Source organism: Delphinus delphis, chromosome X (assembly GCF_949987515.2).
Source record: "Delphinus delphis chromosome X, mDelDel1.2, whole genome shotgun sequence".
In the NCBI taxonomy this organism is placed as follows: domain Eukaryota; kingdom Metazoa; phylum Chordata; class Mammalia; order Artiodactyla; family Delphinidae; genus Delphinus; species Delphinus delphis.
Window position 1 is genome coordinate 107,897,626 of NC_082704.1, and position 72,089 is coordinate 107,969,714.

The 72,089-nt window shown below is 39.8% G+C and overlaps 1 protein-coding gene and 2 pseudogenes across 3 annotated transcripts; 2 read left to right on the top strand and 1 right to left on the bottom strand.

Moving 5' to 3' along the window:
* Positions 1-3,987: 3,987 nt before the first annotated feature.
* Positions 3,988-45,948, bottom strand: LOC132418871 (membrane-bound transcription factor site-2 protease). Of its 3 annotated transcripts, XM_060002929.1 has the most exons (12): positions 45,698-45,947; positions 42,701-42,849; positions 40,723-40,948; positions 31,064-31,167; positions 29,226-29,353; positions 20,909-21,027; positions 20,422-20,478; positions 19,800-19,980; positions 11,360-11,454; positions 10,799-10,994; positions 9,216-9,291; positions 3,988-7,869 (listed from the first exon to the last, which is right to left on the bottom strand). In XM_060002929.1, exons 1-12 carry the CDS (start codon positions 45,770-45,772, stop codon positions 7,647-7,649), a joined length of 1,629 nt encoding a protein of 542 aa, XP_059858912.1. In that variant the 5' UTR covers positions 45,773-45,947; the 3' UTR covers positions 3,988-7,646. The 3 variants fall into 3 exon arrangements, with proteins under 3 accessions (XP_059858912.1, XP_059858913.1, XP_059858911.1); XM_060002930.1 differs by lacking the exon at positions 20,422-20,478 and having other exon boundaries at positions 45,698-45,946; XM_060002928.1 differs by lacking the exons at positions 3,988-7,869; positions 9,216-9,291; positions 10,799-10,994; ... (2 more) ...; positions 20,422-20,478; positions 20,909-21,027 and adding an exon at positions 24,545-26,655 and having other exon boundaries at positions 45,698-45,948.
* On the top strand, positions 10,391-10,500 carry LOC132419142 (U2 spliceosomal RNA; annotated as a pseudogene).
* LOC132418693 (heterogeneous nuclear ribonucleoprotein A1-like) lies at positions 34,654-36,392 on the top strand (annotated as a pseudogene).
* Positions 45,949-72,089: the final 26,141 nt, after the last annotated feature.

A 72,089-nucleotide genomic window follows, 5' to 3' on the forward strand; every position in this document is an offset into this window, starting at 1 on the left:
TAATAAATAGTTGCTTCCTATATAAATAAGAATGATTTATCAAATGAGAGATAATTTCACTTATTATATCTATTCTCTCCAAGGTATATAAATTTATGCCTCTTCCTGGCTGGTATGAAAAATCTCTTAAGGCTAAACCATCTCCTTTGAGACGACTGGTTAATCATTTGGGGATAACAAAACACAAGGTTACATCCCTACTTTGCACCAACATCAAAATACACTGCACGTAGATTAATGATTTGAATGTTTGAAAAACAAAATAATAAAAATATTATAAGAAAATGTGAATACTTATAAAATCTTGAGGAGACTTTCAAAACATATCATCAAAGGTGGAAAGCATAAGGTAAAGACTGACAGACCATGATATATGAAAACATAAAAATAAGCATTATACTTAAGTGATGTTTTAATATATTTGCAAGTAACAAATCAAATGATGGAGCTGAGCTTATGAGGAAAAGCAGTAAGAAGACAATAATCACTCCCTTGCAAAATGGGCTAAGGATAGGGATAAACAAAAAGAATACAATGGCCAATAAATACATTTTAGTATTCAACCTCTTTTCTAATCAAAGAAATGCGAATTAAAATGAGACGCCATTTTACCTTACCCAATTAACAGAAAAAAATGTAAATGCGGGCTTCCCTGGTGGCGCAGTGGTTGAGTCCGCCTGCCGATGCGCGGGACGCGGGTTTGTGCCCTGGTCCGGGAGGATCCCACATGCCGCGGAGCGGCTGGGCCCGTGAGCCATGGCCGCTGAGCCTGCGCGTCCGGAGCCTGTGCTCCGCAACGGGAGAGGCCACAACAGTGAGAGGCCCGCGTAACACACACACACACACACAAAAAATGTAAATGCAACAAGGCAATATGTATATATAAAACTTTGTTCAATTTCAAGATAGCAATTTTTCCTTTTAGTATTAAGTTTCTAGAATTACCCCAAATCATAGATATGCAAAAAGATGTAGTTATAAGGATATTCCTCACAGCTTTGTTTATAATATTGCAAAATTGGAAGTAATAGGGGCTGATTAACTTATGGCATATTTAACACTGCAATATTATACAGCTATTAAAATAACACCAGAATATTAATAACATTGAAAAGTGCTTATAATATACTGTCAAGTTTAGAAGGTAGCTTACCAATTATCTATAATATAATGCTATTTTTTCAAGATATTACAATTTACTTTCATTTAACATGTTCTCTATAATGAACCTGCCTTTCTTTTCTAGTAAGAAATATTCTATAAAGGCCCCTAAATTACATTATCTGTCTCTTTCTGTTCCAATTCCATATTCCCAAAGTAAACTCCTGATAACCAACCTCTTTTTCCCAGTTATTTCCGTAACAGAAAAGGGGATGGCCTGAACTGGACGAATGAAAATTCTGTAAATTGCTAAGTGCTACCTCCCACTGTAGATTGCTGGTGATACAGAAAGCCTAGGAAGAAAATTGGAAGCCATTAAAGGATGGAAACAAAGTGGCTGAAAGGGAAGATAAGAATGCTAGGAATAAAGCGTGAAGGTCAAGGGCAGGTAAAAGAAGTTAAGATATGGTCCAATATATTTGCAAACCCTTTGTGAAAATGTGAATCTTGAATGATGACAAGCAGTAAGAAGGTGATAATGGCTGCAGGGAAATATGGGCAAAGGATGTGGATAAAAAAGATCTACAAAACAACAGACATTAAAAAAAAAGTTTAGCCTCTTTTCTAACTAAAAAAATACAAATTAAAATGAACTTGTTTAAAAAAAAAAGAGCTTACTTTGAAATGCAATATCCCAGACTGTGTACAGCTTTCTATAGTCTGATTTAGTCCTCAAAGTTCATCCTGCCCCAAATTCTCTCCTACATTGCTTCATCACAGTGCTTCCTTCTGAATTAAGACAGTTTGGGTCAAATGCCCATGTTACTATCAATGAATACACCCATGAACACAGATTATTTTGAATAGTTTCAGTGAGCAAAATCCTTAGCCAACACCTTAAATACGATTTTAGGTCCATTTTTATTGCAGGAAAAAATATTTAAAAGGGTCAAGGCCTGGGGAGACACTCTGGAAAACCAGAGCTAGCCCAAAAGCACTGGAAGCCAAAAAGGCATACCAAATGGAGGCAAGATCTAATGCCAGTGTGGACTGAGATATGAGGGAAAATTTATGTTATAATTCTGCATTCTGAAAGTAAATAGAGTACATAATAGTAACTTGAGCGAGTCAGGTGCCATATTAAGAACTTTAGGTAACCTGCTTTATTTAACAATATTATAAAGGAAAATACTATTATGTCTATTTTAAAGATAGTTCATTCTATACAGAAAAATAAACCTGGATTTCCTACCTCACACAATATATTCTAGAAATTAAAGATCACATTGTGAAAGTACAACTCTAAAGCAAACAGAAGAAAGTATAGGATATTATTGTGACTTTGGGACAGGACAGAACTTTTTAAGTAAGACTCACAAAATACAAACAATGAATCAAGAAATTAATAGATTTGACTACATCAAACTAAAAATCCTTGTTCAACAAAGGACCTCATAAATAAAAATTTATAGATGGATGATAGACTGGGAAAAATTATTTGCAACATCTAAAATGGACAAGAGTTGATATCTAGAACTTGGGTTATTCTGTAAATAGATAGTAAATATTTTAGGTTTTATGGGCCATATGGTCTCTGTTGCAACTGTTCAACTCTGCTGTTGTAGCATGAAAGCAGCCATAAATGAATGAATATGGTTGTGTTTCAATAAAAACTTATTTACCATAATAGCTGGTGAGCAGGATTTGGCCTTCAAGCTATAGTTTGTTGATCCCTAATCTAGAATATACAAGAAATTCCTATGGATCAATAAGAAAAATTTAGGATGCTTGATGGAAAACTGAACAAAGGATATCAATAAGCAATTGGCAGAATGAAAAATCCAAATGGCTAAACAAATATATAGATGTGCAATATTATTAATAATATGAGAAATGCAAGTTCAAAGAAAATGCCATTTTGCATCTAAGGGATTTGTCAGGACATGGAAGTCAGGTAATTCAGGTGGAGGTAAGGGTGCGGGTGAACATGAAACCCACATGCCTTGCCAATGAATAAATTTCAGTTACAGAGAGCCCTTAAGTGCTAAGTGAAATTATTGCATTTCCATACTCCAAATAAAGGAGGGCTCTTTGATAAAGGGCAGCAGGCAACCTTTTAACAACACACATACATTATCTTTATTTTGTAATTAGAGATAATACACATTATCTTTATTTCACTATGGATCCAAAAACACCAACATAGGCTGTCACTAGTCTACAGACCAGCTGTTATATACTTTCTACCAATGTGTTTTATTTTATTTTATTTATTTATTTTTTGGCCACACCGGGTGGCTTGCGGGATCTTAGTTCCTGGACCAGGGATTGAATCTGGCTCATGGTAGTGAAAGTGCTGAATCCTAACCACTGGACTGCCAGGGATTCCCTCTACCAATGTGTTTTAGACATGAAGAAAAATCTTAATATTCATAGGGTTTAATTCTTTTACAGTTTAGAGTTTCATATCTTTAAGAGGAGGACTGGCTTTATGATGCCTGATTAATGGAATGTAAAATTCACATGAATTTAAGATAAAGTGAGATTCAACTTTATAGGATGGAGAGCCAATTACAGGGTTCTACTCTTAGATACTTCTGGGTTTTCCCTTCTCTACAGTGTCAGGAGCACTTCAGTACAAAAGTCTGAGAAGCATTCAGATAATAAGGGACATTTATTGAATATCCATCAATCTTTAGCTAAATAAAACTAAGATATAAGGGTGTTTTTTTCCTTTCTTTAATGGGAAATCAAATTACACAATATAACCTGCTTGGTAATTAGAACTGCAACTTCCTTTAGCCATTTTTTTCTATCTCCACCCTGAATATAACCTATTGTAGCATTAGGTTCTGAAATAGAGGCTTTCCCCTCATTGAATTCATTTGCCATGGTCTGATAAAATATACAATGGATTATTCAAATTAGTATGGCCTAAACAGCAAGAGTAGCTTGCATATGCACTGATTTAAAAAGGCTTACTGTTTCAATAAAGTATATCCACATGCTTTCCCTTAAAAATAAATTTGTTACTTAACTCTATCATTGATCACGTGTTCATGTACTTAAAAGGATAGATTATACTAAAGCGTATGTATACTATTGTTTGATGAGTCATTAAAAGAAAACTGGTTTACATTGAATCGTACATTTTAAACAGGTGAATTTTATGGTATTTAATTATATTTCAGTAAAGCTGATAGATAATCAATCATCTAGTCTTGTGGCTCTTAACTGTAGTATAATGGGATCAGAGGCAAAGAGGAGGTGTGAGATGGGGCTACTAGTCAATCAGGAACTGCGGTAAATTCCCAGCCTATTTTATCTGGCCCTTAGTAACCAAGAAGAGAGAGGAAGAGGGGGAGGGGGAGAGAAGGAAAGAGAATGTGAGAGTGTGTGTGTGTGTGTGTGTGTGTGTGGTGTGTGTGTGTGTAGGAGGGAGGTTGGCTCTGTGGACAACGGAGGAAGTGCTAGGGCAAAAGGTGAAACACTTTCTTTCACGAATTCCTAAAAACATAGACTTAGAGAAGACTTCTATCAGTCACTAACGAAACATGATGGTCTTCTTTCTTTATCCATGAACAGGCCATTTCCAAAACAGTAGTGAGAGTACAGGGATTTCATTTAAAAAAGACTTCTTTCTGTGGCCTACCAACAACTTTCATATACAGATTGCTTGAGTGAAAACTGAGGCTGCTTTTAGAATCAAGAATTTTAAAACATCTAAGATGGTACTGTATGTAAAGGGAAAAATTTTGACAGAAAAGAATACAAACTTAAAAAAAGACAACACATAGATGATAAAACATAGAGTGCTGGTACACATTTATTCTTTTATTGCTAAACATTAAACGCCAGCAACTACGATATCTTCAAGTTAAAGCCTAAGAATGAATTACAGCTCAGTTGAAAGATTTATAGAAAAAAATACCTGTGTACCATTAGTATGTGGACATTCAATAAATACCACAGGACAAACTGATGACTAAGAGCCACATATCCATGAAGTGCATGGTTACAATCTACTGTTAGAACAGATAGTGACCTGTAAGAGCGATTATCAGAAGGTCAAGTTTAACTGCATGTCTTTTCAAACTGAAATGCTAAAAAGAATATATACATCCTTTACGGATTTTAAGTGATTAAAAACAACCCTGAAAAATGTAAACAGTGCAGAATAGAAACACTGAAAATAAAGTTTTACTGCTGAACAACTGCCAACACAACACTTTCTTCAAATCCTCAAAATAATTCATTTTTCTAATTGCTCTACAGAAACCAAAATGGACTATTTTCATAAAGATGATAATATATCAGGGACACAGACCTTCCAAGTTATTATTTTATGTTATATATTTACAGTATATTCAATAATACTTTTTACAGCTTACTTAAATAGAAACATGCTTTTCTAATCCATAAATAACACTAATCATCATCCATTCAACCACATTTATTAAGTATTTTTGATGTCTCATGCACTGTGCCAGGGATGCAAAGATGAGTATGACATGGTCCTCGCTCTAGAAGTGCCCACAATCAAGCTGAAGAAACAACACATAACATTTCCTTTCTTACACAATGAGGCCATTTCTGTAAAAATGGGACTGATGTGCTCAATATCCTAATAGAGTGTTTGCCAAATCCTGACCCAGTGTAGCAGAAGACCAAGGTGTTTAAAAGCCATAAGAAAATGACATGCTTGGGGTTTTTTTTCCACCCAGAAAAAGAAGTTTACAGGTAGGATTTCATCTATTAAATTTTTTTCTCAGTTTTAAAAAACTGACCTGCACATATATAGCATTTCCATTAATAAACTGCTTAGTTCATGTAATAGAATTAATTATGTAAGTATTTCATGGTATTCCCCAAACTTTACTACCTGAACAGGTCTGCGTATCACTCTGTTAATATACTTTAATCCTGAAAGACTGTCTGCCTAAAAACAGAACAAATGCCTTTTTCCTAGGATAAACCAATAATTTGTACAGTTTTAAGTAGTGGTAATAACTGATGACCTTGAGTCATTAAAAATATTAAAATTATATTCAATATATAATTTCTGTTTAAGAAGGCAGACAGATTTATAATACAATCTAAAGTTTCCTTAAAAATGGTTAAAAAGTTTTAGTGCCTAAAAAGCAACTCAGTGATCTGAAAGAGGTGAACCCCACGAATACCTCAATTAATGAAAAACTTGGATACATGACTACTCATGTTCTTGAGTATATGAGAGAAGCAAATATTTTTCATCAAAGAAAGAGCTTGCTCATATACTTCTAATACCAACAGCTTCACACTGGCCTATTGACTTCCCAGATCTTCCAGGGCTGCATCTCCAGTCCAAAAGATCTCAAACTAGGCAGGGCTCTTTTGGGCTCAAGAGGCAGTTCCCGGGCACTGGCAAATCCACATTTGTACTCACATGCAGCCATACTCACTCTACTACCAAGTCTTTCGTGGACCCACAGAGGTAGCTTAGGGGAAGGATGGAAAGCAAGGACTACATATTTAATTACCCAACACAGAGAAACATCGGAGCCACTGGTGAGGACAGAGTATGGTTCAGGGCTTAAGGTAATTGCTTCTTTTTTTTTTTTTTTTAAGGTAATTGCTTCTTGAAGACAGGGACCTAGGAGCTAGGCCCCAGATAGCTCCAGCAGCACAAGAGAAAATACCTACCCTGGAAGGATTCCAAGCTTTGAAGCTCTGTAGAGAACAGTAACCCAGACTGCAGAAGGTCCTGTGATCTGTCTTGTGACCTGCCGCAAGACCCACCTGGCTCATTTCTGAGGTTCACCCCTAACTGTCTCAGCTCACATACTGCAGGTGGCAGATACTTCTGCAGCTCACTCTGAATGTCAAGGGTAGTGTTGCTTTATGAGAGTATAGGGACATATTATCAAAGAGGCAACTCTTGTGGGGCAAAACATGTCTCACCCTATTACAGACCCTACTTCCTCTTTGTTCATTTATTTGGCATCATTTGACAAAGATTTTCCCTTTCATGTCAGCAGATTCTTTTACAGAATTTTATTAATTGTAATCAGACCTCAGTTGTCAGAGTACAAAATAATACACAATTTAATTTAAAAATACTTTTCAAACAAGACAAGGGACAAGAGATATAGACCAAGAAAATGCTCACCTTTCCACTTGGCCAAAGTCTGGTCTCCTTCAAATCTGGATTAATGATGCTTTTTCAAGAAGTTTTTCCCAATTAATCCTACCCAATTCTGTTTTCCTTTACATTATTTCAACATGATACGTAGCCACACAAAAATGGTTTAACATGAATTTGCACTTGTTTAGGAATTGTTCCACAAGCATCTGAAGGTTGTAGGTTCAGTCTTTAAAACTAGAATGTAATCAGGGACTATGCCTTTCATTTCTTCTGTTTATCCCATAGTTTGGATACTCTGGATAAAGAACTTAAAGTTGTTGGCTAAAATGTAATTTTAAGGAAACACTTTATATTTCACACCAAGTAAGGTTTTCAATATTGTATATTGTAACTCAGAGATTCTATCAAATGAGTGCAGATATTACCGTGCTGTAACCATCCAGAGTCCCAGGGTCACATTGGCAGCCAAAAGTATACTGCCACCAAGCAAGATGAAAAATCCTATCAGATCTTTGACATCATTGTCTCCAATCACTGAGGTAAGAGTAGCATCTAGGAAAGAGTTTAAAATCCATTGTCCGTCCAAAGCAAAGCAGGGCACTGCATTAACAATAGCCAGAGCTCCCGAGAGGGAAATCAGGTACCTGGTTAAAATCGGTTAAGGAGCTTACGGCGAGGTCTGAGGGCAAAGCACATTTGTGGGAGTCAGAAGCAGGCATTTTACCAGGACTGGATTTGAGATTACAGGTGACTTCCTTCCTTTCTTTAAATCTCTGCTTACCAGTATACACCATTGCTTCTTAGATCTCTACTATTTAAAACAAATGACATATTATTTCGAAGTTCAAAAACCTTGACTAGAAAAATAAAGGCCAACCACTTGTAAACCAAGACAATCTGTAATGAACTCCTTCAGAAGACTAACTCTTTCTAATCCTTTAATTATACATCAAGAGAAAGGAATAAGAAATAAGGGAAAATTACTTTTTGATCCTTACGAAGTATACGTTATATTAGATATATAAAGATTTTGGCCCCTTGAACTCTATTTTACTATCATCTGTAAGGTCACAGTGTAAATATCTCTGAGAAAAAGCTGCAGTCTACAAGGTACAATTTTGACTGTACACATTTTTTAGTAACTCATCTGTTAACTAATTTGTTACTAATTTGCTCATTTGTTTTGTTTCATTTTTTTTGCAAATCATTAAGGAAAGAAATTAAAGATTTAAAAGTGACAAAAATAAAGAACCTTTCCAAACTGTTCAGTTTATTGAAATTCTATATAATAACCAATTAAAATTTTTTTTACATGCAAATATAATATGCTAAAGAACACATGAGATTTTGTCCTCTGAATGCTATTTTAGTATTGGAAACCAGTTTGATCTCCCTTACGCATTCCTCCACTTGATCAGAGCCAACAGGCTCAGAAGGGGTGGAATTCATCACCGCATTAGTAGCTGAAGCGTTCATCCTTTATAAACGTACTAAAAGGTTTTATACCCCTAAATTCAACTCTCAATTTGTATTCTAGGTTCCTTCCCTTCGACATCTTAACCTTTCTCTCCTCCCAATCAATCTTTCTTCTCTGACTTCTTCCTCCCTAGGTACAATCTGATCTTTTTCAACTTTAAAGTCTCTTTTTTTGGTATTAGCAGTTAACTGATACTTGTAAGGTCTGTTCATGCTCTCTAATCAAGGTAAAACTAATGAAGTTCCAAGTAGCACTTTTTTTTTTTTTTTTTTTTTGCGGTACGCGGGCCTCTCACTGTTGTGGCCTCTCCCGTTGCAGAGCAACAGGCTCCGGACGCGCAGGCTCAGCGGCCATGGCTCACCGGCCCAGCCGCTCCGCGGCATGTGGAATCTTCCCAAACCGGGACACGAACCCACGTCCCCTGCATCGGCAGGCGGACTCTCAACCACTGCGCCACCAGGGAAGCCCCCAAGTAGCACATTTTAAAAACATCTTTCACGCCAGAAAGGATACTTGACAAATGTCTCCACAACCACAGGCAGATCTATGCTTAGAAAGTTGAAACGTGGAATAAAACTGGTGATGCTCACTAAAAAAGAAAAATAAGAAATAATATTATTTATACAGATAAGCAACAGCATTATGAATTTTACCATATGACTAAAAATTGGGCTAGCCTATTAAATTGATTGAGAAAGCCCTTCCCAAACATATGCAGGCAGGCTCTATGGCCCACATATAAAAGCAATTGGCAATTCTAGAACATCTAATAAAAATAGTGGAATACAGAAATTCATGTCTCAGTGTACTTATATTTTGAGGTGCGAATATGATAAAACTGATTATATACCAACTATGACTACCAAATACAGAGATTGACTTTAAAAATACAAAATATTTTTCAAAATATTTTTCAAAATATTCCATTTATATGAAATGTGCAGAAACAGGCAAATTTGCAGAAACAGAAAGTAGATTAGTGGTTGCCAAGGGCTGGGGGTGGGTGGGTGTAGAGAAGTAGAATGACTGCCTAATGGGTATGGGCTTTCTTTTTGGGGTGATGAAAATATTCTGGAACAAGACTGTGGTGATGGTTCCACAACTCTGAATATATTAAAAACTACTGAACTGTACACTTTATTTTTTATTTTTAATTTTTTTTAACATCTTCATTGGAGTATAATTACTTTACAATGGTGTGTTAGTTTCTGCTGTATCACAAAGTGAATCAGCTATACATATACATATATCCCCACGTCTCCTCCCTCTTGCATCTCCCTCCCTCCCACCCTCCCTATCCCACCCCTCTAGGTGGTCACAAAGCACAGAGCTGATCTCCCTGTTCTATGCGGCTGCTTCCCACTAGCTATCTATTTTACATTCGGTAGTGTATATATGTCCATGCCACTCTCTCACTTCGTCCCAGCTAACTGTATAATTTAAAAGGGTGAATTGTATGATATGTGAATTATATTTCAATAAAACTGGTAAAAAAAAAGGAACATAAAAAAAATCTTGTACAACAAGTTAGACTGTATGATCTTCAGCCATATGGAGAAGCTATATGTTTAATCCAATCATGTTGCCACTGTTAAAACAATTATGTTGGCCCGGTTTTGAAATTATATTCATATAAAATGCATGTGTCATGCACAAATTACTTTATCATCATTATCACTGTGATTCCAATCGCTTCTCGGCCTTTTGGCTAAGATCAAGTGTAGTATCACTATGATTCCAGGCATTCTTTGACATATGCTGCTCTTGCTACTGTTTTGGGAGCTTGGATAAATTTAATAAACGCTCAGAGAATATCTTAGAGATCATCTATGTGATATAAACGGTAGTGAAGGAAAAATGCGTCATGTGTCACTCTCCATAGGCAGACATGGTGTTCAGCTCCATCTTGCTTTATAAATTCAGATTATTTTCCTACTGCTTAAATTTCATTTCGTGCTTAAGAACAAGTTAACAAGACTTTGAAAAGTGATCAAATATAATAAATAAAATTAATGCAAGATGTGTACTGAGTTGCTACCACTGAGAATATATGCCATTGTAGCGATATTCTGAGGGTCTACCACAATAATACCCACCTGTGTAGTGAAGGTGCAGTGGATGTCCTACATACAACATATCGATTTGAGGTGGGTGTTTCACTTTTATTAAGCGAGTATGAGTTTCCAAAGAAGGTATTATACAGAAACTTGAACTTGAGCTTTTTTTACAGTCTTTATTGGTTCTACAAACTTGGGTGGCTTCCACTGCTTTCCGGGCAGGTAGACATGTATGCTAGGGATAGAACATTAATTAGTCAATATTAAAAATGACTTGTTAACAAGAAAAACACCAAGTTACATTACTTCAATATCTTTCATGTCACCTAGCATATTAGGAATGAAGCTCATATAAAGAAAATGCCATTTATGTGTATCTACTATAAATTAGATTCAATTATTCCACTTTGGCCAAATAAGATATTACCATTATAAAATTTTTAAAGATTCTCAGATGAAATATGACATGTGAAATGTAGAGATTTTAATAAAATTATACAAAGCAAAAGGGCAATGGTTTTGTAGATTCCATTTTAGTTCTATATGCTTATTTTGTAATAATTATATCAGGCAAGCAAGACTGCTTCAGGGACAACTTACCAAACGCTTATTAAAATTATTTCTATAGGAAAAGCACACATCTGTAAGGCTGTGATTGTTACAGCATTCAGTCGAACCGTCTAGCCGTTTGTATGCTGAAGAGAAATGGTTTATTAAAATCTGTTATTAGAAAAAAGAATCCATTACACAGAAGTACATTTGTAATAAGAATTTTGCTTTCAAGACAAAAAGAATTAAGTAAAATGCATATGAATTCAGAAACAACTGTATAATTGACAGTTCAGCTTGTCAGCTACTCACTGCAGAGTTTGATTTTACATTATAAAAAGAGATACATCCAATTTGAAATCAAGAAGCATCAATTACCCTAGGTTAGTTGTCTTCATATAAACTTACCCACTCGTAAAGCTGGAGTTCCAGGGTCTCAGTAGGTTTTGCAATAACTCCAGGTGGTCAAGCACAAATATTTAATGAGCCACTATTAGATGTCCTAATGCTGCTGATCCACTGATCCAATTTCACTACTGAACTCCTGTGCTGTGCTGTTAGCACAGTGAGCTAGAGCAGGGGGTCCCCAACCCCGGGGCCGCGGACCGGTAGCGGTCCACGGCCTGTTAGGAACCGGGTCGCATAGCAGGAGGTGAGTGGCGGGCGAGCGAGCGAGCGAGCGAGCGAAGCTTCATCTGCCGCTCCCCATCGCTCGCATTACCGCCTGAACCATTACTCACATTACCACCTGAACCACCACCCCTGCCCCCTGCCCTGGGGAAAATGTCTTCCACAAAACCGGTCCCTGGTGCCAAAAAGGTTGGGGACCACTGAGCTAGAGGATGCCTAAGAGACTCTCATCCCTAAGGACATCATATCAAATATCTCTCCCACCTCCAGGCTTATCCTGAGGCTTTCCCCACAGAACCAGGGCAGCCCAATTGGACCCCACAGATATGCACATATTTGCCTGCATACTAGTAATCCAGTTACCATTTTTGGAAGATAACAGAAACAGGGCAAGTATCCCCATTATTCATTTATTTTTTCAAGTTCTTTGGTAGACTGCTTCTCTTGTGTCTAGGGTAGAATAAGGAAGCTAAATCACTGTTACAGCTGGGACAAAAATTTTTTTCCATATATTTATTTTGGAAGGTTTCCTGCATTCAGCACATCAAACTTGTAAAGCAAAATTGATGCGTGGGGACTTCCCTGGCAGTCCAGTGGTTAAGACTCCCAGCTTCCACTGCAGGGGGCACAGGTTCGATCCTTGGTCGGGGAACTAAGATCCCACATGCCACGGGGTGTGGCAAAAAAAAAAAAAAAAGAGTGAAAAAAAAATTGATGTGTGGCAAGGACCAATTAAACTTAGAATCTTATATACCTACTACCATACTCATATGTGCTGAAGAAGAGAAAGTAAAGTTATCCCCGATTTCCAATACTACGAAAAGCATTATTAACAAGAGTGCCTTTAGGAGTGCTGGCGTGAAAATGGTTGTTGATATGCAATCTGACTTTATAAGGATTTTATATTTCAGGCAAAGGTTTCTGTTTGTTTTTAAATCTTTTCTTTTTTTCTTCTAGATCATTTGGTTAGACTGGATGTCCTTAAACACGCACTGTTGCCAACGCGAAGAACAAAACAGAGGTGAAGTAAACTAACAGATGCATCAATTTCTCCTCTGCAATGGCTAGCTGTGTGGGTAGTTTTGCCTTGTTTTCTTACCATAACTGAATGGGTATTTAAATTCTGGGTGATGAGTAATATTTAAAATATGAAAGCAAACTGTGAACAACTAATGGCACAAACTTGTGCCTATAATCACTCATCAGCCCTAACGGTAAACTATAAGGTAAAAAGGTGTTTAGGATTAAAAAAAAAAAAAAAAAAAAGATCCAGGCAAAAGCCCTCAGTATTTTTTCTCATCAGTTGCCAAGTCGCACCAATTTTTACCTTCTCATTATTTTTCTCTTTATTCCCACTAAAGGGTAGACTCCAATTCTTTCTCACTTGACCCATTTGAAGAGAGTACTAACGCATCTAGTTTACCACCTAGCTCTCATATGCAAACTTGTCCTACATACTGAATGCTTCAGATTAACCTTCCAGTGTAGAACTCTGAGAATGTAGCTCTTCTAATCCAAATATCCAAAGACTCTGTGCTGCTCCCAAACAGTCTAAATGCCATAGCCTAAAACATAAAGACTTCTACTTTTTTTTTTAGTCACCTTAGCTCATACTCTTCTCTTGCTGAACCAAATTATTAGCAGTTCCCTGACCAACTTCTAGTCTGTGGCGCCGAGGTTCATTTATATCGGTCTCCTGAAATTAAACTCACTGTTGAGGCCCAGCTCAAGAGCTGCTGCTATGAAGCCTGTCCTCATCTTTTCAGTCAAGACTGACTGCCATCAACTCTCACAACTCCCAATACTTTTTGTCATTAATTATATTTAACCTTGTACCGTAATGTGGGCATGGTCTAATTCTTTGATTAGACTGTGAGGTCTTTGAGGGAAAAGTTTCTCAGTATCTTATATAAGGTGAATAACTCAATATGCACTGAATACATAAATGGTGTTCTATGCCACTTGCCTTTGTATCAGTAATGATTTTTAAAAATTTACATCTGATGCTTGATTCTTATTTTTTCCTGGAGGAATGTATGCAACACAGAATTGAAAAGTCAAGAATTTGATATCACTGTTGATATAGCATGTCTGATAATACAACAGCTTAAAGGGGCCAAGCAGGTATCAAATAAATGAAGTGGATAGTGTGTGGAAAAAATAGGAAATGGTGGGGGTTGTGATGAATTAGAGAATACATACCTTGTTCTAGGCCACTCAACTTGGGGCCGAGAGTCAAGAGATCATCTATTTTATTCCATGAGAAAGAAGTCTGGACCCTCATGTGAAACCTTTTCTTTTTTCTTTTTGGCCGTGCTGTGCAGCATGCGGGAACTTAGTTCCCCGACCAGGGATTGAACCCGTGCCCCCTGCAGTGGAGTCTTAACCACTGGACCACCAGGGAAGTCCCGAAACCTCTTAAATATTGGCAGCCAATTAAGAATTTTAAAAATATTGTGCAAGCCAAACCATACACATCTGTCAAGGCTGGCTGGATTTGGCCTCTAGGTTACCACCAGTTTGTGACCTCTAGGTTATGGCTTCTTCCTATGGTGATTAATCCAATTAAAACATAAACTGATGGCTATGGCTACCATGACAAAATGAAGTGCCTCCTGACATACAGAATTTCCCATTATTTTGTTATCATGTGAGAAGTAAACTTGATATTTCTCTGTTTATCAATTTAAAAAAAGTTGTACATTTAAAAATGTATTTTATTTTAGAATCTTTTCTACTGGATCACATTAAAGGACAAGTCACTTAATTTCTGTGACTCAATTCTTAACCTATAAGACGGGTATGCCAGAGGTAATTTTCACATTAGTATACTGCTATCAACATGAGAGACCAATCCAATTCTACTTTGGAAGGCACATTCAAGACTGCAATGGGAGGGCTTCCCTGGTGGCGCAGTGGTTGGGAGTCCGCCTGCCGATGCAGGGGACACAGGTTCGTGCCCCGGTCTGGGAGGATCCCACATGCCGTGGAGAGGCTAGGCCCGTGAGCCATGGCCGCTGAGCCTGCACGTCCGGAGCCTGTGCTCCGCAACAGGAGAGGCCACAACAGTGAGAGGCCCACGTACCGCAAAAAAAAAAAAAAAAAAAAAAAAAAGACTGCAATGGGAGGTCCCAGAGGCATTCATGGCTTCAGTTTAACTCTAGGAAATTAGAATTCTCCCTTAAATCTCCCCAGACTGGGAAAGAATTAGGGAAATTAAGACCAGAACAGTTTCATAATTCCATTACAAGGAGAACCTGCATATTCTGAATGTACCCTAAGATGGGCCCTAAGATACTTGTAGAAATAGTCTAGTCTTCAAAGGATGGTCTAGACCAGAGGTAATTTTGGAATAAGGCTGGAAGGAAGAGACTTTTTCAATCTATAGTTCACAGTACTCACTACTTTTTACATCACTAAAATGAATTGAACAATTTTCTTACCCTAGTTTAATAAATATATAAATGTAACTAGAGTTCCAATATAGGCATGCAAACCTATTTATTCTATTTATTTATTTATTTATTTATTTACTTATAGCTGCATTGGGTCTTCATTGCTGTGCGCGGGCTTTTGTGGCGAGTGGGGGCTACTCTTCGTTGCGGTGCGCAGGCTTCTCATTGCAGTGGCTTCTCTTGTTGTGGAGCACCGGCTCTAGGCACGCGGGCTTCAGTAGTTATGGCTCGCGGGCTCTAGAGCACAGGCTCAGTAGTTGGGGCGCACGGGCTTAGCTGCTCCGCGGCATGTGGGATCTTCCCGGACCAGGGATTGAACCCATGTCCCCTCCACTGGCAGGCAGATTCTTAACCACTGCGCCACCAGGGAAGTCCCTTTATTCTTAGTTCTATGGTAGAATTTATACCAGCACCACCTAGTACCAAGTAGTTAAAAAATTATAAACTCTCTCTCTCTCTTCAATTGGTGAGAGCAAAGAAACCTTGGATGATACCTTGATATTCACAATGGGAGAACAGACACTTTTTTCTAAACATTAGAGAAGATTTGAGCATAAAAACAATCTGGGTACTCAAACTATGTGGAAAAGATTTCCAGAGTTTTCCTTTTACTATTTTAAACTAAGTCAGGAACGGCCTTTTCTCACTTCAGTTAAAGATGCATAAGATAGGACAATACTCCCTGTGCCAGGCAGTTACAGGTATATACCCTCATCTCCTCTGAACAGGAATATAGGCTATTCAAAGGGGATGCCTGTGTCTGGACTCATAGCTTCATTTTAGGGAGCGGTTGCCTTTAGTATTCAATCTCACTCTTTTTAAAATGCCATTCAAATGCTGGACTTAGTAGTCTTTCTTATTCAAGACAATGCTTCCAAGAAAGAAAAAAAGGAATTTAGCTTTAGGCATATATGAAGAGTGTCTCCTGAAACTAAAGAAAGAGGATGCAAGCTACTTGTTAGAAAATAATTCCCAAAAAGAAACAAACTAGTTCTTGTCTGTAACTTTTAGTTTCATTCAAATCACTAAGTGGCATATGGACACAGAGCAATCTTAAATTAAGCAGAGGCTTGAATATGAAGAGGGGAACTTTGTTCTGTTCTGATGCAGAATGAAACCAGAGATTTATTCCAGGTACAAAGGGCTCTAAGCCTCACCCAGTGTCCTTTTTGGGGCTTCCTGGAAAGGCCATTCAATCTGCAAGGAGTGTGTGGGACAAGCTCCTTAGGCTTCTTGCCCCATGTACCAAGGGCAGAGGTGTAATTAAACCAGCCTTGGTTCTGTTGGTGCTGCTCATAGTTTAGCAGGTTAATGTTTAAAAATCAAAAAAGAAAGGACTGACAGAAGAAAAAATAGTTCCCAACAATTTCATAAAATGAATAGTCATTTCATGTTGATTAACCACATTTTTCTAATTTGCCAGAAATATACCTGTTAATATTTTAAGGAGAACATCTAGTCTGCTTAATTAATACCGTAATTAATTAATATCTTAGGGAATATCTTTAAAAATTTAAAATTACACCTGGGAGAGTCAGGGTATGAAATGAGGCCAGAAATGATTGGCTGGGACAGCTTATGAGCACTTTCAGGGTCAGATCTTTCTAAGGTGGCTTTATTGTTTTCAAGTGGTATAAATTTTCAGAATTTGAATTATGTATATTGAATTCTACTCTAAATTGAATATGAATCACTTTTGGATTATGAGCTACTTTGCATTACCATATTTGGCTATATCTTTGCCATCTACTCATAATGTAGGATAACAAAAGTCCCTAGATACATGTAAAATAATATCAATCCATAGTTTTCTTGTTTTTTTTTTTTTTTTTTTTTGTGGTACGCGGGCCTCTCACTGTTGTGGCCTCTCCCATTGCGGAGCACAGGCTCCGGACACGCAGGCTCAGCGGCCATGGCTCACGGGCATGTGGGATCTTCCCGGACCGGGGCACGAACCCGTGTCCCGTGCATCGGCAGGCGGACTCTCAACCACTGCACCACCAGGGAAGCCCCGTAGTTTTCTTAAATGTCCATAGCCACTTTGGTCAAGTCTGCCATTAAAATTAATCTAGTAGGGCTTCCCTGGTGGCGCAGTGGTTGAGAGTTCGCTTGCCGATGCAGGGGACACGGGTTCGTGCCCCCGTCCGGGAAGATCCCACATGCCGCAGAGCAGCTGCGCCCGTGAGCCATGGCCGCTGAGCCTGCGCGTCCGGAGCCTGTTGCTCTGCAACGGGAGAGGCCACAACAGTAAGAGGCCCACGTACAGCAAAAAAAAAAAAAAAAAAAAAAAAATCTAGTATATATTTTAAGTTACATTTACAGTCATTAAGATTTCTACAGTCTGGCTGAGTATATGTACTCCATTTAAAAATGATTAAATGGAGGTACGGGTTTATCAGATACAGTCATCATGTAAAATCAGCAAGTATCCTAATACAGTCGCTCCTAAGGAAATGAGACATATATTGAAGAATTATTATTTTGGGATTGATTTTTTTATTAGTGTGGGAAGAGTAATATCTGCTTTGGGTTTTTAAACAAATACCTCCACAATATAGCATATGATCCATAATAGTGAAATACTCAAAAAGTTAATAAGGAAAGAGTTTCAGAGTATTTCAAGAAAAATTTCACTTCCATTCTGTCTGCCTGAAAAAAGACAAAAGCTTAAACATCTGAAATGCAGATATTCTAAATAAAACAATCCTACTGGAGAGAGCTTTATTTGATTACGATGTCATTTTGGCTTTTGTAATTCAATACAGATTGTACCAAGTTTAGAGAAACTTGAGGAAAATGATAAAGGACTTAAGAAGTATGAAATTATGGATTATTTCTCTTACAGAAGAACACACTGTGGATTACACACCCAACTGAAAAGATGCGATACATGGAAAAACATGAGATGCAATATGAAGTACTGAGTGCTACCTACGAGGTATTTCTGCCCCTGCCAAAAATGGATCCTGAATCTAATCAAGCCTCTGGACCTAACTACCATCTATAGGAAATTTGGGGGATACCGAACATGTTAATGATAAATTTGACAAAACAAATGACTCAGTTTCTTCAATAAATGATATTAAAAATAAAAAGTCAGGGGGAATTGTTACAACTTAAAAGAGACTTAAAAGGCATACCATCCAACTTAAACCAACTATAAAAACAAAACCAGAGAAGAGTGCAGGTATTAGGAATTATTGTTAATTTTGTTAGGTGTGATAATAGTACTGTGGTCATGTCTAAAAAGGTCATCATCTATTAAAGATATGCTGAAGTTTATGGATAAAATGACAGGATACCTGGGATGTGCTTTAAAATACTTCCCTCAAAAGTGGACAGGCTGGATAAAAAAAATGGCAAAATGTTGATAATTGCTGAAGCTAGGAGAAGGATACATGAGGTTTCATTTATACTACTCTCTCTTTTTTTTTTTTTTTTGGGCCGTGCTGTATGACTTGTGGGATCTTCGTTCCCCGACTAGGGACTGAACCCATGCCTTCAGCAGTGAAAGCGTGGAGTCCTAACCACTGGACCACCAGGGAATTCCCTGTACTACTCTCTTGACATTTATGTATGTTTGAAAAATGTTTACAATAAAAAAAATTCTTAAAAATGGGTTATACATGGAAGACTACATTTGAAAAAAATTTTAAATCAGTTCTTACTACTTTGTCACTGTTGTACACAGTACTTTAATACAGTTATTCTTGATAATTAATCATATTTCTTAACCCCAGTAGATGTAGACAAGTATCCAGGCATTTCTTGACTTAAAGATGTAGTCTGTGAGCATAATTTGTGCTTTCCAGCACTTTCAATAATTTGGGTCCCCATAATTTTGTATGAAGAGTTGGCAGACTGGTTTTTCAGAGCTGGAAGAGCTAAAAATAAATTTGGAAGCTTCTGAGAATAAACTTGCTTCACCCTGTCGCCTACGACACAGAACAACAGATGTGACTTCAGTGGGTATTTTCGGACACCAAGATGACTTCCTCTGGATGACTGCCACACAAAAAAACCCTACCCCAAATAGCTTTGGACATGCCACCATCCATACAGCACAAGGGTATTTAATTGCTGGAATTTAGTTAATTGGTTATGTTTGAGCTTGAATGCTGACTTAACACAAGTGTTTTTTAAATGCTGAAAGAATTAGATACTAGAGTTCTGAAAATCAAATATGAAATTAGTTAGAAGTTCAACAACAATATATAATAAACAAAACATACATATTAGTATCTAACTTACCAAGAAGAATGTTTACTAGTTTAGGCTTATTATTACTTTACTGATTTGTTTTAAATAAGTTAGGACAAAATAAATCTACAGACATGATCTAAGAATTAGCAAATGGCAAGTACTGCTGCTTGAAGCATTATATTATACTGAGGAAATATACACACCTCTAACTGGGAAGCTTAACTGCTGTAAAGTTGATGCACTTATACAGTAACCAATTTGGGGCTCATAGGCGATGGTATCGAGACATTCATTCCAATCTTGTACATTTGTAACAGGACAATCCTGTAGATGGGTGACAAGGTCTCCCACAAAAAGGCCTCTGGGTCCAATGGCAGGTGAGTCCTTGGGAAGAGGGCAGAATTAAATCAGATAATGTGTGAAGACAAGCTATGATTAATCTGAGCAAATAATAAAGACACTGACTTAATTAAGTAGACTATTTTGAATAATGTAGAAAATAATCCAGCTTTGAATCCAAGATGTATAGTCCTAGAAAATTAACAAAATAACACCCAATAATTATACTTTTCATATTTCACTAAAATTTTGAATTTTTCACAAATGAAAACCAAACAAACCCCACTTGCCAACAGTTAAGATTAAAATGATAAACTTTTTCCCAAACTGCTAATTAAAATTTTTTGTGAAAATAGTCATCAGAATGCTTTCAATGTCCTATATCATCAATGGATAAAATTATAAGACTTATCTAAACACAGTCCCAAATATGCAGACAATACCGTCAGCACAATGAACACATGAGTACATGAGGCAGTTGCTCACAAGGTAATTTTCCTTGTCCCAAAGTGTGAAGAGAAGACTTGATACCATCATAGTAGTCTAAGGGAGTGAAATACAGAGTTGAAGACATTAATTTAAACTCCCACGAAATGTTCTGCTGGCTAGCCTAGGTTCCATCTTTCTTACTTCTTAGGAGTAAAGACATCTGACTCAAAAGCAGAGTTATAAAAATAAACAGTAAAGGTAAATGATGCATTTAATCAAACTACAGTTAGAAAGTCTTGATACTATCCTTATAACTCAGAACAGAAACAATTTTCAGTATTTTAAAAGAGCCAATGTAGTTCACAAAACTATTTCTTTGATTTGAAAGGATTACAGTAATTTCTTCAGGAGAAACTGAGCATTCTGTACATGAGAACAGTTTGAATAAAAGTTCCTTAAAAAAAAAAAAAGTTCCTGACATAAAATGCTAAGTGTTACATCACAAAATCTGGCGAAAAAATACCCCAAGTAATCTGTTATTTACCTCAGCAACTTCAGTGATAAGCACCCCGACTCCAGTGTAGTAAAACGGCAAGAGAATTACAGGAAGGAGAACAAGAGCTAAAATACCCAGGAGTGCAAGGACGAAATTATGCCAGATACCTGAAAAGAGGGAAAAAAAGGAATAAGCTCAACCAGGGGCAGGAATGATATCATTCCAGGTAGTTGTACTTCATAATACATAGGCATTCTGATAAATTAGTAAAGTAACCAGAAGAAGCTGTGAGGCAGATAGATCTACTTATTAGTTCAGAAGACAGATGTTCAGTTAGAGGTTTCTTCCATTTCAGATATTAAAATCTAAAATGAGCATGTTAATACAATACTAGGAAGACCACATGCTAATATGATTTAACACTATTAGAATCTATATTCGATTACATATATACCTCTATTATATATGTAAAGGTGTGTGTGTATATAATGAATAGAATATCTTCTACTTACTACTCTTTTCTCAGAAAATGTATACATATTAATTTAAACATAGTTGTGAAAAAAAAACATACTTGTGATCTTTGAAAGGAACTTCAGAGCTATCAAATAAAAGTTATGATGAAGTAAAAAACATTCTTGCTGAACTGGGGTATGTATCTTACATCAAGACTATATATATATATATATATATATATATATAACTATATATATAATATATAACTATATATAACTATATATATATAACTATATATAACTATATATAACTATATATATAATATATAACTATATATAACTATATATAACTATATATATAATATATAACTATATATAACTATATATAACTATATATATATATATATATATATATATATATATACATAACTATCTCTGCCATCTCTGAAGAGATGGTTAGGTGAACCCAGTGGTGTGCTGGAGCCTGCTCCTACCAGCTTGCCACAGCTGACCGGGCCTCTTTAACCAACTCCTCCTTCAGGAACTTCAAGTTGGCGCTTTGAAATTGGCCACGGTGGGAGTATTTACACCACAGAAACCAGCAAATGCTACATATCAGAGCTCTCCACCCTCTCCTCCAGGGCTAGATGTTAAACATTCACTAGCATACCTCTAGATTACCCCCCCTCCCATACCGATCCTTGCCCTCTAGTACAGTTTTTCTCATAAGGCAGGGTGGAAGCACTACCCACTCTCTGAGCAGTGTGATTCTTAGTTGTGCAGGTCTTGTCCTTTACAATACAGGACATATAGCATTCCCGACTCCATCCTCTGAAAGTCATTAGTGTTCTCCAGTCACTGAGACAAGCAAACAACTGCCCTCACCCCACACATTCCAAATATCCCCAGGAGGGTGATAGCACCAGTGGTTGAGGACCAGTGTTCTATAATGATAGAAACATAACTTAAAAGACATCTCCCAGACTCTCAGGAGGCTGAGTATGGCCATATGACTGTTTTGGCAAAAGGATGCAAGTGGAAGTGATGGGGATTGTCTTACTGGCTGGAATGTAGCTATGATGGAGTTAAACCTGAGTCCATGACGCAGAAGCTGCATGTTGGGAATAGTAGAGCTAAGACAGAAGAGTCTGAGTCCCCCAAATCATAGAATTATCATATCAGCATTGAACTACTTACATTTGCAATGTTTTATGAGAGTTTAAGTCACTACTATTTTTAGCTTTTACAGCAGCCAGATACCTAGCTAATATGGATCATATTCACAATGTAAAATGTTCCTCTAGTCCAGGACATATTGGGTAAACAATATTTTCTGTTTTGCACACAGCAAGATCTTTTTTTTTTTTTTTTTTGCGGTACGCGGGCCCCTCACTGATGTGACCTCTCCCGCCATGGAGCACAGGCTCTGGACGCGCAGGCCCAGCGGCCATGGCTCACGGGCCCAGCCGCTCCGCGGCATGTGGGATCCTCCCAGACCGGGGCACGAACCCGTGTCCCCTGCATCGGCAGGCGGACTCTCAACCACCGTGCCACCAGGGAAGCCCCAGAAAGATCTTTTAAAAACACTAATGGTATCAAGCTATTTATCACAAACTATATTTTGCTTTTTCATTTATATATTTTCGACTTCTTCCTCACCTGCACATTCATATCTAACCCACTTCTTATATCCACTACAGAGTAATCCATTTCAAAAAAAAACATTGACTTATTTATAAGGTTCCCTCCTAATGATCACTTAGGCTGTTTTAACTTTTTCATACAATGCTGCAACAAACAGCTTTGCTCATATTGTTATGCATCTAATTAAGAATGCATCTGAGGGTATGGAAAATTGCACAGAAATGGAATTATTGGGTCAAAAAATACATGCATTAAAACTGACCTCCAACAAGTTTGCATTATATTCTAAGTGGCATATGTTTCCCCACCCTCTGAACAATACTGGATGGGATGCTATCATAACTTTAGACTGCCATCTGCTAGGTGAAAGGTAAAATCTCATTCTGATTTCTATTTCTTTAATGATGAGTGAGCTTGTACATTTTTCATGCTTATTAAATGGTTATTTGTATTTTTGTCTGAGAATTGCTTACTTCTATCCACTATCAGTTTACATTTTTTGACTGGGTTGTCTTTTTTTTCTTAAACTAATTTATATATATTATTATTTGTAATACATACACTGAGGAATTTGTTCTTCTGTACGAGGTATTATAATCATTTCCTCCAGTTTGTTTGGCTTGGTTTATAGTTTTGCCTATGCAGACATTTTAAATTTTGGTGAGGTCAAATGTCTCCTTTTGTATTAAGCCTTTCCCAGTTCAAGACTACAGAAGACACTCACCTGTGTTTTCTTGTATTGTTTTCATAGGTTTTTTTTTTTTTTTAATTTTCACTCGAGGCATGCGGGTTCTTAGTTCCCCCACCAGGGATTGAGCCCATGCCCCCTGCAGTGGAAGCACAGTCTTAACCACTGGATGGTCAGGGAAGTCCCTAGCATCATTTAAAAAACAAAATTAAAACAAACAGAAAAAAATCTCTAATTCTTTGACCCACTGGAATTTACTCTAGTGAAACTAATTAGGAATACAGCTATACCACCCCACCACCCTGTTGCTAGTCCCAAGACAATTTCACAAAATAATCCAGCCCCATTGATTATATTTGCCACCATTACCATGTGCTAAATTCAACTTTCCCCTTAACCCCTCAGGAGGGCCTAAAAGCTTGCACCCGACCTCTCCCTTATCAGGATGACACCACCATACGACCCTGGCTTTTCTCATCCAAGCAACAGTCAGAGGGGCACACAGCAGCACTGCTTCTTTGACTCTCTGGGCTGGACTCTCCTATCTCTTGTCAGGGATGCAGCTGGTACCAGACCACCCTGTTGGATTCCAGATTTGCCCATGATGGCTAAATTGCAATGCAGGTACCTTTATTTCCTTTATTTAAACAATCTCTTGTTCATTAATGATTTGCTTTTTGAGTATACCAAACAAATTTTTGTTACAATTTTTACTTTCTCTAGAGCAGGGTTTCTCAACAGTGGCACTACTGGCATTCTGGGTCAGATAATTTTTTGTTGTGGGGGACTATCTTGTGCACTGTAAAATGTTTAGCAGCATCCCTGGCCTCTACCCACCAGATGCCAGTCGTACCCTCCCTGTTTTCTCTATTTTCTAGGTACAACATTTATATAGGCAAGTTTTTTTCTTTCTTTAGAACAGGTATTTTATTTTTTGCTTTTTCTATTACAAGGGATGTATGTACCAAGTATTAAAAAGTCAATACACACACAACATATTCCACAACTGAGCACCACTCCTTAACTAAACAGGCAAAGAAATGACACTAAAAGACAGCACCTGGTAGTATTTGGGGGAAAATAAAAAGACTAAAACAGGTTTAAATCGACTACTACATCCCATCCAATATTCAATACTGCACAATCCAGTGCATCTAAAAGGTAGTTATGCAAAATGTGTTAATGTCAAAGAATACAACCAAAATTAAGATGTCAAACTAAACCTATATAACTTTTTTAAACAGGAAAATACTTTATAGATGCATGTAACTGTCCTTCTTTTAAAGAAAATCTCCAACGTTATCTACTTCCAGAAAAACCATATATAGAACTACTAAACGTATTCTTAAAAGTATAAATGTGAACATTTAGAAAATCCATAACTTTAAAATCATAAATAGACGAACTTGATATTTAAAAGAATATGAAAAGTCCCATTTTTAGCACAGTTGTATAAACAACAGTCTTTTGATGTGAGCTTCATGAATTGTCCTTTTGTGACCAAATGTTACAAAAACATAACGTTTTTCAAACTGTATTACAGAACAAGACAGAACATCTTAACAATGTTATCTTATATAAAGAATTACTTTTTTTATCTTTTAAATTTTACTTTTACTAACCTATCAAAACCTGACCCTTAGACGTGTTAGAGTCATTAAAAAAATTCTTTTCTAGAAACAGTACACAAAAAAGAGGCATATTTATTTCCCATCACATTATTGGAAGATGCTTTCCGAGCCTGAGAAGTTTCTTCTCTCCTTTTTACTGTCTATCTTTATTCTTAGCATGTGCTAAGATATGAGTTTTCAGGTTAGCTGACTGAGTAAATGTCTTATTACAGTAATTGAAGGGGCATATGAAGGGCCTCTCTCCGGTATGGATTCGCACATGGGTACGCAAATTGAAATCCAGGGAAAAGCTTTTTCCGCAGCCTTCGAAGGTGCACTGAAAGGGCTTCTCTCCCGTATGCACCAGTTGATGACGTTTCAGTTTTGAGCTCTCAACAAAAGCTTTGCCACATTCTGCACATACGTGGACTCTGGGACCATGGGTGTGCAGATGCTTTCTCAAAGCAGACTTATCCCTGAACATCTTCATGCAGCCTTTGCTAGGGCAAGCTATTGATTTCGGGGGCTCTTCTTTGGTTTTCTGGGGCTTCTTTCTAGTAAATTCTGCCACTTGTTTGGGATCTGAGAGGTCAAGGCCAGGAATTCCTCCAGGAGGCAGCTTCTTCCCTGTCAGGTACTCTGAATAACCAAGAGTTCGTTTCTCAGCAGCCTGTCTAGTCTCGTGGCCTCTCTCATCGCACGTGGAGCACGTGGTGACGGCGAACACGCCTTCCAGGGATTTGACGTGCACCTGCTCCTGCTCCCACTTCTCGCTGCCCACCTCGGAGCTGCTTGCCGCCCTGGCCTTGCCGCCGGCGTAACTATTCTTATCGCTGGGCTTTGTGCCTTGGCCACTGTCCTTCCTGCTGTGGCTGTAGGCCGAGGAGGACGTGGAGGGTGGTGACAAGGGAGCCAGGGTCTCCTGGAAGCAGTTGTTTTCGTCGGCCAGGATGGCCGTCTTGTTCTCCAGGTTGGTGACCTGCAGGTCTTCAGACCGGTAGTAGCCCATCACCTCCTCCTGCATCTGCATCATGATCATTTCCTTGTTGCAGTCCCCTTGGTTTGGGGTGCTGATAATAAGAGGCTGCAGCACGAGCAGAGACGTATGGTGGTGGCCATCGTGGACACAGCTGCCGCTGATGTCTTCGTACTCCTTGGCTGCCTCAACCGCCATTGTCTCCACAGGGACGGTCTCCACAGGGACGGTCTCCACAGGGACGGTCTCCACAGGGACAGTCTCCACAGGGACGGTCTCCACAGGGACGGTCTCCACAGGGACGGTCTCCACAGGGATCTGGTGCAGCTCCACAGCATCTGCGTACATCTCCGAGTTTTCTGTCATGATGTAGAAAATGTTGTTTGAGGCCATGGCCGAGGGCTCTTCTGAGGCTTCGGCTACTGGGCAGCGAACGAACGACAAAGCGGCCGCGGAAAAGAAAGGCTGTGAGAGAAAAGCCCGAGCTCCAGAGGAAAGAGAGGGCGCTTCCGGTGCGGGACGCGGAAAACGCAGACGACGTGGAAGCTTCTGGACCCGCCTCACACGTTCGCTTTGGGGCACACCCCCCACCGTACATGCGCTTTACGTCACCCCACACACACGCTTTGCGTCACCCCGCACACGCGCTTTGCGGCACCACCCCCTCCCCGCACATGCGCTTTGGGCACCCTGCACATGCGCTTTGGAGCACTCCCCTCTGCACATGCGCTTTGGGGCACCACCGGCACATGCGCTTTGGGCACCCTGCACATGCGCTTTGGAGCACTCCCCCCACCCCGCCCCGCACATGTGCTTTGGGGCACCCCGCACATGCGCTTCTAAGCTGGGGCACCCCAGCAGAGTGCAGGACCATGCTCATGCCCACGCTCACACACTCGTGCGTGCGCCAGCTCTCCTGCCGCTGCGTGCCTCTTTGCTCAGCGCGCCAAGCTATTGTTTTTTTTGAATACAGCAACCAGGCTCTACAGAATTTTTCTGTATTTCATTTCCATTGACTTTTTTGTCCCTCCCCCTCCCCCCGCCAGGTATATAAAAGTATGGGCGGGGAAGGCCTACTCCTTTCTAATACTTATGCTTCTTTTTTTCCTTATTCGATTGCACTGACCCACATTTACAGGCCATTTTTAACAGTATCAGTGGAATGCTTGTCCTGCCCGTTAATAGGAATGCTTCTAAGTGTTATACCATTAGGAAGTAACCAGCTATTTCTGTTTAGTACTTCTACTAAAGATTTTTGGGTTTTAGCCATTAATGGATGTTGAATTTTGTTAAATACCGACTTCAATATCTGCTGAGATGAGGATATTTTTCTCTTAAGAGTAATTAATGTTTACCACATTCAAATAAGATTTCCTAATTTTAAGCCATCCTTGCACTGTTTAGATACACCAACCGTCTGTAGAATTTTTTTTGTGCTTTACAAGTATCAGTGGTACACTGACTTTTAAAAAATTCTTAGTTTCCTTCTCTATGCGACCTGGAAAGTTTATACTAAATTGGAATTGAAACGAAAAATTTTTTCCTTCAAGATTCCTTCAAGACTTGAAAGAATTCTACCTATGAAACTTTCAGGACCACTCTTAAACTTTCTTAATTTCTCCCATGGTAATTAGCCTATTTATATTTTTTTTCTGTCTCCACTGGGGTTAATTTCGGCTGTTTTAAAAAAAAGATAATTATCCAGGTTTGTGAAAATTTTTTGCAGAGATGAACAAAGAACACTTTTATAATTGTTTAAAATTTCTCTATCAGTTGTCATTCCCCAATCTGACTGCTAATTCTGTCTATAAATGCTTTCTCCCATTTAATCTTTTTTTTTTCTTCAAAGAACTCTTTTATTTAACAGTTCTATTTTTCTAATTTATTATTTTTTGCCTATATGCATGCTAATTACATCATTTCTTACCTATTTTATAGTTCTTTTCTCACTTCTTCAGTTTAACTGATTTACTTTAATTTCTTATTTCATAATAATTGCCTAAGGCAGTGACTTTTCCTTTTAGCAAAACTTTACACATTATTTCATTATCATTTTTAAACATACTGCAATTATGGTTTTGAATTAAATTGGCCAATTTTTATAAGTTTCATGGGCACTTGAAAAGAAATTGTCATGGTATAGGATTTGACATAACTGTTGATTTTGACCTTGCTAATTAGAGCTTTGATGATTGAAACTTTTTCATACTTAACCTGCTATGTGTTGAGAGATGAGATAAGCCTCCCTTATTACATTTCTGTTTTTTCCTTGTACTTTTCCCATTTTTGTTTTGATGATGTGTTACTTTATTCAGTAAGACTCACGATTACATTTCCATTGTGGATTACACTCCTTATGATTATCAAGTGATCTCCTATGTCTAATTTAATGCTTTAGTCATATTTTCATGATATGTTCTCATTTTTTCAATCTTTTAAAAATAATTCATGTTAAAAAAATGAAAAATACTGGAATGTAAATTATTTTGCTCTACCACTTCTGACTGAGAGTCTTTTTTAAAAAAATTTACTTATTTATGTATTTACTTTTGGCTGCGTTGGGTCTTTGTTGCTGTGCACGGGTGTTCTCTAGTTGTGGCGAGCGGGGGCTACTCTTCGTTGCGATGCGTGGGCTTCTCAATGCGGTGGCTTCTCTTGTTGTGGAGCATGGGCTCTAGGTGTGTGGGCTTCAGTAGTTGTGGCACACAGGCTCAGTAGTTGTGGCTCGCGGGCTCTAGAGCACAGGCTCAGTAGTTGTGGCGCACGAGCTTAGTTGCTCCGTGGCACGTGGGATCTTCCCAGACCAGGGCTTGAACCCGTGTCCCCTGCATTGGCAGGCGGATTCTTAAGCACTGCGCCACCAGGGAAGCCCTGACTGAGAGTCTTATAAACTGAATTTATCAACCAAAAGGTGAGGTGTTTTCAGTTGTGATGTACTTTCCATAAAACCACTAATAACACACAGATGAATAAAGAAATTTAAGTCTTTTACCTGCGCAAAATATCCTTAGCTGCTGGACTGGTGATATAAGTTGCAAATGAGTGGTGAACAGATCAACAAATGCTCCAGGATAAATAATGAAGAGAAAAATCCCAAAGCCATTAAATCGAACTTGTTCCCTAAGAAATCACATAAGAAAAAGGAATTTACTACTAGTATTGCATTTTTCAGATTAATAATGCATGTAATCTTAAAACTTCCCACTGTAATTCAAATTCTTGCTTAAAATACAAGTCTCTCTGGAGAGTCAAAAAATTATATATGATATATATCATCATAATTTTATAATAGCATACAGATTTAGTTACCAGTGAAATTGCATTTTGTAAAACAGGGCATTCTGAAATAGACTTAACAACTTCAAAAATTTTTAGAAACCAATATGCTGAGCAAATAACTTAAAATTAGTCACTTGTATAAAGAAATAGTTAATATTTCTATGAGAAACTAAATGAAAAACATTTTTATGGTTTATTCTGAATTATTTTCAGGGAAGGAGATAGTAGAAAATAGAATTCAAGTAAATTATCTAAATATTTATATTTCTCTTAGCCATTATAAAGGTGGAGGTTTATCTAAGTGTATTCCTGTTGAATTAATGTTAAAAATAAGTACTGCATTTAAAAATGCATAATGCTCAGACTGTCCTCAAGAGAACTATTTTTTATCAATTCATTCTCTAAAACTGGAATTACATTTAAAAGCCTCGTAAGACCACACAGCTACTCTAAAAAAAGCATCATCTAAATATATTGTGCTGTCACCTAGCATTAACTATATAAGATGACTGTAAAATTCACTTTTTCTTGGCAGTGGGATTTTATAAAATATTACCCAAACTATTTCACAAACATATTATGAATGATTAAACTGTAATAACAATGCTTTTCTATGTAAAACCCTAAAAGCTGCAAAGTTAAGGTGGAAGTAAAGATGAAAGAGAGAAAAGAAAAAAGTAGCCGACCACTTAAACCACTACATGGCACACCTGTGTAACAGTATATGCTCTGTCAAGATGAGGGTTTATTGCCAGTCAATAGACTCTTGTTCATAAGCAACTGGAAAGTAATAAGAAGTGATTAAATCTTCTCCTCTAAAGCCTTTTATCTGGTCCACACACCCAAAGGATGAAACACATTGCCATCAGTATGTGTGTTCATTATGTGGGAGTGAAGGGGAGTTGTGACTCAATCTCTCCCCACATCAGGATTTTACACATTTAGGAGTCTTTAAAATGCTCAGGTATAATTACAATGATACATTTGGATAGTCAAGACAAGAACATGGCATGATACTTGAAGCAAGTCCCAGGTCTCATCCTCCCTTATCTTTTTCCACTTGGATTTCTAGATAGGCTATAATATTTGTTAACAAACCCAGAGCTTTCAGTGTTCTTGCTGTAGCCAGCAGAGGCCATGAGTAGAAGCAGGAAAGTATTTCAGATGATGAGCCAAAGAAAGTACTAAGAAGGCAGGTGGATGGGCTTTGATTTGAGTGCAGTGGTTATCATTCTGATCCAGTGATGAATAGAAAGATTAGGTTTCAGGATTGGATGAAAATAGTGAAGAACCATGAGGATATAACCATGCTGGCAAAGGACAAAGGATAGAAAGACCCAGATTATAGATGTGCACATAGTTAATTGAGCATATTCATCAATATATTAATCTCTACAAAAGAGAAGTTACCTTAAAATAATAATGGTGGATATGCACTGGGCAGTATCCAAAGAAAGAAAAAGTATCAAATGTAGCAGATTTTAGTAATAAATACTCCTAAATGAAAAGCTTCTTTGCATGGAATATAGAGAGAGAGGTAAATATCATTACCTAATAGCAGCTATCCCATGTCCAATTTCATGTACAACACCACTAATGAGGACTGCAGCGAAGAAATAGGTCAGTTGGTTGACGGGTAAATTTATGCCAGGAACCTGTTCACAGACACAATGATAAAAACACACTTGGGCACCAAGAGAACACGATGTTCACTCTGTACTAAAACTTAACCTTCCAAACTCAGTGTTCGGTAAGCTAAAACTAATATGAAAACTGATGGTCCACTTCTCCATTTCTATCATAATAAATATAAAAACACCAGTCAGTTTTTTTGAACTAGGCAGTTTTTGAGCTAAGCACACCACCAATCTAAAGAGAATAGGAAACACCAGGTTAAAAAGTTGAAACGTTAGCTTCCTGAAGTCTTTACCACGGGAAAGAATTAGGGAGCCTGGCATAGTGCCAGGGAAGGCAGAGTGGCAGTGAAGGAGTCAGTAGCTGATCCACCCTCGAGGGCTGGCAGCCCGATTTGGGAATTCTTGTTACAGTTCCCATTCCTTCCGCTAAGTGTTATTGCAAGGCTCCAAGTACTTATGTGAGTAATACAGGATGTCCCCACCCCCCTTCAATGAGTTTCATTTTAGTATTATCAAGTTATATGAGAGTTGATCATTAAAGGCAGTGTAATAAAGTGCCTTATTGGTGTGGGAGCACCAGGCCCTTCGTTTCTTCTATCAGTTTGTCTAGAACATTGGTTAGAAAAATCATATCAAAGTGATACATAAATATTATACTAAAATTGAAATTTAATGCAGAAAGTAAGGCATTTGGAACATACAGACATGTTAAGGACCCACGTGCTCCACTGTTATGCACTTAAGGTTGCTATTTTAAAGGCTGCACAGTAAAATTTTTTTAGATACCCAAGAATCTTCTTGCAAGATAAATAATCGTTCCTAAGTTCTATTTCTCACAATCCAGGCAGTGGAACTCTAAAGGTATCCTTCTGGAGGAAAGTTCGTCTTTCTTTCATTAGTTAGTATTTTAAATTAATTACAAAATATGTTTAAAGCAGGAAAACTTGAAAACTCAAAGAATAATAGAAACCGTTCCTGTTCCCCAAACACAAAACAAAAAACCATTCTCAGTGTTTCAATGCATGTCTTTTCATGTACACATATTAAAAAAAAATTATACTCTTTTATTATAAATACGGTTTTGAAATCTACCCTTTTCACTTAATACTATCACAAACATTTTCCCATGAGTATTTCTGGTTCAACATGATTTTTAATAGCTGCATCGTATTTCATGGAGTAGATTGTTGGGCATTTAATTGTTTTAAAGGTTTCTGCTCTTATAAAATACTGTGATAAATATATTTGGACACATATACACAAATATTTGGAGGGAATAAATTGTTACACAAGCACGGTTGGTTCAGGCTCTGGGGACATATCATTTGGATTTGGTGTTCTGGCTCCATCATAACTAGCTAAGGGACCTTGAAGAACCTTGGATTATTCCTCCAGTACTTCAATTTCCCCATCATTAAAATGGAAATCACCACATTTACATAAAAGGGTAATTCTGAGGATTACAGGAGATAATCCTTGTCCACTGTTTAACATTACGCCTAACAGAGAGGGTAATTATACACAAAATTTAAAGGACTTTGATACATATCAAACTGCTCTCCAAAGGCAGACACTTCAATAACCTTGGGTAAGCTCATTTTATTCAAATCTGCAATTTGAGAGGAATAAAAAGCATCCCATTGTTTGATTTCTATTTCTTTGATGATTATTAAGCTGAATATTCCCCCTACTTTTTGACCACTGATAGATCTTTTGTGAGTAGCCTACTCCTGACTTGTCAATTTTTTTCTCCTTAGAGTGTTCATGTTTTTCTTATTGTCTGTAAGATCGCTTCAAGTATCAATTATTAATTCTCTGTGATACACATTACAGATGCATTCCCAAGTTTTGCCTTTCAATTTTATTTTGCTTTTGGTTTTTTGATATATAAAAAATGTTATGTAGTCAAATCTATCAATATTCATGGTTTCTGCCATTAGTTTTATGCATATGTCTTTCTCATTCTGTGTTCCTATAAATAGAAACCTGTTTTTATTTCTTTCAAGGTCTTTTATGATTTCACATTTTAATTTTAATTCAACTGCACATTTATTTTTGTGTATAACAAAGGAATTTCACTTTTAAGCCTTTTTTAGTAACTGAAGAGGAGATTCAAACCATGCTGCCTGGATTGCTTTCTAAATTCATTGATTCCAAGAGTCCTTTCTCTAGTTATGAAACTAGCTTTCATAGTCATCATTTTTAATGTATTCATAACATTTCACTGAATGACAATCTCATAATTTAACCATTCCTCAATTACATATTGTGGTTGTTTCTAATTCTTCATAGTAATAAATGTTAGGATAAACAGCTTGATGAATACTAATTTTTCTATAATTTGGAAGTGTTTCCTTAACCTAGAGTCCCAGATGTGGAAGTAAATGGTCAGAGGATATTTTTATGATGCTCATTATCTGAAGTTCTCTCTACTCAGACCCTACTAAGCAACTCTTTTCAAGAACATCAGTGTACCTTTTTCTACATATCTGCTCCATTCCCATGTTGTCAGGCATCTGTCTGTTCAGATCTGTAGTTTCCTTTTCTCTGATTCCTCTCTAAATTTATGTACTTAAGATTAATACTCATACATTCCCTCTATATCACAAAGTATTCAGGTTATCTTACCTTTATTTCAAAAAAATCAGTAGCCTTGATCCAATAGGATATTGATTTCTTCTCTTTATTATTTCAGTGATGTAATAATGAAATAAGGTAAGGATTTGAACATGTGACTACACCAACAGATGGTAGGTCTTATTTGCTGGCAACAATACTCGACTGCCCATCTGTCTCAGCCGTGATCACACAGGGTATTAGATGTACCAAAATACTGATCTCTCAATAACATATAGAGTGCCAGGTTTTGGGGAATTAATACTGAATGAGGCTGTAGGGAATTATAGAGTAAACAGAAAGTATGTGCTCTAAGCTACAAGAGCTCATATCAAAGTCAGGAGATACAACAAACTTAAACAAAAACATGCCAGGTAGATATACAGAGGGCAGCTGACTTCTTAATGGTTCCAAAGCATGGCTCTCCTAACTGAATCAATATTTTGTAAGCTCTATGAGTAAGTTGAAAAGCAAACAGAAGAAATAATTTCTTCTGTAAATTAACACTTTACCATTCAGGCAATGATTCTTTGGACATGATGCCAAAAGCACAAACAACAAAAGCAAAAATCAACACATGGGATTACATCAAACTCAAAAGCTTCTGCATAGCAAAAGAAACAACCAATGGCAGCCTACAGAATGGGAGAAAAGTTTTGCGAACCATATACTGGATAAGCGGTTAATATCCAAAACATATAAAAAACTAACAAAACAAACAACCCCCCGCCCAACAATCTGATTAAAAAATGGACAGAACTACTATTTAGTAGTTCCAAAGAAGACAGCAAAATGGTCAAAAGGCACATGAAAAGATGCTCCACATCGCTAATCATCAGGGACATGCCAATCAAAACCACAATGAGATACCACCTCACACCTGTTAGAATGGCTATCATCAAGAAGAAAAGAGACAACACAGGTGCTGGCAAGGATGTGGTAACCCTTACACACTGCTGGTGGAAATATAAATTAGTCCAACCACTATGGAAAACAATATGGAGGTTCCTCAAAGAGTTAAAAATACATCTAAGGTATGATCCATCAATTCCACTTCTGGGTATATACCCAAAGGAAATGAAAATATTTCAATGAGATATATGCATATCTCTGTTTATCACAGCATTATTCGCAATAGCCAAGATTATGGGAACAACCCAAATGATCACCAACAGATGAATGGATAAAAACAATGTGGTACATGTACATAAACAATGCATTACTCAGCTATGAGAAAGGAAGATATCCTCCCATTTGCAACAACATGGATAGACCTTGAGCACATGATGCTAAGAGAGATAAATCAGAGAAATACAAGTACAGTATGATATCACTTATATATGGAATCTAAAAAAGTCAAATCTATTAAAAAACAGAGAGTAAAATGGTGGTTACCAGGGGATGGGATGGATATGAGTGACGGTATTTAAGGGTACAAACGTGTAACAAGTAGTAAATAAGCTACAGAGATCTAATGCACAGTATAAAGAATACAATCAATAAAATTGTACTATAATGTGATAAATATTGCTCCAATGGCAATCATATTACAATAAATAAATGTATGAAAGTACATAAGGTGTACATCGCTGTACACCTTAAATTTGCAAACAGTAACATGTCAAATTTATCAAATAAAAAAAATTAAAAAACTTTGTTAGCTTTGTTTCTGCTCGTGGACGCCGCTGAGTAAGCATCATTAAAGTCTCCCCAGCCCCACTGCTGTCACGTCTAAATCAGAGTCTCCCAAAGAGCCCGAACAGCTGTGGAAGCTCTTCGTTGGAGGTCTCAGCTTTGAAACAACCAGTGAGAGTCTGAGGAGCCACCTGAGCAGTGCGGAACGCGCACAGACTGTGTGGTAACGAGGGATCCAAACACCAGGCGCTCCAGAGGCTTCGGGTTTGTCATGTATGCCACTGTCGAGGAGGTGGATGCAACCATGAAGGCAAGGCCACACGAGGTGGATGGAAGAGTTGGGGAACCAAAGAGGGCCGTCTCAAGAGAAGATTCTCAAAGACCTGGTGCCCACTTAACTGTGAAAAAGATTTCTGTTGGTGGCATTAAAGAAGACACTGAAGAACATCATCTAAGAGATTATTTTGAATAGTATGGGGAAAAAAGTGACTGGCTGAGGCAATGGCAAAAAGAGAGGCTTTGCTTTTGTACCATTTGATGGCCATGACTCTGCAGACAAGAGTGTCATTCAGAAATACCACACTGTGAAGTAAGAAAAGCCCTATCTAAGCAAGAGATGGCTAGTGCTTCATCCAGCCAAAGAGAGCAAGGTGTTTCTGGAAACTTTGGTGGTGGTCGTGGAGGGGGTTTTGGTGGGAATGACAGCTTTGGTCGTGGAGGAAACTTCAGTGGCCGAGGTGGCTCTGGTGGCAGCCGTGGTGGGGGATATGGTGGCAGTGGGGATGGCTATAATGGGTTTGTTTGGTAATGACGGAAGCAATTTTGGAGGCGGCGGAAGCTACAATGATTTTGGCAATTACAACAATCAATGTTCAAATTTTGGACCCATGAAAGGAGGAAACTTTGGAGGCAGAAGTTCTGGCCCCTATGGGGGATGAGGCCAATACTTTGCCAAACCACGAAACCAAGGTGGCTATGGCAGGAGGTTTTAATTACTGCCAGGAAACAAAGCTTAGCAGGAGAGGAGAGCCAGAGAAGTGACAGGGAAGCTACAGGTTACAACAGATTTGGGAACTCAACCAAGCACAGAGGTGGCAGGGCCTAGTTGCTACAAAGACATGTTTTAGACCAGCGGTCCCCAACCTTTTTGGCACCAGGGACTGGTTTCGTGGAAGACAATTTTTCCATGGATTGTGTGGGGGGGGATGGTTCAGGCGGTAATGCGAGCGATGGGGAGTGGCAGATGAAGCTTCGCTCACTCGCCTGCCACTCACCTCCTGCTGTGCGGCCCAGTTCCTAACAGGCCACAGACCAGTAGTGGTCCGCGGCCCAGGAGTTGGGTACCCCTGTTTTAGACAATACTCCTGTGTATGGGCAAAAATACCCCAAGGACTATATTTGTGACTAATTGTATAATAGATTATTTTAGCTTCTATTCTGTGGAAAGTGTAAAGCATTCCAACAAAGCGTTTTAATACAGATTTTTCTTTGTACCCACGCTGTTGACTGCTAAATGTAATAGTCTGAATAAATGTGACACTGAATAAATGTGTCTTTAAAAAAAAACCAAAAACACAAACAAACTTGTTAAACTGAAATAAATCCAAAAACCCCCCAAAAACCCTTTTGCCATTCTAATCCTAGCAGGCAGACAGGCCAGTGATCATATTTTCTCCAAGCCTGCTTCTTTCTCTACTATCCTCTTTCTTGGCAAACAATAAACAGCCATGCAGCCTGAGAGTCATCCTCGACTTTCTTCTCCCTCCAGCCTCACATTCAATTAATGACTGAGGTCTGAGAACTCCACTGCAAAAGATCCCTTGAATCCAGCCCCTTCATTCTCCTTACCACTAATTTAGTTAAGATCTTTATAACTTCTAACATGAATTATTCCAAATGCTCTCTTAAATGGTCTCCCCATCTTCGGTGAAACCCTACTCCAGTCCATTTTGCATAGACTTGTTATCTACAGATAAAATCAAAACTTCTTAGAATGGCCCTTCATAACACAGACCCTACCTATATCTCCCATCTTATCTCCTACACCATATACCTTCCACCATATACCTCTTAGATACAGGTCAAAGTTACTTTATAGTTCCTTGAGGAATTACTGGTCTTTTTTAAGAGAGTAGAGCATACTGTGCACAGGCTCTGAGGTCAGTGGTGGGTGAGTGATGGACCCACCATTTACTAGCTGTGATCACAGGCAAGTGACTTAACAGCTCTGTGCCTTGGTTTTCTCATCTGTGAATCAGGGATAACAACAATGCTTACCTCTACATTGCTGCAGGAATAAAATAAAATAGGCACAAAAAACCTCACATGGGAAGCATTGCATATTAACTAGTATTTTTTAAAAATAAATTTATTTAATTTATATTTATTTTTGGCTGCATTGGGTCTTCGTTGCTGCGTGCGGGCTTTCTCTAGTTGCAGCGAGCGGGGGCTACTCTTCGTGGCGGTGTGCGGTCTTCTCATTGCGGTGGCTTCTCTTGTTGTGGAGCACGGGCTCTAGGCGCACGGGCTTCAGTAGTTGCGGCACGCAGGCTCAGTAGTTGTGGTGCATGAGCTTAGTTGCTCCGTGGCATGTGGGATCTTTCCGGACCAGGACTCGAACCTGTGTCCCCTGCACTGGCTGGCAGATTCTTAACCACTGTGCCACCAGGGAAGCCCCTAACTAGGTTTTATTATTAGTATTATTATTCCCTCTGCCTTTACATGTTATATGGTTCCCTCTGTTTCTGGCATGCTCAACTGCCATCTTCCTTTCCCAGGCTATGTGGACTCTCCTTCCCTTCCCTTCTCCTCTACTCTCTTCCCAGTACCAGGCACACCTCAGCAGGGCTTGTCTTTGTTCCCGCAGCACCTTGTACTCTGTCCAACTGTAGAAAATCATAGCAGCTCTCCCTCTAGACTAAAAGCTCTGTAAGTGCTAGGATTGGATTTTGTTCCCTGTATAAGCAGGACTAAGCACAAGGCCAGTAGGCAGACTACACTCAGTAAATGTTTGCTGAAGAAATAAATCATCTCGTCTGAGGCCTCACCCACCTGAATCCTTTTAACCTCTAAGAAAGAGCTATTACCATAGGAGAGATTCTTTATGTTTTGCTACAAATGACTTGTAATCTTCCCATAGTGACACAGCTAGTAGAGGCCACAAAGAGATGAGTTAAAAAAAAATCTGTCAATCTTGAATAGACATTTTTCCAAAGAAGACATACAGATAGCTAACACATGAAAAGATGCTCAACACTGCTAATTATTAGAGAAATGCAAATCAAAACCACAATGAGGTATTACCTCACACCTGTCAGAATGGCTATCATCAAAAAGTCTACAAATAACAAATGTTGGCGAGGATGTGGAGAAAAGGGAACTCCTGTGCACTGTTGTTGGGAATGTAAATTAGTGCAGCCGCTATGGAAAACAGTATGGAGGTTCCTTAAAAAGCTAAAAATAGGACTACCATATGATTCAGCAATCCCACCCCTGGGTATATATATGAAAAAAACAAAAACACTAATTCGAAAAGATACATGCACTCTAATGTTCATAGCAGCACTATTTACAATAGCCAAGACATGGAAACAACCCAAGTGCCCATCAGACAAATGGATTAAGAAGATGTACATATACATATATATATATATATATATATATATATATATATATACACACACACACACTGGAATATTACTCAGCCACATAAAAGAATGAAATACTGCCATCTGCAGCAATGTGGTTGGACATACAGAATATTATGCTTAGTGAAATAAGACAGAGATAGACAAATACTGTATACTATCACTTATATGTGTAACCTAAAAAATAATACAAATGAATGTATATGCAAAACAGAAGCAGACTCACAGATATAGAAAACAAACCTGTGGTTACCGAAGGGGAAAAGGAAGAAGGGAGGGACAAATAAGGGGTATTAACAGATACAAACTACTATATAGTTTGTATATTTGGGATGAAGTGAGAGAGTAGCATTGACATATATACACTACCAAATGTAAAGTGGATGGCTAGTGGGAAGCAGCTGCATAGCACAGGGAGATCAGCTTCGTGCTTTGTGACCACCTAGAGGGGTGGGATAGGGAGGGTGGGAGGGAGGCTCAAGAGGGAGGGGATATCTGTATACTTATAGCTGATTCACTTTGTTGTACAACAGAAACTAACACAACATTGTAAAGCAATTATACTCCAATAAAGATATAAAAACAAAATAAAGTAAAATAGATAAGTAACACGGATATACTGTATAGCACTGGGAATTACACCCATTATCTTGTAATAACCTACAATGGAATTTAATCTGCAAAAATACTGACTCACTATGCTGTACACCTGAAACTAACATAATACTGTAAATCAACTATACTTCAATTTAAAAAAAAGTCACTAACTCATATAGTCTATTTCATTAATAAGAACACGATTAAAAACATAACGTCCATGACTCACGGAAATGGAAACTATTAACGTAAAAAATTTAAAATTGAAGTTAGTCAGTGGTAAAGCACCCTTTCAAACTCTGGAAACATGAATTGATAAGGTATTGGTCTACACATGTGCTTTAAAGTGGGAATTATTTTAAGTAGCTTACAGTCAAAGGAGTACAACTCAGCACATTATTCTTCATATCAAGAAATCACAGTGATCATTCAAAAGGTCTTTTACCTTTAATTAAAAGGATATTATTGCTTAAGAATCTGAAAGCCATGAAGAAGAAACGGGAACATTTTGCATAGGATTAAGATGCAATTTATTTCTACATTATAGAGATCTTAAATCAGTATGCTTATTCCTTGACAGTAACAATTATTCAACACCTCAAGAAGACAACATGAATTACCAAGTTAGGTATAAAACAAGCTACAAGTATATATTTTACAACACAGGGAATAGAGCCGATATTTTATAATAACTATAAATGGAGTATAACTTTAAAAAATTGCGAATCACTATATGGTACACCCACAACTTATATAATATTGTACAGCAACTATACTTCAATTTAAAAAAAACCCTGCACTGAAAAAAAAGACAACATGAATTAAATCGAATACTTGTGTAATTGTTGACAGTCTTAGTGGTGGTCCATTTGTTCTATTATTACTACTACTACTACACATTGCAACAATTCTTTGCTATACTCTTACTAATGATTTTGTTTAAGCAAGTAATTTGAGAAATTGTGAGACTTTTCATTTATTTCATATTTATATTATGGATAGGAATTATGCTATCCAGAAGAAATTTCTTATATCTGTGTTTCAACAAAGCTACTTAAAGCAATAAGAAGGCACTTACCACAACTTGTAGCACCTGTTCGTTGTGAAGTGAGGAAGAGGAAGAGGATGAAGAGGAGGAGGAAGAAGAGGAAGAGGAGGAAGAGGAAGAGGAGGAAGAAGAGGAGGAAGAATAAGAAGCGGGAGAGTCAGCCATCATTTGGCCTAAAGTCTGCATCAGCGTTTTCCCCAGAAGAAAAAAAGAGCTGAACATAGCAATTACACCAAACACCATTCCAAAATTGAACCTGTCAAGAGGAAAAAAATTACATAAATGTACAATTCCTCACAATTCATGGACTAAAAAATTCATTAACCAGCCACCTTTCATAGCTTCAAAACAATGTCTAAAAATTTCAATAACTCTGCTTCTTTCTCCTACTTGAAGTTCAGATACTTGACTGAAGCATGGGCACTAGTCTCTTTAAGCAGTTATAATTTACAATTCTCTCATAACTGAAGAGGCTGAATGTTGTTCCCAATAAAAAGTTTGTTTCCTCTCATATTTTTTTGCTCATTTACATAGCATTGTTTTGATCTTGTTCTCATGTAGTTATGAAAGCTCTTTTCACATTATAGACATCATTCTTTTTCATCTACCGATTCTTTTGTTTGCATTTTAATTTTACTTGAATTTTGTAATGAGCTTAAATATTAACATGGTAAAACTTAACAACAGTTTCTTTCTTCTACTGTTTTAATAATTAGAAATTAGAAATCACTCCTCTATAGTTGGGAATAATCTATTATATTTTCTAACTTTTTGATAAGTTGTGTTTTTCAAGGCATTTGTCCATTTCATCTAAATAGTCAAATTTATAGGTATACAACTGTTCACAATAGTTTCATTTTTCAAAATGAGTCTCACTCCATTCTCTCATTGCCAAGGGCATGGGTTCAATCCCTGGTTGGGGAACTAAAATCCCAGAAGCTGTATGGTGTGGCCAAAAAATAAATAAATAAATAAATAAAAATAAAATAAAACAAGTCTCAGAATCTATAGTAATGTTTCTCCTTTCAATTCTGATTTTTAGCTATTTTGTTTGCTTTTTTCCTTGATCAGTCATGGTAGGGTTTTATTAATTTTATTAATCTTTTCAAAGTACCAACTTTTGGCTTTGCTGATTTTCTCTACTGTATACTTTCTATTTCATTTATTTCTGTTCTTATCTTTATTATTTCTATTTTGTTTGCTTTGATTTGCTGTTGCATTTTCTGCTTTTTGATGACCTGATCGTTTATATTTAGCCCTACTCTAGTTGGAGCTAAATTTTTAACAGAAAGGAATTTCGACAAAGGCCCCCTACTGCCATATTAGAAATTCTGTCAAGTACAGAAACTGTCAGTCTCTAGGGTGTCCCAGAGATCATTGTAAACCTCCTAACCATAAACACTATAAACCATGATTTTAAAAATATTTTAAATTAAAGGGATATGCCTGGTATAGCCAGAGGGCTCCAGGACCCTGCTGCTGTAACCTGGCTGGCCATTTTCCTGATTGGTTTGTGTGTATGCCTTACTGGATGATAAGTATTTTAAATATCCTTGCCCTGGATGGGTATCACAGAAGAATTATAGAGGAAAGCCGGCAGACTTTTGGGAGCCCTATGACTCCCAGGACCCTTGTTTCTATGTGTCATGATGGGGGAGAGAATTCTCCAGGATTATTTTCCTGGTGGAAAATGCTCCATATGCTTTTTGCCTTTCTATTGGTGTATAACTTACACAAAGTGCCTAAGTCTGAAGCGTACAGCTCATTGAATTTTTACATATGTATACCGATGTATCCGCCACCCAGATCAAGACATAGAACCTTGATTTTGAATGTATGCAAAAGCACAATGATGCAATCCCATGAATTTATATAAAGCCAGAAAGTTTTTACATTGTCAACATTTTAAAACTCAATAAATTGAAAATGATGGAAACAGTTCATTTAACAAGTATTTCTCATGATCACAAATGACTAATTTAAACCAAAAAGAGAAAGTAAAGAATACCACTGGTAAAGCATCCTTGCTTTCCGCCGTCCCCAACTGTAAAACGCACGATTGAAAATAGCAGTCTGCCATCTTATGTGAAAAGGGGAGATGCTCAATCCGTTGTTTTCCAGCCAGTCTTCATAAGAATGCTTAAAATACACAGATGACTAAGAGAGAAAGAAAAGTCCCACATCACTGAATTTTGAAGAATAATTTATAAGGCTTAAGAAAATAAAAGTGTTTTCTACAGGAAAGCAAGATACTGACTAATCAAATGTTTATAATTTTAAAGCTTTATGTTTATTCTTCAGGATATTAAAGTAAGAGTCTTGGATTGGCTGATGTGCTGAAGTCAGGGTCTGGCAAACTACGGCCCACGAGCAAAAAAGTTTGCTGGCCTTTGCTTAGAACAGCATTGTCCAACAGACATATAATGGGAGCTATAAGTGCAAGCCACATATGTAATTTTTAATTTTCTAGTAGCCGAATTTTAAAAGGCAAACAGAAACAGAGATTAATTTAAATGTATTTTTAACTCAAAATATCAAGATATTATCATTCAGAATATAATTAATATATTGAAACACCTCACATTCTATTTATTTACTTACTTACGCATTAAGTCTTTGAAATTCAGTGTCAGCTTTACACTTACAGCACATCTCTATTCGGACTAGCCCCATTTCAAATGCTACATGGCCACATGTAGTTAGTGGCTACCATACTGGACAGCACAGGTCTAGAAGCCTTGTTACCAGAGAAAGAGGTCTTTTGTTGTAATTAAAAAAGACCCCCAGCCAATCCAACAGAGGGGACAGGTTAGCTGGAATTGGTGCTTTCTATCCTCTTCTGAGCAACAACCCTAAGAAATTAGGCTGAATTTGACCATGAAAAAGTACAAAACTTATCTAAAGCCACCTTGGTCTCAGTAACTTCTTACATTCTTCACTGTTGGGGAGATAGCTGCTTATTCGCAGCCTAGCAAAGAGTTTTATCTTTAGGGAAGTTTGAAGTCCTTGAGTAATGTAAGATTTTGGATAACATAAGGCTGTTTTACATACACTGCCACTGACCTCTTACCTCTTACAGTAAGTATGGTAAGTATTTTGTCATACAGATGCCCATCCATTTGAGAAACTTATCTAGAAGGATATTTCAGCCCTACCACAGTCATAAAATGACCTGAGTCTGAATATAGGTATCTGTTTGCCTTTGGATCCATAATGCTCTCTGCTCTCAATCTTCAGGTGAAGTTATTAAACCTGCTTGTCTTCTAGGACGTGGAAAAGGAGAGTGGCACACCCCTCCAGGTGTCTACTGAGGAAATCCTAGACAAACCAAGGATGGAACAGCAGACCAAGTTAGAAGCAGAGAAGCTGAAGGTGCAGGCTCCTAAAACCTGAGGTCTCTCCATTCCCCAAGCGGATACTCTGAATGAGAGATCCGTCTTTCGCTCAAGGAATAGTGCTCTCTTAGCAAGTTAGGAGCTGTTACTGAAATTAAAGTGACATCCTGATCACCTCACACACTGGACCAGAGACTATAGAGATTTGAAAAATTATTTTTATTTTGGATTTTTGTCACCCATGCAACATGAAGAAATCACGTGGCTTTGTTTTTTCCAAACAACAAAATCACTGTTTAAACCAGCAGTGGCCTGTACTGCTCATGACATGCTAAGCACCGTGCCAAGTATGTGCAGAGAAAGCACCTGGGGATCTTATGAGGATGCAGATTCGGATTCTGTGGGTCAGGAATGAGGCCTGAGATTCTACATTTCTGACAGGCTCCCAGATGATGCCAAGTGCTGCTGGTCCTTGAATCTCAGGTTGAGTAGCAAGGCTCTATGTGGATGAATTAATGAAATCCTCTCTATAATCTCAGGAGGGCTTTACATTTATTATGCCTATTTTAAAGATGAAGAAATGGAGGAACAGAGAGTAATCTGCCCAAGCTCTCAATGGATACGAAGTGGGAGAGCACAGCTCTAAGGACTGCTCTAAGGATTCAACTGTATAATCTCCTCACTTTGCAAGTTTGAATGCAACAAAAGTTATCATTTTGCTGTTAAGCCTAAACCACACAATACTAAACTACAGTACTCTATTTAAAACAGTATTCATAACATGAAGGTTTTACTAGTCATAATTGGAATTTTCATTAAATATTTGAGAATTTACATGATTTTATTTCACGCATACAATACTCCCACCCCCAGTATGCAATTCCGAAAGGGTGCCTGAAGCATGTGGTCAGACAACTGTCCATAGTATCTGCTACCCAAATAAGAATGGACCGTGCACCCAGGGTGTGTGTGGGGGGCGGGGGTGGGAGTATTAAGCGGGGTTAGTGTGAAGAAACGGCGTCTAAGATACAAATTAGAATTCGAGTAGTCAGAAACTAGTTATCTAAAGCCTTCTACTTTTAAGTATGGTCTGTAGATTGGCAGCATTGGTAGCACTTGGGAACTGGTTAAAAATGCATAATCTTAGGCCCCCGCCCCAGACCTGCTGAATCAGAATGTGCATTTTAACTGGAACCCCAGATGGTCATAAGCACTTTAAAGTTTGAGGCCACTGATGTAAATCACAACTTGATTTAGATTCATTCCAATACCAGTCTCTGGAGGGTCGTGGCCTTAAAGACAAAGAGGGCAAACAAAGTCTTTCCCAGGAGGATATTTTATTTCCTCCCAGGTGCAACGCCGCGGGGTTTGGCAGGGCCCCGCCCCTCCCGAACCCACTACCGGCGCCTCCCGGGCAGGACCCGAAGGCTGCGGGGCCTGCAAAGCCCCGCAATGATACTGCGGCAGCTGCGCAGGCCGCCACACCCCTCCCGCGGCCAGCCGTGCTTTATTTACTCCATGGGACCGGGCGCCACGCGGAAGGCCGCACGTGGGTTCCGGTCGCACGGCTTTCAGCCCGGGAGGCACAAGGCAGGGGAAGAGAAAAGGCCTAGGGCCTTGCGCCCCGGCCCTGGCACCGCGGGCTTGGGCCTTAGGCCCGAGGCCCTCACCTTCAACACCAAGTCGGTCAGGTAGACGGCAGTCCAGCCGCCCACCACCACCACCACCAGCGATACCGGAATCATGGCAGCGGCGGGGGCAGCGGAGGGAAGGCGAGCGCCGGCGTCCTCCCTGCGAGCCGCAACCAGCCGGCCGCGCGGCGCCTACAGCCCCAGCATCTGCGCAGAAACCCAGCTGCCACCGGCTCCTTTTTCGTGGTGGCGTCGTTTCCTTCCGGATCCTTCTGGTGGGTCGCACGAACGGCAGTGTGCGCACCGGAAAAGGGCGTGGGGGCTTATTTTAGCGGGGCACTCGGGCGCCGCTGTCTAGGTATCAACTAGACAGCGGCTGCCAGCCCTCTAGCGATTTCTTAGGCTATGGCCCTCCCTGCTGTCTGCTCTCCATTCTCCGGTTCTGGTCTGGGGTTTGCGCTTCCTTTTAATCTAGTGGGGTTTGGGTAATCCCAAATAATAATCGTCTCCGCCGCTCAGACTCTGTCATAGGTATCCAGATTTAAGTTAATTATGTTTATTCGTTCTTTTTATTGAAGCGTAATTTACATATAGCGAAAACATAATACGGATCTCAACTATTTCGATGAGTTTTGATAACTATATATCTGTGTACCCTAATAAAAATAGAGAACATTTCCATCTCAGAAGTTTTCTTCGCTCGCTTCCCGGTTAATCCTCTCCTCGCCCTCCCATCACCCCTTTTCTAATTTTTAAATCTTTGTGTAAATAGAATCATACAATAAGTATACTCTTGTGTCCGGCTTATTTCGTTCAACATGATTTTTTTGAGCTTTAGATTCTTTTCTCAACCTCTTCCATTATAAAATTTGAGATTGGTGCTACATTAAAAAAAAGTTCTGAACATCTGTACATATTTTTTTGTTGACGTGTACCTGATCATATATTGACCTGGCGCAGTGGTTCTCAACCTTGGCTGTAACATTAGGATCACCAGGGGGCTTTAAAAATTCCTGATGCCTGTTCTCTAGCTTAGACCACTTGAATCAGAATTTCAGAATGAGATCCAAGCATCAGTATTTTTTAAACTCAGGTCATTCCATTGTGCAGCCAAGACTGAGAACCACTGAAGGAAAACTAGTATTTATGGAGTTTTGTTTGTTTGTTTGTTGTTTCTTTGTTTTTTGCATTTTCTTAAGGCCCAAGTCTTTAAAAGTTATTTTTTTTTACTTTTCTGGAAAATCATTAGCAATAGTAATACTAATACCGAAATATTGAGAACATAATACTAGCTTAAGAACAAGTATCCCAAATAAAACTGCAGAAACGAAGACCCAACACAGCCAAAAATAAATAAATAAATTAAAAAAAAATACATTCCCTTCCCCCACAATTAAAAAAAAAAACACTGAATAGAATCCTGCTGGTTTCTGGAATTTATCAGTAGTGGAAGCCAGCTGGTGGCAGCAGAAGAGACGAGACCTAGGATGCAAGGTGGCAGCAAAAAACACCTGTATTCCATAAGATCAAGGTATTCCTCCTTAGAAGAAATGTGACCTAATTTACAAATAGTTTCAGGTTTCTGTCAAGTAACTAACTTGAAGGACGCACAGCCAGGCTTTTATTCATATCATTTTTATTTAGTGTATATATGTGTGTATATATATATATATATTTATTTGTTTGTTTGTTTATTTATTTATTTTTTTCGGTACGCGGGCCTCTCACTGTCGTGGCCTCTCCCGTTGCGGAGCACAGGCTCCGGACGCGCAGGCTCAGCGGCCATGGCTCACGGGCCCAGCCGCTCCGTGGCATGTGGGATCTTCCCGGACCGGGGCACGAACCCATGTCCCCTGCATCGGCAGGCGGACTCTCAACCACTGCGCCACCAGGGAAGCCCTATTTAGTATATTTTTTTTTAGAAGGCACCAAAAATACATTTTGGCTGAATGCAAAACAGCTACATGTTAGGGACTTCCCTGGCTGTCCAGTGGTTAAGACTCCATGCTTCCCCTGCAAGGGGCACGGGTTCGATCCCTGGTTAGGGAACTAAGATCCCACATGCCACATGGCACGGCTGAAAACAAACAAAAACCAGCTACATGTTAAAAATCAGTATTTGGCTGAAGCAGAATATCACTATTATATAATAAACTTCTGAGATACCAGAATCAACATGAAATATAAAAATTAGATAATATTAAAATATTATAATTTTGTTGTTAAAATGTAAGTATTCAGATTTTTAGAGTTTGACATCCCCTTCACGAGTATTTACTTCTCATCAATGTAAGCTGATAGTTTGCTTCTGGGGTCATTATACTATATGTTTATGACACTAACTTACACCAGTCAGGATAAGCTAGGTTATGCTTAGGAAATAAGCCCTAAAATCCCACAGGCTTAAAATGAGAAAGATTTATTTTTTGTTTGTGCTGCATATCCAACAGGGGTTGGTAGACTGATGGAGACTCCATTTTATCATGCCCAGTTCTCAAAGTGAGGCTCAGGATTTAATGCAGCAGAGAGAGGACTAGAGTGTTTACCACTGGCTGCGAAATGCTATGGCCCAGACATGCACACGTTCCTTCCACTCCAGCTTCATGAGCCAAAACTAGTGAAATAGCTGTTCCTAATTTAAAGGGCAGAAGGAGTGTAATCCTCCGTATACCTAGAAGTAGAGAAAAATATACCTGGAACTAAACAGTAGTGCCATCTACCACATAAATAGATGCTCTCTTTCATCTATGGAGGGCAGTGTAACAGAAAATGTTTGGTTAGTGCTGCCATTATGGGATACTGCTAGTATTGATGCTGCCACAAAATTATTAAGCTTTCCCTTCTCTTTAATAGGAACTAACTAAGATAAAGGCTCATGGCGGTTTTTTTTTTGGCCGCGCCGCACGGCATGTGGGATCTTAGTTTCCCAACCAGGGATCGAACCCACACCCTCTGCAGTGGAAATGCTGAGTCTTAACCATTGGACGGCCAGGGAAGTCCCTCATCTCTATTTTATATCCTCAGCTTGGTGTGGTTGCTGATGATGGTGCAGTTTGGTTGAAGCAGTCCCACAGACGGAAGCTTCTAGTCCCAGGTGAAGAAAATTTTTTTTGAATCTTTGCTGAAAGTATTATCCACGCTTATATTTTTTACTCCAAATACACACACACACACACACGCACACACAGACACACACACACACAATATTTGCCTGCAACTGCTGCTTTACACGGTCATGTGAATAAAATTTGTCCTTAAACCTTGGTTCTAAAACTGCGGCAAAGGAGCAATACAGTTGGCCTTCAAGAAACCAGTCATCTGGGGTTTTCCATTTATATTTCAGTTTCATTTCATGTACACCAGTCTCAGCATCTTCCTGGAGTAGAATGATAAGAGAATCTTTTCAGCCACTGTCATGTAAGAAATACTTGTACTCTGAAGTCATCAGTTTGATGACTTCTTCCTCAGGTTCCAGAAAGCAAAGTATTTTTCTCTGCAAGCAGTTTTAATAAGTTGACACATTGTTTTCATCTAAAAAGCATGTTATTTTAGTTTTGCTCTAGATGGCTTTTAAACACGTAGTAGCTGCTATTCCATCTTGTTTAAACATCTTGTTAAATATATGACAAGGCGATTCAAAAACCTTTGGATGGCCACCGGGGCCAGGAGGCGACTGGAGTGTGTCAGCCCTGTTTGAGGAGCGCAGTGGGGCGGTTCCATGCAGAACGCCGTGGGGCCAGTGGTACCAGATCTTGGAGGAGGTGTTCATTGAAGTTCAGGTGTCGCCAGGCACTCGCGCTCAGGATATCCAGTGCGGCCCGCAGAGCCGGCATGTGGCGCTGGCCGTGGGTGGCCACGAGATCCTCAAGGGCAAACTCTTTGATTCTACAATAGCTGATGAGGGAACCCGTGGACTCTGGAGGGTAGAAAAATGGTCCGTATTGTTCTTACAACGAGAGATGCAGCAAATTGTTGGACTTCTATTCTGGAATCTGAGTATGCAGCTGATCCGTGGGTGCAAGACCAAATGCAGAAAAAGCTTCCAGAAAGAAAATCCTCGTTTTAACTTCAGCGGAGCAGAAATCTCAGGAAACTACACTAAAGGTGGACCAGGTTTCTCAAATCTTGAGAAATATCTGTGAACTTGCTGCATTTTGTGGATCCTAGCAAATGTTGCCAGCTTAATCAAAGGAACAGATTATGTGGTGGAAGAAAAATGTGGACGCCTACAGTTAACAAATTGCAAAATATATTTAAATATGGTTCTGAAAATTGCATTCAAATATGATTTACATAGGAAACAAATACTGTAGGAACTATTCTATTGATATATGGTAGCTTTTTTTTTGGACTTGTTTTTGCTCAGCATGAACTTTCATATGCTGCGGTTTACTAATCTCATATTTAACCTGTTTTTTTTTTTTTTTTTTTTTTTTTTTTGCGGTACGCGGGCCTCTCACTGCTGTGGCCTCTCCCGTTGCGGAGCACAGGCTCCGGACGCGCAGGCTCAGCGGCCATGGCTCACGGGCCCAGCCGCTCCGCGGCATGTGGGATCTTCCCGGACGGGGGCACGAACCCGTGTCCCCTGCATCGACAGGCGGACTCCCAACCACTGCGCCACCAGGAAAGCCCTAACCTGTATTTTTAATACAAGAAACTTTAGGGTATAGATCATGTGAAATGACAGGGTGCCTTCAGGGAAAATTAAGTTTTTCTTTCAATAAGTGTGATGCAGGAATAATGTTCAATAAACTTTTCTAGGAAAAAAAAATAACCTTTGTACATCATGTATTTTTGTCTTTGACTGAAGTATGAGGCAGTGGCCCACTATCTTTCTGCTTATAGACAGTTATAATTGCTTTCAGATTACAGTACTGAAGGTTATATGAACAAAACACTGTATGCTTATGATTCCTAAATCACTCTTAGCCTTTACCATGTTTGTTCTATTATCCATAACAATTGACACATTTTGAAACTGATTTTCCATCCTACAAGTAGTTTTTCAGTCAGAATGCATTCTGTTGATAGCTGTGTGAGGGAGGCCTCAACAATCTCTCAACAATTGAACAGAATCAGAGTTGAATTCATTATTAATCTACAATACTGTTAGACTTAAATATGATTTATAGTCATTTTTGCATATCCAAGTGTCTGATGTCCAAGGTATAATGGCACATTTAATACTATTGCCTTTTTGTTCATAGCAGAATACAATTCAGGAAGTTTTTCAATACCATATTTTCTAGAAGGAACTTAACAACTAGGATTTATAGCTTCAGCAAATATGAAAAATCCATCATCTTCAACTACTGAAAATAGTTCATAGTCTGTAGCAGGAATTGTCAAATTATGGCCTGGGGATCAAATCCAGCCCTCTGCCTGTTTTGTAAATAAAGTTTTATTGGAAAACAGCCATGCTCCTTTGCATTACCTTTGGCAGCTTTGCATCACAACAACAGATCTGAGTAGTTGTGACAGAGACCTAATGGCCCACAAAGCCTAAAATATTAACTATCTGGTCCTTAAAGGAAAAAGCATGCTGATTTGTGGTCTGTAGTGATACTGTCAATAAGATTTTTCTTTAATTTTAGCTTCCCTAGACATAGAACTATAAGGAATTCTCTACTTTTTTTTTTTTGGCCGCACCGCACAGCCCTGACCAGAGATCGAACCCGCGGCCCCTGCACTGGAAGCACTGAGTCTTAACCACTGCACTGCCAGGGAAGTCCTAGGAATTCTCTTCTTAAAGCCTTCTCATAAAGTCTATTATGTTGGACTTCCAAAGGCAAAGTTGAGGGCCCAAATCCCAAGGCGTAAACTAAACATAAGTACATCCCTGTTATTTAACTCAGCAGGCTCTAAAATTAATCTCTTACTGCTTCTCTGAACATATTTTGATTTCCCTCTTATTTGTAGATAATAGTTCTATAGGGCATATAATTCTAGACTGAAAGTTGTTTTCATTCAGCATTTTGAGAATGTGACTTATTTTCTGGCTTCCATTGCTGCTGTTGAGAAGTCTATTGTTAGTCCAACTGTCACTTCTTTTAGGCAATCTGTCTTCTTTCTAGTTTCTTTCTACTGATCTGAGTTTGACTTCGGTGTGTCTAGGTGTAGATTTCTTTTGTCTAACTTGCTTGGAATTCGTCATATGAATCAGGGTCCAGGCAGGAGAACAAAAGCCCTGCTAGGTACTTCAAAACAGAGAGGATTTGATAAGGGAATCGGCTACACGTGTATTGGGAGATTGAAAGAGGAACAAAGGTCAGGTAGCCTGGAGATTAGAAAGCAGAAAGTATTAATAGCTAGCACATCCCTAGGGTTCAAGGCACCAAAAGGAGGAGGTTATGTTACCAGAACCTAGGAGGGTGGAGCAGGTGGCCACCATCTCAGGAACAGCTATGCTATTGGGGATGGATGGGTGGCTGTTGCTAAGGGCTTGGGACCAGAAGGAGTAAAAGGAAGAGAAAAGAGAGAGAGAGAGAGAGAGAGAGAGAGAGAGAGAGAGAGAGAGAGAGGAACTCCTGCTGTTACCCTCCTCCTACCTTTTGATCACATACCAGCATTTCTTATTGGTGGAACCTAGGAGGAAGCCAGCTGCTAGAAGAGCCTGGAAAAGCATTGTGGACACCCAACCCCAGTGCTACCTTACAGGGAATAGAAGCCTGGGTGTGGAGCTGAAAGACCAGCACAGTTTAAGATTTGTCATCTGAATTTTAAGATTTGTCATCTTCATCAAACTTGGCAAATTCTCAGCCATCTTCTCTTTGAATGTTCTCTCTCCCTTGTTCATCTCATTTTGAAAGTCTGATTGGATGTAACAGCTTCTCTATCCTCCATGTCTATTTTCCTTTAACATTTTCCATGTCTTTACCTTGCTGCATTCTGGGTAATTTCTTTCTTTCTTTCTTTCTTTTTTTTTTGGCTGTGCCACACAGCATGCGGGATCCTAGTTCCCAGCCAGGGATAGCATTGGAAGTGTGGAGTCTTAACCGCTGGACTGCCAGGGAAGTCCCGGTAATTCCTTGAAATCTATCTTTCAGTTCATTATATCTTACTTCATTCAGTTGTGTCTAATCTGCTGTTTTGACCCATCTATTGATTTTCTGATTTCAATTATTTTATTTTATTTTTCATTTCTAGAAATTATATTTGTTTTTGTTTCAAATCTGATTTACTATTTTTTGCTTTCTCTTGTTCCTTAGCCATATTTTTAATTGTACAGATTAAACATGCTTGTTATATACTGTGTATCTGATAATTGCAGTATCTGTAGCATTGGCAGATCTGATTCTTTGTTTCTGCTAATTGTCATTCATGGTGACTTGCATTTTTTTTCTTTTTTATTGCAAACTCATGTTTGTTGGAACTCTATCTAGTGGAAGTACTTAATACCTGAGCTTGAGGTAAGTTTCTCTAGAGATAATTGGCATTTACTTTTCCAAGTACCTAAGGACCTCACTAACCTGGGGTCACTTAAATCTAAATCCTTAATGTAGGTCACAATTTTAGGTTTCAGATTAGAAGTTGATGTCCAGTTGTAGTAGGCTGCTTCTGAAATGGCTTCCAATGGTCACTGCCTCTTGGTAATCACGCCTTGTGTAATCCCCTCCCTTTGTGTGTGGGCTGGACCTAGTGACATGCTTCTAACAAACTGAATATGGCAAAAATGATGGAATGTCACTTCCATGATTAGGTTATAAAAGACTGTGACTTCTGTCTTCCTTTCTCTCTCTCTGGCTCTCCTCACTTTCTCACTCTGATGAAGCAAATTACTATGCTGTGAGCTGCTCTGATGAAAGGCCCACGTGGCAAGGAACTGAGGGTGGCCTCCAGCCAACAGACAGCAAGGAACTGAGGCCCCCAGACCAACAGCCTCAAGAAACTAAATCCTATGCAAAACCACAAGAGTGAGCTTTGAAGCAGATCCTTCCCTGGTTGAGCCTTGAGATGACTGCTGCCCCTGCCAACAACTTGACTGCTACTTTGTGAGAGACCCTGAGCCAGAGGACCCAGCTAAGCCACAACCAAATTCCTGCCCCACAGAAATAGTGAGATGATAACTGTTGTCATTTCAAGCCACTAAGTTTTAGGCTAATTTGTTATTCAGTGGTAGATAACCAAAATGTCAATCATGAGTGGTAATAGTTCCATTCTAGTCTGTCGGTTGAGCTAAATCTGTTACTATTTTCCATTATGACTATCTCCTTAAGGAGATACTGGAACAAGCTAGAAAATACCCAAAGGGATACTGTTAGGGGGATAAGAGGTCTGAAAAATATATCATATGAAGAACAGGTGAATGAATTGGGTGTGTTCTACCCCAAAAATTGATCTATGATAATTTTTCAAATTTTAAAAAAGGTGGTAGAAAAGAAGACTGATCTGGGAGCAATAGGAATGACCAAGACGTATGGGCTTCAAACCTACTAGAGTCCAGTTTGTAATCAGAAAACTACATGGGAGACTTTTTTTCTCCTCTATTTATAGCCAAGGCCAAGAGAGGCAAGTTTCGTTAAGGTCACATTCTGGGAGTGGTTGGTCTGTTCTAGTTCATTCACCAAGGGTCCAGTTTCCAAGTCTCTGAGCTTTATCTTCTACCCCTACTGAAGGCCCACTCATATAGCTAAGGTCAGCAGATGACAGCAGGGCAGACACCAACTTTAGATCTCACCTCTCTGGATTTATGTTTTTTCATCTTGCCTTTAAAAAAAAGAAAACAAAAACCTCTGAGGATTTCCCTTACTTTCCACTACCTCTACTACACATTTATGAAATATTTACAGTACTTTATCCAATGCTTTATGTATTTTTGTCCCAGGAAGGTTTTTTCAGGATGACTAATATGCTATATTGCTGGAAATGGAAGTCCCTATGGACCAGTTTTTTTAAAAAATGGTGGTAAAATATACATAACATAAAAAGATCCCGCATGCTGCAACTAAAGATCCCACATGCCACAACGAAGATCCTGCGTGCTGCAACTAAGACCCGGCACAGCCAAATAAATAAATATTATTAAAAAATAACCATTTTAACGTGTACAGTTCAGTGGCATTAAGTACATTCACAATGGTATGTAACCATCACCACTGTCTGTTTCCAGAAATTTTCCATCATCGGAAACAGAAACTCTGAACCCATTAAATAATAATTCCCTACTCCCCCCCGCCCCCTGCTCCTGGTTACCTCCTGTGGGCCTGTTCTAAAAGGATAAGTTACTACAGACCTTTGAGAATATATTTGCCAAACCCCAGATATTCTCAGATACCAGGGGGAGAAAAAAATGGTCTAAGACTATAAATTTAACATTGGGAACTTACACCAGGGAAGTGCTATTGATTACCTCTGTACTCTGTGCCTATGACCAGTTCCTTTCAAAGTTGACATGTGCTGCCAATATTCATATTTTAGGAAACTGCAACTTGGCTTTTCTACTATTCTCCAGAAGCCATGCTAATTCCCAACTTTACTTTTACAGTCTCCAGCAAAACAAACAAACAAACAAACACACACAAACACACTGCATGGAATTCCTGGTATAGGCTAGTAGATATTGCTAAGAAGAGCAAGACCAAAGTTTACTGCCTTTTACGTGAGAAGCCAGTTGTTTGTACTGGTGCCCACTATCATTCAAAAGAAATAATTACTCAGTGGTATTCCTGCCCTAGGAAAGTTCAATTAACTTCATAACTGAGGGTGTGAGAGAGGAAAAGATACATTACTGGCTGAGCATTCTCTACTTCTCTCCCTGTAACTATCTAGTAAAGAGAATTTTGTCCTTGCTGTCCTATTTCAGATTTTTCAGGATGCGGAATTGGGAGAACGAGATGGACTTAGAAAGGGATGGTCCTGAGAGATCGACAAGAGAAAAGGATTTAGTAGAAAGCCAAGTCAAACCTGGAGTTAAGGTTAAAAGAAGGGAGAGATAAAGGACAAACTAAGGGCTGGATGTCAGAGAGAGGTTGGGGATTTGGTCAGTCAGAGGGACTGTAGCAAGTATGTGTGTGAGGGAATCGGGGAGGAGAGGAAAGCTGACTCTAGGGCTGTTGCTGTCAATTATGATCTGGATCCACTTTCATGATCTTCGCTGATTTCACATTTTTCTTTTATTTTGAGATGTTACTCATATACAGTCATGCGCACAAATCTTAAGGATTGAGCTTGATGAATTTTTACATATGTCTACACCTGTGTAACCACCACCCAGATGAAGATACAGAACATACCAGCGCCCCACAGCTCTTCCTCATCCCCTTCCCAATCCAGCACTCAGGAAATGATCACTCTTCTGCTTTCTCTCACCATAGATTAGTTTTTGTCTGTTTACTTAACTTCATAAGAATGGAATCATATGGTAGGTACTCTTTTGTGTCTGCCTTCTTTCACTCAACATTACATCTGTAAGACTGATCAATATTGTTGTAGGTAGCAAAGCAGGTTATTATTTTTTTACCATTGTGAAGTATTTCACAGATTATTTTTCTAGACTATATACTTGATGAACATTTGGGTGTCTCTAGTCTTTGGCTATCACGAATAACAATGCTATGAACATTCTTGTATATATGTGATGGTGGACGTAATCACGCATTTGTGTTGGGTATATGTCCAGGTGTGGAATTACTGGATCCTAGAGTGGACATATCTCCATCTTTAGTATTTGTTGCCAAACAGTTTTTCAAAGCAGATGTACTAATGTACATTTCCACCAGCAATGCAAGAGAGTTCTGGCTGTTCCCTGTCCTTGTCTAGACTTGATATTTTTAAAATTAAAAAAATGTTTCCCCCAAATTTATTGTATATTATTGACATGTACGGACTTGATATTTTCAGTCCTTTAATCTTAGTCACCTTTAACATTCTTTGAGGGGCACAAGCAGACATCAGAAATCCTTTAAAATTATTTTTGGTGTTAAACTCTGCTTCAGTATAAAAGATTCTATGCATAGACTGGGTACATGAAGCCTTGGAAATTATCAGGGTCAGAGGCCTGAGGTTTTGGATGTGTGCAGATCCAGTTCAGCTGTTGCAGGAGGAACATATTTGAGAAGAATTCAAGAAGATCACTGTGTTCTTGAAGGTGAAACTTTATTCCATAAAGATAGAACACTCTCTCTCTTAGAAGATGGATCGTTCAGTAGAGACCGTCTGAAGTAGGCAAAGCTGTCAGAAGACTGGACGAATGCATCATTCTGTTAAGCCAGTTGTTAAACTTGAGGGCGCATCAAACTCCACTGGAGGACTTGTGAAAACACAGCTCGCCAGTTCCACCCCCAGACTTTCTGAGTCAGCAGGTCTGGGACTTGGAGGGCAGAGAATCTGCATTTCTAACCAGTTTCCAGGTGATGTCTATACTCCTGATCCCAAGACCAACACTGTGCCATGAGGGCCACTGAGGTCCCTTACTGCAATGTCCCAGTGAGAAGCAGTGAAGGCAGTGAGAGGTAATTGGATTTGGGATATATTTGGAGGGATCGAGCCTACAAAACTTGATGTTAAACACTGTGATCCTAGAATGTTCCTTAAGTAGGTTTCTTGCTTGTGTGTTTTTGTTTTTTAGTTTTTAAATTTAAGAGCCATGCAGTTTTGTTGTTAAGCATACAGGCTCTAGAGTTCAGTGGCCTGGGTTCAAATTGCAACTCTGCTACCTATTAGTTGTGCGGTCTTGCAAATTCATTTCTCATTTGTAAAATGTGGATAATATGAGCAGGGGGTTCTTGCAGGGAATAAATGAGATATCATATATAAAACACATAGTATATGGAATATAGATTTCTGATTGCTTCAATTTGGGGCAAGAACACATTGCTTAGATATGATAATGAGGATTGTCAGCATAAAATAACTGAGAAGAAAATTCTGCATTTATTTTCTAATATTTTTTGATAACTAATAAAATTTACAGAAAGCTAATTTTTAAATTTAGATTTTTATTACTTTTACATAAAGCATAAATTGTGTCAAAATAATTCTGATAGGTGACTTGAAAAATTTCATTTGTACCTTCTGTACAAATTCTGTACAATATTCTGTACAATATTCACAGTGGACATTTTATCTATTCAGATTTAATGGGTTTTGGTAAGAACGGCAAATTAGATAGCAGTTGTACTTGGCACTTGAAAATTTTCATCTAATTAGTTATCTTATCTGTGACACAATTAAAAATTGCTGAATTATTATTCATTCAGCTAAAACACTGCCAAAGGTCAAAATCTCTGATACCGGTTTTCAGCATATTGACAGGGCAAAGCAAATGCTATAAAAGTTTTAAAATGTTCTCAGAGCCCAGCAAAATTTTGGCCAAGGAGTTTTCAAGCAGGAAATATGAGGTAAACATCTATTTTTTCTTACCCTTTTAGAAAATGGAATTGTACACTATATAATGATACATAATTCCAACAGGGTCTTCTGCATCCAATTGGCTGTAAAAAGAACTAACCACCCAAAGGCAATCCTCTGTAGCAAAAGCATTTTATCTTTGTAGATGCCAATAAATTTTTCATTTCTTTTGAAAAATAGGCAAAGCATGTTTTCCTGCAAAATATAAACAGTCTCCTCACATGATATGATTATCCAAGCTTGTGATTTTGTGTTCCAGTGGTTCTTAAGCCGGTTCACACACCAGAATTGCTTGGTGTGGGGGTGTGTCTTCAAAGTACCCCTGACCCTGGCCCCTGGCCGGATGCAAGACTGGGACTCTCTGAGGATAGAGTGTGGACACGCCCATGTTTACAGGCTCCCTCCGCTTCGACACCACCTGCATTTCGGCCATGTGGCAGTTTGGATAATCTGCAAGCCTTTCTGCTCCTTTTATCCTTTTTTATCCCTTTTATCCACCTAGAAGTGGCAGATAAAATAAGGCAAGCATCCTTTTAAATGCATAGTTAGGATAGTAAGGGAAAAACTGAAGGGCCAAAATCAGAGCCAGACCTACAGTTGCCCATGGTGAGTGGCTGCTGACACTTCATTTTTCCTGGAAGAGGAAGAGAGTACGCCCATCTTTGTAACCAAGTACTCGTAACTTTGGGTTTGGGTTTTAACAGCTTTTGGGGTACAGAGAAAAGGCTCTGGGCACAGACAAGATGGGGAATTGGAACTAAAAACCTTGTACAGACTTGGGACCCTGATTAGGCTACAGTGGAGTAGAAAGCAAAGCCATCCATCAGCTGAGGCAGAAAACAAAGAAGCTTGTCTGCCCTTGCCTGAGCTTTGAGTGGAGGAAAAAAAAATACACATATATGTATAAAAAACCCCACACATGTAGAAGCTCCATAGGAACTAATAATCACCACCTTTCCTCAGGTGGTTTTCTTTCTGTATTTACACTAGTTGTGTGGTCTGGCAGCCCCCACCCCCAGCTGAGAAATTAGTATATGAGATGGGCCCAGGCTGGGACACTTTCAGGGCTCCTGGCAGGTGGGAATGTAAATTGATACAGCCACTATGGAGAACAGTATGGAGGTTCCTTAAAAAAACTACAAATAGAACTACCATACGACCCAGCAATCCCACTACTGGGCATATACCCTGAGAAAACCAGAATTCAAAAAGAGTCATGTACCAAAATGTTCATTGCAGCTCTTATTTACAATAGCCAGGACATGGAAGCAACCTAAGTGTCCATCGACAGACGAATGGATAAAGAAGATGTGGCGGGCTTCCCTGGTGGCGCAGTTGTTGGGAGTCCGTCTGCCGGTGCAGGGGACATGGGTTCGTGCCCCGGTCCGGGAAGATCCCACATGCCGCGGAGCAGCTGGGCCCGTGAGCCATGGCCGCTGAGCCTGTGCGTCCGGAGCCTGTGCTCCGCAACGGGAGAGGCCAGAACAGTGAGAGGCCCGCATACCGCAAAAAAAAAAAAAAAGAAGAAGATGTGGCACATATATACAATGGAATATTACTCAGCCATAAAAAGAAATGAAATTGAGTTATTTGTGTTGAGGTGGATGGACCTAGAGTCTGTCATACAGAGTGAAGTAAGTCAGAAAGAGAAAAACAAATACCGTATGCTAACACATATATATGGAATCTAAGGAAAAAAAAAACGGTCATGAAGGACCTAGGGATAAGACGAGAATAAAGACACAGACCTACTAGAGAATGGACTTGAGGATATGGGGAAGGGGAGGGGTAAGCTGGGACAAAGTGAGAGAGTGGCATGGACATATATACACTACCAAACGTAAAATAGATAGCTAGTGGGAAGCAGCCGCATAGCACATGGAGATCAGCTCTGTGCTTTGTGATCACCTAGAGGGGTGGGATAGGGAGGGTGGGAGGGAGGGAGACGCAAGAGGGAAGAGATTTGGGAACGTATGTATAACTGATTCACTTTGTTATAAAGCAGAAACTAACACACCATTGTAAAGCAATTATACTCCAATAAAGATGTTAAAAAAAAAAAAGCAAACGCAGGACTTCTGAGGGACACACACACAGCCATGCAGCTGTGGTTGCAGTGGGGTCAGGGGAGTAATTTAAGTAGAGCCGAGGCACTTCTGGGGTGCGGAGTGGCTGAGGGCAGGGTGCACTCCCTACAGACCCTCATAGCTGATGGAGGCTGCCTTCTCCAAGTGGGTTCAAAGGTGTACCTCTAGCCCAAGAATTTGTTTGGTGGGACGAGAGTTAACAGGCGACTGACTCTATTTCACCATCCTGTCCCCAGCACATAATATATTTAGTGCCTTCCTTGAGGCTTTGCTTATAGGGAGTACTTTTTTTTTGCTACTTCCCTTGAACTTTGGAGCTGACCCAGATTAGGGGCTGGCCTTCAGTCATTACCTGTAGATATTACCAGGCCAAGTAGCTAGTACCTCTAAGGGAATGTACGTTCATAGGCCAAAATAACCAGATATCTGAAGAAGACAGATACCTTAAAAGAAAAACGACAAACTGGAAACCATGTACCAATTTTAGTAGCAACACTAACAAACCAAGGGATTTAAACAAATATGAAAGGACTTCCTTTTCTGGTTAGGGTGTTAAAAGTTGTAAGAGATAGCTGTTCTCCCTCTACCAGTTGATTCTGATGTAACCATCCATTGAAAATGGCTACTCTGGGGACTTCCCTGGTGGCACAGTGGTTAAGAATCCGCCTGCCAATGCAGGGGACACAGGTTCAATCCCTGGTCCAGGAAGATCCCACATGCCGTGTAGCAACTAAGCCCGTGTGCCACAACTACTGAGCCTGTGCTCTAGAGCCCGTGAGCCACAACTAATGAAGTGCCCGCACTCTAGGGCCCGTATGCTGCAACTACTGAAGCCCAGGCGCCTAGAACCTGTGCTCCGCAACAAGAGAAGCCACCACAGTGAGAAGCCCGCACACCGCAATGAAGAGTAGCCCCCACTTGCCGCAACCAGAGAGAAAGCCCGCGCACATCAGCAAGACCCAACGCAGCGGGGGTGGGGGGGAAGAAAAGAAAACAGCTACTCTGTTCCAATAACCTGTAGAGCAGTAAGTGCCTGGGTTAGGCTGATTTTCGACAAAAAGAGTGATCTATAGTGATACTGTTTACCTTGATTTTGACAAGAATCAAAGCTTATTGTGATAAGCTTAAAATGTAAGCTTGTGCTTACATTTTATTCAGTGCCATGTAATTTTATCTTGAAACTGCTTAATTAGGGGTTAGTTGGGGCAGATGTAAAGGTGAATACACCACTGACAGAATGATTTCTTACTTTGTGGTTCATTGGAAGACCAAAGATTGTTCAAACAAATACTTGTGAAATTTTCCCTAATCCCTTGTCATGGAGGTGTAACCCCCAATTAAAATCAGTGTGCCATTATTGTAGTACTACGACCAGCTTTATAAGAAGAGCCAGCCAAATTTTATTTATTTAGCACTACTTCACTTGCTGTTTTTTTGTTTGTTTGTTTTTCTTTCTTAACAAATTGTATTTGCCTATTCTACCCTGCTGTATTAAAACATTCCACGTGGGAAGGTCCCATGGCCTTGATGTAGTGAATTCCCTACAGAGGTTTCATGGAGACCCAAGTGTGAATCAGAAACAAGGGTGGCCAGCAATGGAGCCTAGAAAACAACAGGGTGAGCTAGGTAGACATGGGCAGTGCCTTTCTATGCACTGTCCTGGGGAGACATTCTCTAAAACCTACTGAATGAAGTGCACTAAACTAAGTCCTAGCTCTTTCTGGATAGCAGTGTTCAGGATGGGTAGCCGACAGTGCTTTAGGGCCAGCTGTAGCCTGTGTACTCGTTAGTACACCTTAGGTTCCGGGAGTCTCAATAAATACCCCCCAAAATGTCTGACACTTCAAACCATGAAATTAAGTCAGGTTAAGAAAAACCTGATTGTATTTTAACATTTAAACCCTCTTTCTTTGCTCTAATTCCATATACCTCAAGCCACCTTCTGACAAACAGACATCCCATATAGCTTGTTTAAAGGAAAAAGTATACTGGTCAGACAGCTAAGAATAAAAAAAGTCCACACAATAGTCATATTTCTCAATAAAAATTAATCATGAAGGATATTAGTGCATAATATTTAGTCCCTTGTGGTTAGCATGAATCAGGATCTCTGAGAGAAAGCTCATAGACAGTAACAACTGAGGGCCAGACATAGACCAGGGTGAATTCGTTAAGGTAAATGCCGTTAAGGTAGTAGCCATCCTTCTAGCCCTTCTTCTGTGTACCTTCCTTCCCACATCTACAGTGCATATGGCGAGTAGGCTAATCCCCACTGATGGAGAACTTAAAACCAAGAAAGCAGGATGAGGACACTTGCTCTTACAGTGTGGTCTCCTACCCCAGCACTCTATCAAAACTCTGCCCTCAAAAGTCAATAGCAGCCTCCTGGTGGCCCAGTGCGATGTCTTCTCAGTTTTCCTCCTACACTCTCTTTGCTACTCACAACTATTGACCATCAACTCGGTTCCCCGGGGAATGCTATCTGAGGTAGTCCAGACCGGAGAGAGACAGAGGGTGAATCTGAGCCAAAGTCTAGGAAACTAAGCACAAAACCCAAATATTTATTAACCATCTACTAATTATGGGTGCTAGGCATTTTCTTTTAGGTACCTGAGATATTTTAGTGAATAAAACAGACAAAACCCCCTGCCCACATGAATGAATATAAATGTCTCCAGGAACATTAATAAAGTAAAGGATCGTACTCTCCTCTATGTTCCTGTAGGTTTTATTCTCACTTTTATTATAGTACTTCCAACATATTATTGCAATTATTTGTTTACGTGTCTGTCTCTGCTTCCTGAACTGTGGGTGCTGGGATGGCAGGGATGTCATATCTTATTATTCACACGGCAGGCATTCAACAAATGGCAGTAGAATGAATACCCGAATGAACAAATGAAGTTCGATGCTAAATAGGCTGTTGAGCTCTAATGTATTAGAGAGATTGTGCTTATCTTGGTCTTAGAGGAAAATAGGTTTTATGTTAGAAAGAGAAAGCCCCACAAAACAAGAATACTGCACAAAAGGAATACTAAACAGGTATTAGCACTTCTCTCTGTCCCCTCCCACTGACACCCTAGGCAAGGCCACCATCATTTCTCTCTCGATTAACAAAACCATGTCCCAAATGGTCTCTACGCCGCTTCCAACTGGTCCTCTCTCCTTTAGTCTGTTCTCCATAATGGAGCCAGGGAGTGTTCTAAATTATAACGATGACCATGTCATTCCCCTCTGGAAAACTTTGCCATGGTTTTGTATTTTAGTCAGTTTTTGCCATATAACAATCCCAAATCTCAGTGGCTTACCAAAAGAAATATTATTTTCATGCTCTCGGGTCTGTGGGTTAGTGGCAGTTCAGCTCACCAAGGCTGGGTTCAGCTGGGTAGGACCTCAGGCTTCTGGCTGGGTTTAGTTCTAGCTCATGAAGTGTCTGTCATCCTAGGGCTCAGGCTGAAGGGGCAGCACCTACCCAAAGCATATCCTTTTCATAGCTGATGGCAGGGGCACATGAGGGGGAGTCAAACCAAGTGAGCTCCTTCAAGCTTCCTCTGGCCTTCTCTGTTAACTTTCCTTTGGCCAAAGCAAGTCACATTGCTAAACCCAAAGGCAGGGACGTACACTCTGCCCGTTGTGAGGGCATGATCACTTCTCTAACGTGAAGGGAGTGAAGAATTGGGAATAACAATCAATCCTACTTTTCCTTGACCTTAGGGTCAAGTCCAAAACCCCTCACAATCTTATTTTTTCTTATTTTCCACCTTCTTCTCTTGCAACCTCTCCACCTCCTTCACTGCATTCTTCTCACTCTATTCCCCTGATCATCTTTCAGGTCCAGTTATGGGACATACTATTTCTCACTTTCAAGCCTTCATCCATGCTACTGCCTTGTGCTGCCGCACTCTTCCTTCTCCCTTCCCCACCTCTGTCTCCCCGCCCTCCACTTACTACAGGGTATCTGTCTCTCCCAGCCATCAATGTAAATGTCACCACCTCCTGTAGGACTGAATTAGTTACTCTTTCTCTGCATTGCCAAAGCTCCAACACTTGATTTTATCAGAGCCTTTAGCGCAAGGCGTTGTTTTTTTCTTACTTAATTGACTGTCTTCCCTGATAGGCTATGTGTGACCTTCATGAGGTTGCAAACTGTGATGTATTTCACCATCCTCTCCCCAGCACCTAACATTGGTGGTGCCTTGCATATAGGGAGTGCTCATTTTGTTTTTATTTAACGAATGTATACATGAGTGAGGACAAACAACCAAGAACATAATTTGGTTTGAGGATCTGCTCAAAGTAATTTATTTTGAAAAGTCTAGTATATAGACATGTCCAAAAAACTCATGGCAATGAAATATTGCATATCCTTTGCCTTTTTCAAAGTCCTCTCTGCTGTTTATTTTTATTACACAAATCTCCCCTTTGTTATTAGACTTTTGTCATCCACACACTACACTGCAAGACAGCCTACAGGTGACCCTAGTAGTTTGAAGAGAGACTTTACCTTGTGGCTATAATAAAAAAGACAGAACTGGGCTGATAATGTTTGCAACAACTCAAAGGATGCAGCTGCAATAATGATCAGCTCTGGTGGCTGATTGGATGCCAAGGGACGAAGGCATCTCCCCCAGGAGGGAGTGGTAGGATCTGCCTTTGTAAGATACACTGCTCCAAGTTATTGTTTATAGCCAGGAGACTAATTTTAATCGATGCATTTCTGAGTGAAGAGACCCAGATGTTACATGCTAATTTTCCTTTTTAGAGTGTGTCAATTTATACAGTCTGGCTTGAGGGTTGGGAGAGTCTATGAGTCACCCCTGACTAGCTGCTCTGCATGAAAATATGAGCAATAATGTTTTGTCTCTGGAATTTGAGGAAGAAAATTTCGTTAAAGACAGGAGCCATTCCTAGTCGCCAATAAGAGCAGACAAGAAGGCCGATTAAGGATTTGAAAGTGACTGGCTGGTGCGTGGTGTGGTGTGGGAGGGTAGCAGGGTGCATAGAGGGGATGGGAAAAGTCATGGAAGAGACCCAAACCTTCCAGGGTCCCAGCATATGGATTTGTTTACTTCGAGAGGTAATTGCCAGCTGAGGCCCATGTTCTTGCAGCTCATTTCAAATTCTGATGATAGAGAAATTATTCCTTTTTCTGATGATGAGAAATCTGATCCAAGTTGCATAGGCTTAGAAATGTCTCTGCTAGTAATTTGCTAGATTAAAGGATATAGGATTTCACAATTAGAGTCTCATTTAAGAAAAACCATCTTGCTTATTTAGAGAATTAGTCTTTTATTAGTCAAAATGGATTTGCTTCTGAGGCCTAAACTACTTGGACTCATTTCAGGCAAATGTTTTTGAAGAGCTGAATTCTTAAATTGAAAGAGAAACATAAGCCAACACAATAACATATTTAATGAACTGCATGAATGCCTTGGAAAATTCCCATCCTGACCAAACAGTAGAACAGAAATCACAACCGAAGGTGCCAAATAGCTCCCATTTCCCCCAAAGGCCCAAATCATCCTAGGTCATGGTATTGACGCTTGCATTTATTGATTTTTTTATGTTCTGCATTTCTTACATAAAACCCGATCCTTTGAAAACGTGGCCTGATTGTTCTAGGCATGATCGGCAACACTGAATTGTTTATTTCTCAAATGAGATCAGTAATCCCTTTGGGCAGAGCGTGTGTGTTCGTGTTTGTGTTGGGGGGTGGTGGGAGATGGTTATGAAGAGACTTTGAAAACTTCACTTTATACGCAGGAGCAGGGATGTGGAGAACTCTAGACTGTATGATTAGCCTCTTCCTAAATGTGTAATACCTCCCATCCTTTGCGTTGTGACCCTTCATCTCCCAATTATTTCAAAAGTTACCGCGAAACTCTCGTCTTAGCTACCTAACAATGGCCTTGGGGAACTCTGCCCATTTACTCACCCACAGGACAGTGAACCCTCAAAGTGGAGATGGGAATTGTTCTGGTGGCCAGAGAGAGGAGCCCAGCAGGACAGGGCCTGGGCGAGGAGTGGCGGTGAGGGAGAGTGGGCTGAGGGCTGGAGGGAGGGGGCAGTTCTGGGAGGATCATGATCTGTAGGGTGAAGAGATGACTTCTCAACACACACAGTACCTAAGTTCCGGGGAGAAGCCCTGGAAGGAGAATGTCCATGGATGGATGGTCTGCTGCCCATGCTGTTCTGACTCAGCCCCCTAAATATGACCTAGTCCTTGGGGTTCTCTCCCCAGCACTCTTTGAGCTCCTGTAAATGAATCTAAGCCAGTGTGGCTGCTCAGACATTGCCAGGTTTTTGGATTAATATAGGAAAAGACTTAATGATCAGAGACAGATGAGAGTCCTGGATCTCCTCCCTTACAACCAGGCGGGATATTACTGTAAAAGCACATCACAGACCAAATTCTGCCAAACATACAAGTAACTTGGAGCCAACAGTCCCCAAACAGGCAACCTGTTCCTATGAGTCAGTTCCTTAGTCATTCCGACAAGCACCTGGCCTCAAAGGTTTAATCCACGTGGATTTAGCACTATTCCGAAGACAGGTGAGCAGGTCTTTTAGTCAGATCAGGCCACATTGTCCTTTCTGAAGGACGCAGGACACCAGTTCAAACAGAATGCTGTGCCAACATGTTAGGCTGCTGGGTACGCTGGATTCTTATTTTCTCACTATGCAAGAGCTGTGAGCCTCATGCAGTCTTTCTAGCCCAACACATATCTCAAACACCACTCACTTCACCAATGAGAAATTCTTTCTAACACCCCTTAAGTTAACATAAAAGCCCCAGTGCAGATTCACATGGCCATGTTTGCATAGCTACCCCGGAGGGTGGATTATTGATTAGAGCCCTTCAGTGTTCACTGACTGTCCCTGGGGTGCAGATTAAGGTACATTTTCACTCACAGATTTAGCAATTCCTGCGTTCCTCCCCCCACCCCCCACTAATCCGCATAAGTGATATTATAAACTACATTCATTGAAAGAAGATAACTCAGTTAAACCCCTGGCACTCAGAGGAAAGCAGTGCGCAGGTTATTAAGCCATTGTTTCTCAACTCCGAACTCTTCTTTGTGATGCTAGGGCGGGGACTCTGCAAACATCTCTGCTTTGCCAGCTGTCCCTGTTAGGCTCTGTCTGTAGGGGCACTGGAGAGAGACTGCAAAGCTGGGAGACTGATAACGGACTGCTCCTTCTGAGTCCAGCATCAGCCGGCGACTATACTTCACTTTATCAGTAGCCGTGGCTTCCAGCACCAATTGGTTCCACTTTCTAGGTTGTTTATAGCACTCCTGGAGCCTCTCGTCATGCTCTCCTCAGTTCCACGAGGCTGTCTTCTCACACATCTGAGGCACCAGCACCAGCCAAGCAGCTGCCCACTCAGGGTCCCAGCTCCATGGGGCCCTTCCTCTGAGCTTCCAGGCTCCAGCAACTCTGACTTCTTTCCTTTGTTTCCCCAGCCCCAGGGCTGGTACCTACTTCTTGCAGTTATTGTCTTTGTGTTACCTCAGTGTTCCCCTTTGGCTTTTCCAACCCTCCAACACCTGCTTTATTAAACCCCTATATTAAATTTTCCCTGTTAAAATAAGTGGCCTGGGTTCTATTTTCAGACTGGATGCTTAACAGTACAGTCAGGGTCCAAAAATAAGAACAGAAGCAGAAGAAATATTCTAAGAGCTTTACAAAGAAAATTTCAAACCAAAAGGTTAGTTTACAAGGAAAGGACTAGTAGAATATGATTATCTTTGGATAGCCCAAGATCTAAAATGTCAATATCGTAGGCCTGCATGGATAATCAGAAGATTTCCCAACACCTAGTTATCACAGTGATCTGACAGCAGATACTGGGGAAGCAGGCACTAAGTGCCGAGGAGTTATAGACAGTGTGCTAGCTAGTCTCCAAAGATGGCCCCAGTAATTCCTTCTCTCTCTCTACGCACATGTCACTCTTTACATCAAGGGTAGAACTTATTTCCCCCCTCCCTGTGAATCTGGGCTGGCCTTTCAACTGGCTTTATGCTGTCATTCTGGGAATGCTGAGCCCAGTCATTAAGAGGACTGGCAGCTTATGCTTCTTCTGGGGTTGCTCATTCTTTTTTTTTTTTTAATACATTTATTGGTTTATTATTTTTATTTTTGGCTGCGTTGGGTCTCATTGCTGCGTGCGGACTTTCTCTAGTTCCGGCAAGTGGGGGGCTACTCTCCGCTGTGGTGCGCAGGCTTCTCGTTGCGGTGCTTCTCTTGTTGCGGAGCACAGGCTCTAGGCGCGCGGACTTCAGTAGTTGTGGCACGTGGGCTCTAGAGCGCAGGCTCAGTAGTGGTGGCGCACGGGCTTAGTTGCTCCGCGGCATGTGGGATCTTCCCAGACCAGGGCTCGAACCTGTGTCCCCTGTATTGGCAGGCAGATTCTTAACCACTGCACCACCAGGGAAGCTTGACTGCTCATTCTTGAGACACTCCCTCTCATAACCCAGTCACCATGCTATGAGAAGCCTAAGCCACGTGGGGAGGCCATGTAAAGGAGAACTGAGGTATGCTGGTCAACAGCCCCAAATGAGATCCCACTGGATAGCCAGCATTTACTGCCAGCCACATGAATGAGCCATCTCAACTGTTTCAGACCACTTGGGCCCCCAAATGACTGCAGTCCCAGATGACACTATGCGGAGCAGGAGAACCACCCAGCTGAGCTCAGTCAACCAAGGGGCTGGTGAAAGAGAAGGAAATGGTTATTTAAGCCCCTAGGTTTTGGAGTGTACTGTTCGCAGTAGGAGAGAACCAAAACAGATAGGAAACCCAGTTCCCAGATACTGGGAGGCTAAGATCACTGATAGGAAATTTGCTGACACGGTTACTAAGGTTGGTCAAACCCATCCTAGCAGGAGTATTTGTACCTCTACCAAATGATTCCTTTTAAGCTAGCACAGCAGGATGAAAATTTGATTATATCAGCTGCTACCAGAGTGTAGGGAAGGGTCTAAGTCCTCTGATAGGCTGTTTGGGAGATGGAAGATGAAGTATGTGGACATTGAGTAAAAGGAGATAACAAAGAAAATTGCCTACATAGAAATGGATAGGAATTCCCGGAGTGAGTGAAGACAGGAAAGAGGAGAAGGGGAAGTAGAGAGTGAGAGAGCAAGTGAGCAAGTAAGCAAGGACTAGGGTGAGAGTGAGGCTGAGAATGAGGGGCAGGGTGAACAGGTAATGATGCAGCAGGCTGGATGCTTGAGAAATTCCTGGTGGTGGAAGTGGGGACGACTTTTAGAACAAGGTCATCCAGTACTTGGTATTTGCTGTAAACGCAGGCCTTTGGGGAATGTTTTCTTTTGAAATTGATGTGGCAGTGAGACCAAAGACTCAGAAATTTTTGAAATAGAAACATTTGACATTTACTAAAACATATGCATGTGAGAAGAAAGGAGAGCAGCTCCAAGCCAGAGCCAAAGATCAACTTGCCTCAGTTCTTTTTTTTTTATAATTAATCTTTACTGGAGTATAGTTGCTTCACAATGTTGTGTTAGTTTCTACGGTACAGCAAAGTGAATCAGCTATATGTATACATATATTCCCTCGTTTTTGGATTTCCTTCCCATTTAGGTCACACAGAGCACTGAGTAGAGCTACCTGAGCCATACAGTAGGTTCTCATTAGTTATCTATTTTATACATAGAATCAATAGTGTATATATGTCAATCCCCGTCTCCCAATTCATCCCACTCCCCACCTTTCCTGCCTTGGTATCTATAAGTTTGTTCTCTACGTCTGTGTCTCTATTTGTCTTTTGCAAATAAGATCATCTATACCATTTTTCTAGATTCCGCATATATGCGTTAATATACAATATTTGTTTTTCTCTTTCTGACTTACTTCACTGTGTGTGACGTTCTCTAGGTCCATCCACTTCTCTACAAATGACCCAATTTTGTTCCTTTTTATGGCTAATATTCCATTGTATTTATGTACCACATCTTCTTTATCCATTCCTCTGTTGATGGACACTTAGGTTGCTTCCATGACCTGGCTATTGTAAACAGTGCTGCAATGAACATTGGGGTGCATGTGTCTTTTTGAATTATGGTTTTCTCTGGGCATATGCCCAGTAGTGGGATTGCTGGGTCGTATGGTAGTTCTATTTTTAGTTTTTTAAGGAAACTCCATACTGTTCTCCATAGTGGTGCCTCACTTCTTAACAGTTTTACCATTTCTCTTATTCATGAGTACAATTCAAGATGCCTACCCCACCCCTCCCAACCCTTTCCAGAAACTGTGTTGGGATCCACAGGGAATGGAGACTCTAGTATTCATAAACAAATATATATGACTTTGAAAAGCAATTCAAGTGTACATTTTGAAAACAAAGAGAGTCACAGCAAATAGAATGATTGTTCACCTGGAAAAATATTCAGGTGACTACTGAAATAGAAAGAATGACAGTATTCACTCAGAAGAACAGAGGCATTAAATGTTGAGGGAACAGGACTTCCCTGGTGGTCCAGTGGTTAAGAATCCACCTTCCAATGCAGGGGACGCTGGTTCGATCCCTGGTCGGGGAACTGAGGTCCCACATGTCGCGGGACAACTAAGCCCACACACTCTGGAGCCTGCGCACCACAACTAGAGAGGCTGTGTGCCGCAACTAGAGAGCCCACATGCCACAAGTAGAGAGAAGAGAGAATCTCGCGTGTCACAATGAAGAGCCCACACGCCATAACTAAGACCCAACGCAGTCACATACATACATAAATAAATAAATATTTTTTAAAAATGTTGAGGGAACAAAACATTAATGATCTATTTTGCTACTTGGGTTTTTAACTTTTGGGACACATGACATAGAGTACTTTTTTTTTTTTTTTTGCGGTACGCGGGCCTCTCACCGTTGTGGCCTCTCCCGCTGCAGAGCATAGGCTCCGGATGCGCAGGCCCAGCAGCCATGGCTCACGGGCCCAGCCGCTCCGCGGCACGTGGGATCCTCCCAGATCGGGGCACGAACCCGTGTCCCCTGCATCGGCAGGCGGACTCTCAACCACTGCGCCACCAGGGAAGCCCGACATAGAGTTCTTTTGCTTTTGCATAGCTGATTTCCCTCAACTGAATGAAGGATAAGGGGTTGTATTTCCCTCTTGGACCGAGAGGAGAAAACAGAATAGGAAGAAATGTGTGAGTGAGACTCAGGAAGGGCTGGAAATCTTACCAAGAAGTGGTCAGGAAGTCATGAGCTCCAAGGAATTTGCAGACATTTGGGGACAGCACTGAATCTGTCACAAGGTTTGGGGAGACCTGAGCTCCTTCAAAGCCAAATAACGGACCCAGGTGACAATTATAAGAGAGTTTCAAGAGAGAATTAGACCCACGTGTGCTATGGGCATTCATTCTATGTAATGAATTATCTTTCCTGTGCATCTAGAATGATACTTATCAACTCTCCTTGGGAGAAATGAGAACAGAGTCACTTGCATCATCTTCTGTGTTGTGGGGTTCAGATATGGAAACCCAGTTGAGATATCAGGCTTTTTATAGTCAAATAAGGTGCCTTCTGATAGAGTCCGAAGAGTTTTAGAGTCTTTATTTATTGATTGATTTTTATAAATTTATTTTATTTATTTATTTTTGGCTGCTTTGGGTCTTTGTTGCTGCACGCAGGCTTTCTCTAGTTGTGGCGAGCGGGGGCTACTCTTCGTTGCAGTGCTCGGGCTTCTCATTGCGGTGGCTTCTCTCGTTGTGGAGCATGGGCTCTAGGCGCACAGGCTTCAGCAGTTGTGGCACACGGGCTTCAGTAGTTGTGGCTTGCAGGCTCTAGAGTGCAGACTCAGTAGTTGTGGTGCACGGGCTAAGTTGCTCTGCGGCATATGGGATCTTCCCAGGCCAGGGCTCGCACCCGTATCCGCTGCATTGGCAGGCGGGTTCTTAACCACTGCACCACCAGGGAAGTCCCTATAGTCTTTAGAGAAAAATTTTGGCGATGCGCTCCAGGCCCTGGCTGGTGAGAG

What these genes read in the sequence shown, in the direction of transcription:
- LOC132418871 (XM_060002928.1), bottom strand. Translation starts at nt 45,772, where the DNA reads ATGATTCCGGTATCGCTGGTGGTGGTGGTGGTGGGCGGCTGGACTGCC. An exon ending in TGACCGACTTGGTGTTGAAG is followed by an intron (nt 42,850 to 45,697) that starts GTGAGGGCCTCG and finishes TTTCTCTCTTAG; the next exon opens with TCATCTGTGTATTTTAAGCA. An exon ending in AACAGGTGCTACAAGTTGTG is followed by an intron (nt 31,168 to 40,722) that starts GTAAGTGCCTTC and finishes GTCTGTGAACAG; the next exon opens with GTTCCTGGCATAAATTTACC.